Source organism: Salmo trutta, chromosome 5 (assembly GCF_901001165.1).
Source record: "Salmo trutta chromosome 5, fSalTru1.1, whole genome shotgun sequence".
In the NCBI taxonomy this organism is placed as follows: domain Eukaryota; kingdom Metazoa; phylum Chordata; class Actinopteri; order Salmoniformes; family Salmonidae; genus Salmo; species Salmo trutta.
In genome coordinates, this window is record NC_042961.1 from 48,474,262 (window position 1) to 48,535,643 (window position 61,382).

General features: G+C 42.9%; 3 protein-coding genes, 2 long non-coding RNA genes and 2 pseudogenes across 7 annotated transcripts in view; 2 read left to right on the plus strand and 5 right to left on the minus strand.

Annotated features, from left to right (window-relative positions):
* Positions 1–1,759, minus strand: part of LOC115194340 (RNA-binding protein 4B) — a 6,295-nt gene extending 4,536 nt beyond the window's left edge. The window contains exon 1 of the mRNA XM_029753968.1: positions 1,665–1,759. The gene's annotated coding sequence lies outside the window, so the exon portion shown is untranslated. The remainder of the gene's footprint in view (positions 1–1,664) is intronic.
* Positions 1,760–12,206: 10,447 nt separating this feature from the next.
* LOC115194342 (RNA-binding protein 4B) lies at positions 12,207–43,297 on the minus strand. 2 transcript variants are annotated; one of them, XR_003878342.1, is made up of 7 exons: positions 42,944–43,297; positions 41,075–41,131; positions 39,133–39,409; positions 38,726–38,912; positions 29,917–30,349; positions 29,100–29,805; positions 12,207–12,578 (listed from the first exon to the last, which is right to left on the minus strand). XR_003878342.1 is itself a non-coding variant. In XM_029753969.1 (7 exons), the coding sequence occupies exons 5-6, from the start codon at positions 30,323–30,325 to the stop codon at positions 29,165–29,167; spliced, it is 1,050 nt and encodes a 349-aa protein (XP_029609829.1). In that variant the 5' UTR covers positions 30,326–30,349; positions 38,726–38,912; positions 39,133–39,409; positions 41,075–41,131; positions 42,944–43,296; the 3' UTR covers positions 26,637–28,690; positions 29,138–29,164. The 2 variants fall into 2 exon arrangements, 1 of the variants encoding a protein (XP_029609829.1); XM_029753969.1 differs by lacking the exon at positions 12,207–12,578 and adding an exon at positions 26,637–28,690 and having other exon boundaries at positions 29,138–29,805; positions 42,944–43,296.
* On the minus strand, positions 12,651–13,697 carry LOC115194343 (RNA-binding protein 4B-like; annotated as a pseudogene).
* On the plus strand, positions 15,661–18,144 carry tifa (TRAF interacting protein with forkhead associated domain). Its single transcript, XM_029753970.1, has 2 exons — positions 15,661–16,432; positions 17,040–18,144. Exon 2 carries the CDS (start codon positions 17,105–17,107, stop codon positions 17,705–17,707), a length of 603 nt encoding a protein of 200 aa, XP_029609830.1. The 5' UTR covers positions 15,661–16,432; positions 17,040–17,104; the 3' UTR covers positions 17,708–18,144.
* LOC115194345 (uncharacterized) lies at positions 34,048–38,458 on the plus strand. 2 transcript variants are annotated; one of them, XR_003878344.1, is made up of 3 exons: positions 34,048–34,382; positions 34,731–35,002; positions 37,674–38,458. It is a non-coding gene; the product is annotated as an uncharacterized LOC115194345 (long non-coding RNA). The 2 variants fall into 2 exon arrangements; XR_003878343.1 differs by lacking the exon at positions 34,731–35,002 and having other exon boundaries at positions 34,050–34,382.
* On the minus strand, positions 41,836–47,965 carry LOC115194341 (RNA-binding protein 4B-like; annotated as a pseudogene).
* A 12,093-nt stretch (positions 47,966–60,058) lies between these two features.
* LOC115193422 (uncharacterized) lies at positions 60,059–60,742 on the minus strand. The gene is made up of 2 exons (XR_003878172.1): positions 60,590–60,742; positions 60,059–60,367 (listed from the first exon to the last, which is right to left on the minus strand). It is a non-coding gene; the product is annotated as an uncharacterized LOC115193422 (long non-coding RNA).
* Between the last annotated feature and the right edge of the window lie 640 nt (positions 60,743–61,382).

Genomic DNA, 61,382 nt, shown 5'->3' on the forward strand with positions numbered 1-61,382 from the left:
TATATAACGGCAGAATGAATCGAACAAAAAGGACCATTTGTGGTGTTTATGGGACATATTGGAGTGCCAACAGAAGAAGCTCGGCAAAGGTAAGGCATGAATTATATCTTTATTTCTGAGTTTTGTGTCGCGCCTGCTGGGTTGAATTATGATTGTCTGTGTTTGTTTGGTGGGGTGCTATCCTCAGATAATCGCATGGTTCGCTTTCGCCGTAAAGCCTTTTTGAAATCTGACACGTTGGCTGGATTAACAACAAGTGTAGCTTTAATTTGGTATATTGCATGTGTGATTTCATGAAAGTTTGATATGTTGTCATGTTAACGGGATTTGAGCCATAAGAAGTTAACAGACAGAGCGATCTATTTCCTTCAGACTCTTCGTGTCAAATAAGTAATTCCTGGATTACTCATATTAATAAAGTCTGATTTAATCAACAAATAGCATAGTTAGTTGAAAAAAGGTTAAGGGTACAAGACAGTGTACTTATGTGTCTATTGGCAAAATCATATATATATATATATATATATATATATATATATATATATATATCTTAGTTGAGCCAAGCAAGGAGAGGCTGCCCGTTGCCACAGTTCCAAGACCAGTCAGAAAAGTCCAGTCCAGCTAACCCTATGCCAATGGAGCTCAAAACGTAACTTGGATCCGCATTAAGTAGCAATGTCAATAATATCCTTCACCACTATCATCATACAACATCTCAAACCAGTCATGACTATTCAACAAAATACACAACTTTCAAGTTTCTTTCCATAGAATATCTTAGTTACGACTGTATAACTAGTAAAGCCGTTTTAAAAAGTTGAGGGTGCAATATTTATGAAGTTTGACCATGTGGACGAAAACAAGCATAGTTCAGCTAGCTTAGACTGTAAAGGGTTAAACTAGCTCGGGCCTAGTGCGCATGTGCGCCAATTCAGGCGACCCTAAATCTAGTTGTAATGCCCTGATAGGGAAAGGGGAATACCTAGTCAGTTGTCCAACAATGTATTCAACTGAAATGCGTCTTCCGCATTTAACCCTAACCCTCTGAATAAGGAACTGGCGGCAAAATAACTAATATTTCAGATGGAATACTTAAGGAGAGAAAATCGATATACAACCTCAATCAACTAACTGTTAATAGTAAAACAAAGCTTAGTTTTGAGTGGACCCGGAATATAGAAAATGTATGATGAACTCGCTTCCGGACACGGTAGACTCCTCCTCGCCACTATGTGGCTAGCTGTCTAGCATGGTAGCTAACCACTTTGTCCAGAAACCGGTCTTTTTTTCAAACATCGAAAACGCAGATAAGCCGCGTACTATTTCCTCAAAATGATAATGCCATGGCAAAACAACTTTCATGCGACCGAAATCAGACATGCCTAGAAAACGGCGGAAAATGTTGTACATCTTGTCTAGCCAGATAGCAGCTACGTAGCTTAGCAATTGCTCTAACGTTAGCTTGCAACTCAGCTCACACGTCGTCGTGTCCGTCCGAGAAGAGGGGCGCTCTAAAAACACATTTTGCTACTGCAAAACACTGAGAATATTATTTAGTACTGGTAGGCATTACATTAATATACACTTTTTATCAATTTCAAATGTTTTAGTATAGTTATTTACATTTTTTTTATCGACCAAGAAAGATTGAATGGGACTCTTACCTCAATCAGCTATCTGCCTTACAGTCACACAAGAAAAATGGCTACACAAGCATTCTAAGAAGCGGATAAAATCCCGCCTACTGAGATGCTTCGTCAAAGCTGATTGGTTAGACAAGCAGTGTTGGGCAGTAGGCATGAGTTTCGGTCGTCACTAGTTAACACAGCCACAAAGTCATATTTGTGTCTAAACACCGTACATTTCTACAATTTATGTGGGTGCATTGTAAAAATGTGTTTATATATCTGTGATAACCATAATTTACTAATACATTCTGCTACACAATAGAGGGCTACATTTGATCTACAGAGCCTGTACAAGAATTTCTGTCATGAAAAAGGCCTAGACGTGGATGTCGATTATGGCAGCCCCGCATCTCTCTGATTCAGAGGGGTTGGGTTAAATGCGGAAGACACATTTCAGTTGAATGCATTCAGTTGTACAACTGACAAGGTATCGCCCTTTCCCTTAGATGCACTGGGATATTACCAACAGGAACGTAAATTGTCTTCTCAAGTTCTCAAGCTCAACTACTTTGCCTTTGTAAAATACATTTTCCTTCAAGTTAGTGGAGTTGCGATGGCCTCCACCTTTGCCCCTAATTATTCCAAATTATGTGGGCTATTTTGAGCCAAAGTTCATCGAGGATGAGACCAGGAACCCTTCCTTTTCCAAGGTCCTCAAGTGGTTCAGGTATATTGATGATATTCTCTATGTGTGGATTGGCATTGAGCAAAAACTCCATAAATTCACTTCCTTTTTAAATATTATGAACACTGACCCGAAGTTCTTTATTGAATACGACCATATGCGTGTCCATTCTTGGGCATGTGAATGGGGAACTTATTACCACTCTGTATCAGAAAGAGACTGACAAACGCTTTTCTCCTAGCAAGTAGCACTCATCCTAGTGCCCTTAAAAAAAGCTCAGACGTGTGTCATTCGCCAGAGGACTTTATTGATAAAGCTGTCAATATGAAACAATGTTTTCTGGACAGGGGTTACTCCACCCTGTATGTGGAAGAGGCATACCAAATTGAGCTCTCTAAACCTCGCCAGGATATACAAAAAAAAAGTGTTAAAACTTCAAAAGGAGTTCTCTGTCACTTGCATTACAACATTCAGCCCAAAAGCTTTATCGCCCCTAGTGGCATCGGAGACGTGTTGATGGATGTTGAGCATCATGCGTCTTAGTGACGCATAATTAAAGTTGCCGGAAACCAGAAAAGCAGCCTCTGGGTGTAGGTTTTCTTGCTTGTTTATAGCCTTGTACAGTTCGTTAAGTGCCAGCTTGTTATTTTCTTATCCTGAGGTGGAATGTATACAACATTCACGACAACAGCTGAAATCTCCCTCGGGAGGTAGAAAGGTCTGCATTTGACCACCAAGAGGAGTGAACAGTAGGTCGACACTACATCAACTCCAACGCGGTGGAAGAGGCAAACCACTACTTTGACCCCATCTGCTCCTGCCCATACATACCAACAGCCTGGGAGGATGGGACACCACAACTCAACAAACCCTGTAACTCTTTTGAAGTCAAATCTCATATACCCAAATACTTCTCAGCAGCTGCCACCACAACATATATTTTCTGCGATTTACTTTCTAATTCTGCGGTACAGTTGATAACCATTGCTATGAGCGCTAAGAAGCCAACCTTACTGAAACATAACTCAATCGTTACCCTATCCCTCTATACCAGCACAAATCTACTACTCACTGTGATCCTCTCAGGATCCCTCACCCTTAACCCATCCTTCTCCACTTTTTTTCACTGCCCAAGACACTTTCACCAAAAATGTCACTCCTACTTGTCCAGATTATTCCTCAACACACACTCAGCTCTTCTTCCTTGCTGTCCATAACCATGTCTATCCGTTCACCACTCTATTGCCCAGCTGCATGGCTTGCAAAGCACACACTGAAGGCGTTTCTCCAAAACCCAACTTCTGTTCCTTAGCTGACTTTACAAGTCTGTCTATCTCTGACTTCACCATACAGGCGCCGTCTCTTTCCAAACCAAAGTTCCTAAGACATGCACTGTCAATTGTGGGACCTTATATAGACAGGTGTGTTTCTTTCTAAATCATGTCCAAACAATTGAATTGGCCACAAGTTTACTCCAATCAAGCTATAGAGAAGTCTCAGGGCGAATCAAAGGAAATTGGATGCACCGGAGCTCAATTTGGAGTATCATAGCAAAGGGGTGTGAATAAAACATTTTAATCCAACTGTCACATGTGCCGAATACAAGTCTAGGACCAAAAGGCTGCCTAACAGCTTCTACCCCCAAGCCATAAGACTGCTGAACAATTAATCAAATGGCCACGGACTCTTTACATTGCCCCCCCCCCCCATTTGTTTTGTACACTGCTGCTACACGCTGTTTACTTTCTATGCATAGTCACTTCACCCCTCCTACATGTACAAATTACTTCAACTAACCTGTACCCCCACACACTGACTCGGTACTGGTACCCCCTGTATATAGCCTCGTTATTGTGTTAGTTATCATGTTTTGGGAAAATATTTTAACTCTTCTTGAACGGCACTGTTGGTTAAGGGCTTGTAAGTAAGCATTTCACTGTAAGGTTTACACTTGTTGTATTTGGCGCATGTGAAAAATAAAGTTTGATTTGAATACGTATGTAAATTACTATATATTTTTGCATTTCATTTTCAATACATTTGCTAACATTTCTAAAACAACATGTTTTTGCTTTGTCATTATAGTGTGTAGATGTGTGAGAAAAAAATTCCAGGTAATCCATTTTGAATTCAGGCTGTAACACAACAAAATGTGGAATTGCCAAGGTGTGTGAATACTTCCTGAAGGCACTGTGTATAGTGTTGTATATCTGTTTTCCTTTGCTTTCTTTTTTGGGCGCTTTTCAACTGTAATGCTCCCTTTTTGAGAGTATGGGTTCCTTATACTGACATTTCATTGTTCCATCTTATATGACATCTAGTGACCCTTTGGGATACTATAGATTACCACAGGTGTTGCGGTCATTATCTCTGGCTCACTGTGTGGCCTTACAGTGGCTTCGGAAAGTATTCAGACCACTTGACCTTTTCCACATTTGTTAGGTTACAGCCTTATTCTAAAATGGATTAAATTGGGGGGTTTTCTCATCAATCTACACAACAATACCCCATAATGACAAAGAAAAAACAGTTTTGTAGAAAGTTTTGCTAATTTATTAAAAATAAAACAGAAATATCACATTTACATAAGTATTCAAAGCCTTTACTCAGTACTTTGTTGAAGCACCTCTGGCAGCAATTACAGCCTCGAGTCGTCTTTGGTATGACGCTACAAGCTTGGCACACCTGTATTTGGGGAGTTTCTCCCATTCTTCTCTGCAGATCCTCTCAAGCTCTGTAAGGTTGGATGGGGAGCGTTGCTGTACAGCTATTTTCAGGTCTCTCCAGAGATGATCGATTGGGTTCAAGTCCAGGCTCTGGCTAGGCCACTCAAGGATATTCAGAGACTTGTCCCGAAGCCACTCCTGCGTTGTCTTGGCTGTGTGCTTAGAGTCGTTGTTCTGTTGGAAGGTGAACCTTCGCCTCAGTCTGAGGTCCTGAGCGCTCTGGAGCATCACCTACAGTGAAGCATCTCGATGTTTCACTGTTAAGATGGTGGCAGGTTTCCTCCAGACGTGACGCTTGGCATTCAGGTCAAAGAGTTAACAGACCAGAGAATCTTCTTTCTCATGGTCAAGAGCCTTTAGATGCCTTTTGGCAAACTCCAAGCGGGCGGTCATGGCCTTTTACTGAGGAGTGGCTTCCGTCTGGCCACTCTACCATAACGGCCTGATTGGTGGAGTGCTGCAGAGATGGTTGCCCTTCTTGAAGGTTCTCCCATCTCCACAGATGATCCCTCCTGTCTCAGCCTCCAGTATTTATGCTGCAGTAGTTTATGTGTCGGGGGGCTAGGGTCAGTCTGTTACATCTGGAGTATCTCTCTTGTCTTATCCGGTGTCCTGTGTGAATTTAAATATGCTCTCTCTAATTCTCTCTTTCTTTCTTTCTCTCAGAGGACCTGAGCCCTAGGACCATGCCTCAGGACTACCTGGCATGATGACTCCTTGCTGTCCCCAGTCCACCTGGCCGTGCTGCTGCTCCAGTTTCAACTGTTCTGCCTGCGGCTATGGAACCCTGACCTGTTCACCGGACGTGCTTGTTGCACCCTCGACAACTACTATGATTATTATTATTTGACCATGCTGGTCATTTATGAACATTTTAACATCTTGACCATGTTCTGTTATAATATCCACCCGGCACAGCCAGAAGAGGACTGGCCACCCCTCATAGCCTGGTTCCTCTCTAGGTTTCTTCCTAGGTTCTTGGCCTTTCTAGGGAGTTTTTCCTAGGGAGTTTTTCCTAGCCACCGTGCTTCTTTCACATGCATTGCTTGCTGTTTGGGGTTTTAGGCTGGGTTTCTGTACAGCACTTTGAGATATCAGCTGATGTACGAAGGGCTATATAAATACATTTGATTTGAAGAACCCTAGAGCTCTGTCAGAGTGACCATCAGGTTCTTGGTCACATCCCTGACCAAGGCCCTTCTCCCCCGATTGCTGTTTGGCCGGACGGTCAGCTCTAGGAAGTCTTGGTGGCTCCAGACTTATTCCAATTAAGAATGATGGAGGGCCACTGTGTTCTTGGGGACCTTCAATGCTGCATACATGTTTTGGTACCCTTCCTTAGATCTGTGGGTCGACACAATCCTGTCTCGGAGCTCTACGGACAATTCCTTCGACCTCATGGCTTGGTTTTTGCTCTGACATGCACTGTCAACTGTGGGACCTTATATCGACAGTTGTTTACCATTCCAAATCATGTCCAATCAATTGAATTTACCACAAGTCGACTCCAATCAAGTTGTAGAAACATCTGAAGGATGATCAACGGAAACGGATGCACCTGAGCTCAATTTTGAGTCTCATAGCAAAGGGTCTGAATACTTGTGTAAATAAGGTATTTTTATTTGAATACATTTGAAGAAAAATCTAAAACTGTTTTCGCTTAGTCATTTGGTATTGTGTGCAGATTGCTGAGGATTTTTATTTTATTTAACCCATTTTAGAATAAGGCTGTAATGTAACAAAATGTGGAAAAAGGCAAGTGGTCTGAATACCTTATATGTCCCACTATTGTTTGTGGAGACATGCTCTGATGAAGGTCGACTGACCGAAAGCTCAGCGACAATTAAAGACATTTGCATCTGACTGGAAGTATGCTGAGACTTTTTCCCTTTGGCCTCCAGCACCTTCACTAATAGATTCTGTCTTTTATCTAATACATTCTGCTAACACTTGTAACAATATTTTTAAATACATAGATGTTTTAGATTACTTTTTATTGGGTAAGAGTGGGAGCATTGTGGTGCAAGGATATTTTGAGAAGCACATACAGCTATGTTTTGACTTCTTTGATCGGCGTGTACATCACCTATCCAGCAGAGGGCAGTAGGCTTCCATAAAGGGAACACACCACACCAAACCAAAAGGATCTTAGATGGATATATATGGGTCAATAGAAAACGATAGATTATCTGCAGGCTACCCCCCAATGGAACTTATACATGATCTGTAAACACATCTGTATTATCGTGTGGCCAGCCTTCCAACATTATGTACAGTACCCTCATTTGGAAAGGGCACTAGTAACCTTGAGTGAACAAACAAGATCATGGTTTTTAAAAAATATTTTATTAGGGGGGAGTGTACAGCTGTATAGACCAATTCAACTATTTTACAGTATAGGTTACAAAACATATGAATGCTTAATGAATTCTACTTTTCTAACTTACCAGGGGCCTAGAACTTCAAACATAGGGGTGCATTCACTAGGAACCCAACGGGCCGAAACAGAGGGGGACTCAGTAGCATTAACTTGTACAATAAGAAACAATTGTTTTCGTTGCTAAATGTTTCACTTTGGTGTACACTAATGAATACATCCCCCAAATCAATATGTACCTGCTGACTAAGACTTTGTCCATGCTTGCTTATGGATGGAATTACACTGAACAACATGTGAAGTGTTGGTCCCACGTTTCATGAGCTGAAACAAAAATACCAAGACAGTTCCCATACACACACAAAAAAAAGGCTTATTTCTTAAAGTTTGGGCACAAATTTGATTACATCCCTGTTAGTGATAATTTCTCCTTTGCCAATATAATCCATGCACCTGACAGGTGTGGCATATCAAGGAGCTGATTAAACAGCATGATCATTACACAGGTACACCTTGTGCTGGGGAAAATAAAAGACCACTCTTAAAATGTGCAGATTTGTTACACAACACAATGCCACAGACGTCTCAAGTTGAGGGAGTGCGCAACTGGCATGCTGACTGCAGAAACGTCAACTAGAACTGTGGCCAGAGAACTCAATTTGAATTTCTCTACAATAAGCCGCCTCCAACATCGTTTAGAGAATTTGGCAGTATATCCAACCGGCCTCACAACCGCAGACCTTGTGTATGGCATCTTGTGGGCGAGCTGTTTGCTGATGTCAACGTTGTGAACAGTGTGCCCCATGGTTGCGGTGGGGTTATGGTATGGGCAGGCATAAGTCAGGGACAACGAACACAACTGCCTTTTATCTATGGCAATTTGAATGCAGAGAGAAACCGTGCCGAGCCCCTGAAGCCCATTGTCGTGCCATTCATCCAGTCATCACCTCATGTTTCAGCATGATAATTCACGGCTCCATGTCGCAAAGATCTGTACACAATTCCTGGATGCTGAAAATTTCCCAGTTCTTTTATGGCCTACATACTCAGACATGTCAACAATTGAGCATGTTTGGGATGCTCTGAAATCACGTGTACGACAGCGTGTTCCAGTTCCCGCCAATATCCAGCAACTTCGCACAGCCATTAAAGAGGAGTGGGACAACATTTCACAGGCCACTGCATGAGGCAAATGGTGGTCACACCAGATACAGACTGGTTTTCTGATCCACACCCCTACCTTTTTTTTAAGGTATCAGTAAACAACAGATGCATATCTGTTATTCCCAGTTATGTTAAATTCATAGATTAGGGCGTAATTAACTTAATTTGAGTGATTCCCTTATATGAACTGTTAAAAACTCAGTCAAATTGACAAAATTGTAGCATGTTACTTTATATTTTTGTTCAGTATATATTTAAAACAAATCTGAATCCTTCACAATGACGTAAAACATTTCCACAACCAAAATCATGTTTACAGAGCATTCGGAAAGAGTTCAGACCCCTTGACTTTTTCCACATTTTGTTACATTACAGCCTTATTCTAAAATTGATGAAGTTTTCCCCCCTCAATCTACACACAAAACCCCATAACGACAAAGCAAATACAGGTTTAGACATTTTTGCAAATGTATTACAAATAAAAAACAGAAATATCACATTAACACAAGTATTTGCTCAGTACTTTGTTGATGCACCTTTGGAAGCGATTACAGCCTCGAGTCTTCTTGGGTATGACGCAACGAACTTGGCACCCCTGTATTTGGGGAGTTTCTCCCATTCTTGTCTGCAGATCCTCTCAAGCTCTGTAAGGTTGGATGGGGAGTGTCGCTGCACAGCTATTTTTAGGTCTCTCCAGAGATGTTCGATCGGGTTAAAATACATTCAGAGACTTGTCCCAAAGCCACTCCTGCGTTGTCTTGGCTGTGCGCTTAGGGTTGTTGTCCTGTTGGAATGTGAACCTTCACCCCAGTCTAAGGTCCTGAGCACGTTTTCATCAAGGATCTCTGTACTTTGCTTTGTTTGTTTTTCCTTCGATCCTGACTAGTCTCCCAGTCCTTGCCGCTGAAAAACATCCCCAAAGCATGATGCTGCACAACCTTGCTTCACTGTAGGGATGGTGCCAAGTTTCCTTCAAATGTGACGCTTGGCATTCAGGCTAAAGAATTCATTCTTGGTTTCATCAGACCAGAGAATCTTGTTCCTCATGGTCAGAGTCCTTTAGGTGCCTTTTGGCAAACACCAAGCGGGCTGTTAGGTGCCTTTTACTGAAGAGTGGCTTCCGTCTGGCCACTCTACCACAAAGGCTGCAGAGATGGGAGAACCTTCCAGAAGGACAACCATCTCCACAGAGGAACTCTGGAGCTCTGTCAGAGTGCCCATCGGGTTCTTGGTCTCCTCCCTGACCAAGGCCTTCTCCTCTGATTGCTCAGTTTGGCCGGGCAGCCAGCTCTAGGAAGTATTGGTGGTTCCAAACTTCTTCCATTTAAGAATGGAGGCCACTGTGTTCTTGGAGACCTTCAATGTCGCAGAAATTGTTTGGTACTTTTCCCCAGATCGGCGCCTCGACACAATCCTTTCTCGGAGCTCTACGGACAATTCCTTCAACCTCATGGCTTGGTTTTTGCTCTGACATGCACTCTCAAATGTGGGACCTTATAGACAGGTGTGTGCCTTTCCAAATCCTGTCCAATCAATTTAATTGACCACAGGTAGACTAATATCAAGTTGTAGAAACATCACGGATGATAAATGGAAACAGGATGCACCTGATCTCAATGGCGAATCTCATAGCAAAGGGTCTGAATACTTATGTAAATAAGGTATTCCTCTTTTTTATACATTTGCAAAACATTCCAAAAACCTGTTTTCGCTTGGTCATTATGGGGTATTGTGTGTAGATTGATAGAAAAATATATATTTTATCCATTTTAGAATACGGCTACAACATAACAAAATGTGAAAAAAAGTCAAGGGGTCAGAATACTTTCCGAATGCACTGTATGTTTAAAGTGCAATCTGGGATAAAAAAATATATATTTTTAACTCCCCCCCAGCTGTTAACCAAACAAGTGGTGATGAGGCTTGAGAAATGTAGGCTAACCACTCAAATTCATAGACGGAGCGATTGATACAAGGACCGACCATCTAGGAGCTAAAAATTGCAGTTTTGAAGCTGCAGTTTGTTTACAAAGAATTTAGTAAAACAAGCTTATATTTGAGGCTCTGATGAACATATTTCTGGGTAGGGCAGTTGAAAGGTCATGAGGCATTTAAGTTGTATTCTTCAAGAATCAATGGCTAGGCCTATACATCATTAACTTAAGTCCCAAAATGTTGATGAATCCCAGATTGCCCCTTTAGATGTTTGGTTGACAATGCACGCAGCCCTTATCTGATATTCTTTTCACTAAATTGGTCTTTTGACCAATCAGCTCAGCTCTGAAAATGATCTGATGTGAAAGTAACTGATGTGATTGGTCACAATTCGAATTAGTGGGGAAAATATATAACATTTGGGATGCCCGTCTAAACGCAGCCATATTGCTTTTTAGTTTTGGAAAGGAAGAACAAAAAAAACTAAAACCCTTACCTGTTCATGCCCGGCCTAAATCAAGCAAACAGAGGTAATTTGCCATTCTCCTGTACTAAATTGGAAAAGACCTTGACTCACGTGTACCTAAATTCATCACGTTTAACTCTTAGTTTCATACAACCCACAACTGATCTTGATTCACATCTTACCTGGTTAAGTTACTGCAGGCTGTGCCAAGAACATCTCTCCAGAGATGCTCCAAGAGCAAGGGTGCTCAGAACACCATCATTCCAAGTGTAATATGTTGAGAACTGGGGACATGACAATGACAATCCAACCCATGACAACTAAATAAATTGATGGGAAGTGAAGGGGTTGATTTAGATAGTTCAATTGTGATTGAGCGCTTGAAGTTGAGGGGAGACATAAGTGATAACGTTATTTCACATTGGTAGAGGAAGATTCTTAATTTATCATCATCAGGCACATAACCCCTTTCACATGATCACGATTCAATGATTAAAATGTAATGAGAAGCAACTGATCATCTGCCATCAAACCACTGATTGTGATAAGAATCTGCGCTAAGATGTTAAGAGATCAAAAAAGTAAAAAATGATTATACAATTCAGTTTGTCCTTTGATGACAAAAAAAAAAAGAACGTTATCCACTTGGGATAACTAGCTACCATAAGCAAATATTTTATCATTTACAAATTAACCAACTACTCAATTGTAGTGGTTTTATTATGCTGTTGTACATTGGTCGCATAACTTCAGATTGAACAAGGAAACACAAGATGGTTCGTATTTAAGTCGATATACAGTCACGATTATTTGCTAATAGTAACATCCTAACGTGTTGATGCTTCCATTCATCAATTTAAGAAATGTGACTTATCAGCGAAAGTTTGTATCATGACACATTACAGTATATCAAGACTAAATATTGGAACGTATAATAAATACGCACGGCTCAAAGGCTTCTGGGAGCCAGAGATTAAAAAGGTAGCTAAAGCACAATACTAAAATAATACCAACCAAAAAAGGCCAAAATAATACAAGTGTAATAAAAGTGTTTTCGATGACGAGAAGTCATGCATTACAATTTCTCCTGAGAATGAAATGCGCTCAGCCGCAGATGAACGCTGTGCGCATCAGGCTACTGTGACGAGGACGCAAATCTTGTTGAAATAAATAAACCTGGAAAGAGGGCTACCCACACACAAGTCAACCGGCCATTACACCCACAGCGAACACGTGTTTCATTTATAAACAATCTACATTCATCGTTCTATTCTCATCATCAGCAAATTGTGAGACACTTCAATCTAAATGGTCAAATTATTACTCTACATCAGTTCCTTACTTTTGCTAATACATGATTTATCTCAATCATTGCCTACACACCAGCAGTGCCAACGAGAGGATTAAGAATTACAATTTGTCGCAGAGCTCTCTTACACATGCTTTTTCTCCCAGTTCAAATATTTCACAGTTAATATGGAGGTTGAGCGAAGAGCGACTGTCAGACCATTCCTCTCAGAACTGAGGCATGAAGCTCGTCTAAAGAGCGCATCAAGTGACCTTGGACCCTCCATATAGAGGACAGGTACTACTTCACCTCCAATTTCCCAATTGAATGTTTGTAGCGCAGGCCTACTCTCACCTTGAGTCAAACGCCGGTGTACACTGCTTAGTAATAGCGGGCCAATGGCAACCTGTCGGCGTAGGGGTCTCTGGTACGGGGCAAGTTGTACATCTGGGGCCGAGAGACGGGTGAGAGTCAGGAACGCTCATAGGAGTAACCGTTACAGGCGGGGGGCATGGGGGGAGGAGGGGCCCTCCGAATGGACTGCGGTCCCTGGCGTAGTATGCAGACGGGGGAGGAGGGAGGCGGAGAAGCTCATATGGATCGAGGCCAGAGGTCATGAAACGCTCCCTGACCATGGAAGAGGGGGGCAGGGGTAAGGAGCCTACACGCCTCTCATCATAGGACATTATGCCACAAGGGGCAGGGCGAGCCCTGTATTTCTCATAGTAATCCACCACGGCATAGCTCTCCCTCTCGCGCTCATAAGCACGCTCTGGGAAAGGGGATCGTCTAAGGGGAGGGGGTGGTGGAGGGGGGGCAGGGTACCCGTGATGAGGGGGTGGGTGACGACCTCTTAGATAGCTAGGGGGTGGAGGATCATGCCTCTCCCTTGGCCAGTATCCCCCCCTTTGAGGTGGGGGGTAGTCTTCTTCCTCCTCGTACCTAAAAAATAATAAAAAATCTTACCCTGGAATTCACCGTTGTCTAATCCCTTGATGGCATCCATAGCCTCGTCGGAGTTGTCCATGTGCACAAACGCAAAGTTTTTAATGATAGCACATTCAGAGACTGTGCCATACTCCTCGAACAATGTGCGGAGTTCATCGCTGTTGCCTTTCTCCACGTTTGTTACGTGGAGTTTGATGGATCCCTGGTTCTTCCCGCGACTAGCCTCGACATTTATCGCCGTGCCATGCATCTTGTAGAGGTGCAGGCTGCTGATGGCTTTGGTGGCAGACTTACGGTCATCCATGTGGACGAAAGCAAAAATCTTGACGATAGCGCATTCTGTGACGGCACCGTACTGGGAGAACAACGCCTGAATTTCATCCTTGTCTGCCTCCCGAGGGAGGTTCCCAATGAAGATCTTGACCATCCTTGAAGCAGTGTTGTAGAAAGCCTGAGGTGAGAGGGGGAAAAGATCAATGATGAGACTGAGGCACAACCCCCCTCCCCAGGGCCACTTAACCAGACAATGTTGTTGGCCCATTTACTCAAAACCTCTAAAATTACTTCATGACTGACTGGATATGCATGTCAAACTTGACTAGATAGCTAGCTAATAATATTATGAAATAGCTAGCATGTACAAGTAGCAAAACTATCTGACTAGCTAGCGAACTAGTTTACATGACAAAGTGCAGTGCACTTATGTCAGGCATCAAGTCGGCTAGCCATCTAGGATGCTAGCTAACCACTTTTGCCAGAAACCAGTTGTTTTCAAACTTCGAAAACACAGATGAGGTTATTTCAGCAACATGACAATGCCAAGGCAAACCAACTTTCATGCAACCAAAAACAAACATTCATAGAAATACAATATTCTAGGTGTTATCTTGTCTAGCTACATGCCTAACAGGCTGACTACACCGCTCGCGTCGTGTGCGCAAGCATTGCAAAATAAATTTTGAAATCTATATTATTCAATTAAGGCACCCACACCGCTCACTCGCACAAGCATCTGTGTTGCCAAGGGCTAAAATATAAGTCAGTTCTATTTGTGAAGCAGATCGAGCTGCAAGTCCTACCTCTCCCATCTCCTCATTGGTTTATAGAAGCAGGTACCCACATGCCATCTCCTCATTGGTTATACCCACGTGGGTGACTGAAAGACGAACTGTGTTGTTGGTTGGTCTTCGTGGTAATACTGTAACGACCCTGGGTTTATACGCGCGGAAATCGACTCTGCCGCTCGAGCATGCTTTTGCGGCACAGTCGATAGCGCGCCGGACTTCGGGCTTGAAGTTTGAGGGTTCGAGACCTGCTCCATGCCGTTTCATTACATTGGTGTCGGAAGTGATCGGACCTTGCATCCACGACAGTGCGTGTGCTTGGCCGGTGAGCGCGTTCCTGTAAGACGTTGAGTCGCAAGCTAGCGCGAGGACGCGCTCTTTGAAAGGAGGGAGTAGTGTAACGACCCTGGGTTTATAAGCGCGGAAATCGACTCTGCCGTTCGAGCATGCTTTTGCGGCACAGTCGACTTCGGGCTTGAAGGTTGAGGGTTCGAGACCTGCTCCATGCTGTTTCATTACAATACTATTAAAGTTTAGATGCCAATCGCCACATAGTCCAAAGAATAAAAAGCCTGGGAGGAGAGATGACTAGAAACGATTCGGTTGACCGGATTGTGTGTGGATTAATTGTCTGAGTAGAGGACCTTGTGCATTTCAGGAAAAATAACAACTCAATGTTTATATCCCAGGACAAATTAGCTAGCAACAGCAAGCTAGCTAAATAGGACAAATTAGCTAGCAAGTGCAAGCTAGCTAAATTGACATAAATGTTTAATGATTTTCGACCTGTCCCCAAATTAATGTAATTGGTTCAGAGTTTGTTTTGATATTTTAACCTGCGTGTCGTGATCGCGTTTGGTGTGGGGGGACAAAATAAATGTATTCACGATGGCGCACGCGCGCAGCCGGTTTGGGTTCCGTGTAAAGTAGCTAGCCAGTTATTCGCCACCTCAACAACACGCGTGTATACGTCCGAAAAGAGGCACTCCAAAAGCTTGTTACTGCAAAAACACTGAGAATATTCTTCAGTACGGGTAGAAAATCCATAAGGATAAACCTCGCGTCAATTTCAAATGTTTTAGTACAGCAGTTATTTAAAGATGTTATCGACCAGAAATATTGAATAGAACACTTAGCTCAATCAGTTAAAGTTAGCTACTTCACTTTCGTATAAAAAATGTCTACACCGTGTTCTAAAAAACGAAAAAAACCCGCCTGCTGAGTTGCGTTATGCTAGCTGATTGGTTAGACAACCATTGTTCTTTGATTAGCCTGTGAATTGACCAATGACATTTTAAGTTGTTACAGCGTTACTAACACCAAGAGTAGGCACGTAATACGGGCCATCAGTCACATGAACAAACAGTGAATAGCTTGAAACTGCCTAGGCAAGTTGAGGTTATTTATTAGCCTAGCTAGGTACATAATAGTATGATTATGCTACTATTCGTACCAACTACTTCGAATGGTATGATTTATGATATTAGCTTGCCTGGTATACGTATTTTATTTTACACATATAGACACATTTTTCTTCACTTTATTATCACCATGATCTGTACAGCTATGTGTCGCAGGCAACCAAGATTCGTTTTACTGCTTCAGGGTTTTGGCATGCTGATTACAGATGGCAATCGATGATTGACAATAGCTCCCCTTTCCCAGAACAGTTAATTTGGCATGCAATTTCATCACAGATAAGAAGCCAGTTGGTTTAATTGATACTGCTCCTTTGTCGACTGTACTCACACGGTCATAAAATAACCCTATGAGCCAGCCTGTTACTGAAAGTCGTAAGGAAGTTGTATAGAGCCTGCCAAGGTGAAAGCATAATCAGACGTTCCTTAAACATCGAACTATAACCGGATCATAACTAGCAGCAGTTCACTGCCACTGGTGGTGCTAATGTATGGTGCGGCTGGTTCTGTCTGACGTAATGATCACCCCCTTCCTGATTGTTTTGTTCCGGCAGTATCCTCCGATACCCGTTATAGTTGACACAACACTTGGTGCGCCAATAGACAACAGTTGTACCGGTTCTAGTAAACAAAGCAAGTCAACCGTCGGAGACAGCCTACTGTATAATGTAGCCTGATCTTTCGAGACGCTACGAGCAAAATAAATAATCCTACAGTTTACCCAACTTTACAGGTAAGATATAGCACGTTTGGAAGTGAACATTCAGAATAGTTTTGTTTGAACGAATGTCATGATATGTGATTCTCATTAAAATGTTAGACAAGCCTAGTATTGTTATTAGTGCTTAAGAAAAACATAAGCGTGGAAGATATTTGCAGATTAAATATCTAGCATGTTCTTCACCTCTCTCTGATGACAATATAGACTTTGACTTTTGTGAAAAAGCAGTCTATCCAAAGCTGTTTCCCTGTCTATACTTGAAAAAGGCTACATTCATATCACAGTGGAATAACTTTAAACCAGTGAACGTTTTAGAGGAAATGCTGACAGGCTGAGGGTGTGGAATGATGCAATTCTGACACAATTCTAAGAACTAAAAATGTTAGAACAAATATCGAAACCACTTGAGATTTTGTACTGCTTTATGGAAACACATTCTGAACATTCTTCCTATGAACATTCTTCCTATGGATTAGAGCAATAGAATTAAGTGTTTTTCATTCCATCACCCTCTGACATCCTCTATCTGAGCTGTTATTCTCTGTCTAGTAATGAGACTTATTTAGTGCCAGAATAACAAAAAGTAATCAATTTGAATATTCTTCTGTTTTTCTCTTAGACCAAGTGAACCTGAAAGTGAAAGACAACATCCCTTCAATTGCATCAGCCATCATTAGACCCATCATGGAAGTGTCTCACACGGTGGAAACAGAGGAGCTGATGACATGCCTCCAGATCCAGCTCTACCACCCCCAGCAGGCTTCCAGGGCTCTGTACCGCATGTTGCCTCTGGACACCAGACACAAGCTCCAGGCCGAGGACCCAGTAAGGCTGGGCCGGGATGCCCAAGCATGCACCTTCGTGCTGGCCGACCCCCGTGTCTCCCGCAAGCAGCTGTCTTTGCAGGCCTACCGCACCTCCAACAGCTCGGACATGCTATTTTCTGTGCAGAACCTGAGCCAGAAGGGACGTGTGACTGTCAATGGGTTTGAGCTGGGGTTCCTGGAGAGGGCAGAGTTGCCGGGTAAGGCCCTGATCCGGTTCGGGGAATATGAGATGCTGATACGCCGTGAGAATGGAGAGGCGAAGGGGAGCTTTGAGGTGGAGTTTGGGGTGCTGGCAGTACCCCCTTCCAGAGAGATGGGCATGGTCGTGCCAAATATGGTGCCCGTCTTGGACACGGGCTCAGACCTTTCAACCAATGGCATCCCACCACTCATGAGCCAAGGGCCAATGGAGATGGATGAGACAATCATGTACCAATCAGGCAGTGCACTTCTTTCATAAAATAGTTTTACTGCAATGACAGCCATATTGTTTTGATTATATTGTATTATTTTCTCTTTAACTAGAAGCAGTTTTCTTGAAAAATGCTGATGTTAAACATTCTGAAATCTTAAATCAAAATGTTGACTCTATATGGCGCCAAGATATCAGTACCTCAAATGTTTTAATATTATACCTTACAACCCACTCCTCAAGTATTATTCAGACTGTTACGTTATTTTATAAAATGTGAAACTAAAGCTTGTGAATATTACCCTTTTCCATGATACCCAAATAAGAGCAAGTATCAGAATTCAATGAAGGATGGGGTTAGGGTGAGGAAGGATACTGTTTTGTAAATGTTGATAATAGTAAAACTGTTTTATTTGATTATCGTGTTACACATTGTATTAAAGGCTTTGGCAAGTACAAGTAATTAAAATTTTACCTGCGAGGAACCAAGGCGAGGAACCATGTTTTAGTCTATCTGCATGTGAGATGACCCCAATTTGCTCACATTGACCCCATCTGCCTCACTATTCTCACCTGTGACGCCTCAGATGGAGCACTAGGAGCTGTCCTCTCACAGCTGCAGAGTGGCATTGAGAGGCCCGTCGCCTTCGCCTCAAGAGCCCTGAGCCCCACTAAACAGTACTCTGTGGGTGAACGAGAAGCACTGGCCTGTGTCTGGGCGTGCGAAATGTGGCACCTCTACTTATATGGCCGGCTGTTCACGTTTCGAACCAACCACCAGTCCCTCACTACGCTACTGTCGGCATTTGGAACTGGCCACAAGCCACTTCAGGTTCAACAGATGGGCCGACTGCCTCAGACAGTATGACTATCAGCTGAAGTTCACTCCGGGGAGGGATAACGTGGTGGCAGACCTCCTCTCACGCTCCTCTGATCGTCTTGCCAGACGACAACGAAACAGAGCTCGTACAAATACTCTACGCTCCCCTTCAGTCAGCCGTCTCACTGGAGGAGCTGAAGCAAGCATCGTAACAGGATCCCACACTTTAACCGGATCAACCTGTAAGACAGCATGTTTCACTTATCGCCAGTATCCAAAAACTTTGCACAGCCATTGAAGAGGAGTGGGACAACATTCCACAGGCCACAATCAACAGCCTGATCAACTATATCCGAATGAAATGTGTAGAGCAAATGATGGTCAAACCAGATACTGACTGGTTTTCTGATTCATGTCCCTACTTTTTTTTTTATAGGTACAGTATCTTTGACCAACAGATGCATAACTGTATTCCCAGTCATGTGAAATCCATAGATTATGGCTTAATTAATTTATTTCAATTGACTCTTTTCCTTATATGAACTGTAACTCATTAAAATCTTTGAAATTGTTGCATGTTTTTGTTCTCTGTGATTTCACTTCACAGAGACAATGAGTTCTTCAAGTTTAGCACTATATCCACACATATTTGAAGTATCTGAATGATGATGAGTATGATGATGGTGAAGGGGGTGATTGAATTTACAATATACAACTGGGGTTGGCAACTAGGTTTGGATGCCATGAAAAACAAATATGAAATATAGGCCTTCAGGCTAGCCTACTCCAGTGACATGAAATAGGGTATATACTTTATTTTTTATACAAACCTTAACTCGTGGTTCTCAGTCAAGCGAAATGATACAATGGAAAATGCATCACTTGTGCACCATTGCGCTCTGAAGAGTAAACAAGGATACAACCAGTGGCGACCTGTCATTCAGGTATGAGCCCAACCTGTTTAGCCCCCCCAAAACATATATATTTTTTTTGTGTGCCTGTTTTGCATGTTATTTTGGCATTAATACGTGTCACATATCAGTTTGCAAACAATGTAAAACATATAATAAGTTAACAAAGCTGCATACAAACATGGTCTCTTTTTTGCTTTCTTGAGTAAGGCATTTTCAAAATGCAGGTATTTCAACCTAGCTCAGTGCTTTCTTTAGTGGTGGGGAAGCCAGCGAAAAATACGGAGCATAGGATTTGGAAATGTTTTCTAGTTGTGCTGTGATTTGCTCAGTGTTCTGTCACTCATGGGGACAGTATGTCACTGAAAAATCTACGGGGAAAGCTAAAAAATGTAAGCCCCTTGGGTGCTGCCATAGATTTACATTAGAAGTGCCCATTCAAGAAGGCTCAAGGTCATTGGCCACAGATAAAATGACATCAAATCATGTTATAGCTACCGTAGCTTTGATTGGACTGATCATGTCAACATCATACTTTCAAAATCTTAGCTAGCAAGCCAGACAAGCAGTCATCATCATGAACCAAGTTGACAATCTACTGGTAAATCCTTTTCAATCCTTGTCATATGAAGACAAATTATAGATAAAACGTATCAGTGCTCATCGGCCATTGGACATATACATTACACAACAAGTTGGAAATTGCAAATTTAACGAGTGGTTTGGATGGAATTAGTGGCTAACTGCAAGTGTTGCAAAGCAATCACTAGCCTACTATTAAGTGGAGTGGGTGTGCGGTCTAAGGATCTCTGTGCAAGCTTAAAATGATAAACATTCAACACCATGGGCCAGAAAAGGTTGAATACATTGGCCATGCTGTCAATCCAGCATGACTTCTACTGCGTTCAAAACAACTGGAAACTCAGAACTGGGAAATCGCAGACTTCAGTAAGATCAAGACAACTGGGAACTTGGAAAAAAACAAGATCCGACTGGGAAAATACGTTTTGAACGGTCATCCAACTCAGAATTCCAAATCAGGAACTCTGGCCTCTTACTAGAGCTCCGACCTGAAGATCACTGACGCCATGATTCAACCTTTTTTCTGAGTTCCCAGTTATCCCGAAAGCACCATATATCCAGAGAATGCCAGACTTTGATGACAAAGTTTGATGACAAAAATTTGCCCACAAGAAGGACCGCCACACCACGTTCCTGTTCAGGTTAACACACCACAAAAAGGTGAGTACAAAAATGTATTGTATGCTGCTGCATAAATTATGTAATATTCCAGGGAGATATGTATACTGTAGCTAAAAAAGTAATACTAAGTGTATGTTGTGCAGTAAGCTGTTAGTAGCCCATGTACATCACCCTAATAATTTGGTCCCCTTTTCCCCTCATAATTTAACCCACTGTTCTGACTTGCTGGTGCACATGTAGCCTATAGCCTGTTTTAGAGCTTTCATTGTCTGCTTATATGCCCCCTTTATTTATCCTACAGTTCTGACTTGGTGTACAGGGAGAATACTGTAAGAACAGCCCATGTTCTGAATTATGTTGCTGTACATTTCAAAAGTGCTGAACAAATAGTTATATTGACTACGTCCATCCTAGCTCGCTCATTAATGTATTCATCGAAATTACGGATTTCCTCTTATCCGTTCATCGTCCCCTTATGGCATACTTTGTACATCCCAATTGTCAGTAGAAACCACATTTGTTTAAGCAAGTCAGCAATATTAGCTATGTTTATTTAAAAGGCAGTAAATGAGACTGAATTAACTGTTTTTCTGCCAGACAAGGTTCCGCTGATAGCCAGATATAGCAGTGGTAAGGTGTCGGGACTGCTGTTGAGCCATAACAGTTTGTTGGCAACATTTGTCCATTATAGTGCAATTAATGTATTGTTTAGTGTTGTGTTGTGTCGTGGCTTTGCTGGCATGCATCTAAAAAAAAAAAGGGGAGGTTGCTCCACCAAGATATACATGCTAAAATCACCACTGGAGGCGGTGAACAGCAATCTTCAAGTCTTTCCACAGATTTTCAATGGGTTTCAAGTGTGGGCTTTGGCTGGGCCACTCAAGGACTTTCACCTTCTTATTCTGAAGCCATTTCAGCGTTGCTTTGATTGTATGCTTGGGGTCTGTTGGAACATAAATCTTCGTCCCTAGTCTATGGTCGTTGGCACTCTGAAGCAGGTTCTCTTGTATTTGGCTCCATTCATTGTTCATGCTTCACAGTAGGGATGGTGTTAGACAGGTGAGGAGCTGTGCCTGGTTTTCTCCAGACATAGCGCTTTACATTCAGGCCACAGAGTTCAATTTTAGTCAATCAGACCATTATCTGTTGTCTTATGCGCTGTCTTTCATATGCCTTTTTGCAAACTCCAGGCATGCTGTCATGTGCCTTTTTCTCAAGAGTGGCTTCTGTCTGGCCACTCTCCCATAAAGCCCAGATTGGTTTAGTGCTGTAGAAACTTGTCCTTCTGGCAGGTTCTCCTATCTCAGCCAAGAAACTCAGTAATTTTTTCTGTCAGAGTGGTCATTGGGTTCTTGGTCACCTCCCTAACCATGGTCCTTCTTGCCCGGTTGCTCAGTTTGGTCGGACGGCCAGCTCTAGGCAGAGTCTGGTAGGTTCCATATTTTTTCAATTTCCCAATAATGTCTCGTATGACCGAAAATAACTTCTGGACATCAGGACTGTAACTACTCACTACGGACTGGCAGAATTCTTTTTTTCTTTAAAACGAGTCTGACGAGGCCGATGCAAACGATATACTGCATTCTCGGGAACAAGCCCAGATCCCTGTGAAGACGCGGAGAAAAAGGGGCCGAGGGGCGGGCTGCCTTCTGAGAATTCATAGGCGATCAAATAAACCCCCACTTCCTTCCCTTCTGCTAGCAAACGTGAAATCTTTGGACAATAAAATAGATGACCTACGCAGAAGATTAAACTACCAACAGGACATTCAAAACTGTAATATCTTATGCTTCACGGAGACGTTGCTGAACGACGACACTATCAACATACAGCTGGCTGGTTATACGCTGCACCGGCAGGATAGAACAGTTGCGTCTGGTAAGACAAGGGGCGGCGGACTATGCATTTTTGTAAATAACAGCTGGTGCACGATATCTAAGGAAGTCTCGAGCTATTGCTCGCCTGAGGTAGAGTATCTCATGATAAACTGTAGACCACACTACTTACATAGAGTTTTCCTCTGTATTTTTCGTAGCTGTACATACCACCACAGTCAGAGGCTGGCACTAAGACAGCATTCAATGAGCTGTATTCTGCCATAAGCAAACAAGAAAAAGCTCACCCAGAGGCGGTGCTCCTAGTAGCCAGGGACTTTAATGCAGGGAAACTTAAATCCGTTTTACCAAATTTCTATCAGCATGTTAAATGTGCAACCAGAGGAGAAAAAAAAACTGGACCACCTTTACTCCACACACAGAAACGCATACAAAGCTCGCCCACCATTTGGCAAATCTGACCATAATTCTATCCTCCTGATTCCTGCATATAAGCAAAAATTAAAGCAGTGACTAGATCAATAAAAAAGTGGTCAGATGAAGCAGATGCTAAGCTACAGGACTGTTTTGCTAGCACAGACTGGAATATGTTCCGGGATTCCGCTGATGGCATTGAGGAGTACACCACATCAGTCATTGGCTTCATCAATAAGTGCATCGATGACATCATCCCCACAGTGACCATGCGTACATACCCCAACCAGAAGCCATGGATTACAGGCAACCTCCGCACTGAGCTAAAGGCTAGAGCTGCCGCTTTCAAGGAACGGGACTCTAAGCCAGAAGCTTAAAAGAAATCCCGCTATGCCCTCCGACCAACCATCAAACAGGCAAAGCGTCAATACAAGACTAAGATGAATCGTACAACACCAGCTCTGACGCTCGTTGGATGTGGCAGGGCTTGCAAACCATTACAGACAACAAAGGGAAGCACAGCCGAGAGCTGCCCAGTGACAGAAGCCTACCAGACGAGCTAAACTACTTCTATGCTCGCTTCGAGGCAAATAACACTGAAACATGCATGAGAGCACCAGTTGTTCTGGAAGATTGTGTGATCACTCTCTCCGCAGACGATTTGAGTAAGACCTTTTAACAGGTCAACATTCACAAGGCTGTAGGGCCAGACAGATTACCAGGACGTGTACTGCAAGCATGCGCTGACCAACTGGCAAGTGTCTTCACTGACATTTTCAACCTCTCCCTGTCCAAGTATGTAATACCAACTTGTTTTAAGCAGACCACCATTGTCCCTGTGTCCAAGAACACTAAGGCTACCTGCCTGAATGACTACCGACCTGTAGCACTCATGTCTTTAGCCATGAAGTGCATTGAAAGGCTGGTCATGGCTCACATCAACACCATTATCCCAGAAACCCTAGATCTACTCCAATTTGCATACTGCCCCAACAGATCCACACATAATGCAATCTCTATTTCACTCCACACTGCCCTTTCCCACTAGGACAAAAGGAACACCTATGTGAGAACTGGATCCTGGACTTCCAGATGGGCCGCCCCCAGGTGGTAAGGGTAGGTAACAACACATCCGCCATGCTGATCCTCAACACAGGCGCCCCTCAGGGGTGCGTGCTCAGTCCCCTCCAGTACTCCCTGCTCATTCATGACTGCACGGCCAGGCACGACTCCAACACCATCATTAAGTTTTCTGATGACACAACAGTGGTAGGCCTGATCACCGAACAATGACGAGACAGCCTATAGGGAGGTCAGAGACCTGGCCATGTGGTGCCAGGACAACAACCTCTCCCTCAATGTGATCAAGACAAAGGAGATGATTGTGGAATACAGGAAAAAGAGGGCTGAGCACTCCCCCATTCTCATCGACGGGGTTGCAGTGGAGTAAGTTGAGAGCTTCCTTGGTGGCCCCCACATTGATTCTGTACCGCTACCCCCGTATATAGTCTCGCTATTGTTATTTTACTGCTGCTCTTAATTACTTTTTATTTTCTATCTGTATTTTTTTAAACTGCATTGTTAGTTAGGGGCTCGTAAGTAAGCATTTCACTGTAAGGTCTACACCTGTTGTATTTGTTGCATGTGACTAATTTGATTTGATTTAGTGGAGACCACTGTGCTCTTGGAAACTTTCAACACTAGAAATTGTTTTATACCCTTCCCCAGAAATATCTTGTAGATCTACGGACAATTCCTTGGACACCTTGGTACATTTTTTTAAATGTTTACAAATTCATTAAAAATGAAAAGCTGAAATATCTTGAGTCAATAAGTATTTAACCCCATTGTTATCGCAAACAAATAAGTTCAGGAGTATAAAATGTGATTAACAAGTCACAATAAGTTGTATGGACTCGCACAATAATAGTGTTTAACATGAATTTTGAATGACTACCTCATCTCTGTACCGGACACATAACATTATCTGTAAGGTCCCTGAGTCGAGCAGTGAATTTCAAACACAGATTAAACCACAAAGACCAGAGAGGTTTTCAAATGTCTCGATAAGGGCACCCATTGGTAGATGGGTAAAAAAAAAAACAGCAGATAATGAATGTCCCTTTGAGCATGGTGAAGTTATTAATTACATTTTGGATGGTGTATCAATACACCCAGTCACTACAAAGATACAGGCATCCTTCCTAACTCAGTTGCCAGAAAGGAAGGAAACCTATCAGGGATTTCCCCATGAGGCCAATGGTGACTTTAAAACAGTTGATGGATCAACATTGTAGTTACTCCATAATAATAACCTAACTGACAGAGTGAAAAGGAAGCCTGTACAAAATAAAAAAATATTCCAAAACGTGCATTAGTGAAGTAATACAACAAAAAAATTAGCAAATCAATTAACTTTTTATCCTAAATAGTCGTGTTTGGGGCAAATCCAATACAACACATTACTGAGAACCACTCTCCATATTTGAGCATAGTGGTGGCTGCATCATGTTATGGGTATGCTTGTAATTGTTAAGGACTGGGGAGTTTTTCAGGATAAAAAGTAACAGAAGCTAAGCACAGGCAAAATCCTAGAAGAAAACCTGGTTCAGTCTGTTTTCAACCAGACACTGGGAGATTAATTAACCTTTCAGCAGGACAGTAACCTAAAACAAGGCCAAATTTACACTGGGGTGGCTGAGTTACAATTGTGACCTAAATCCGCTTGAAAATCTATGGAAATACCTGAAAATGGTTGTCTAGCAATGATCAACATCCAAATTAACAGAGCTTGGATAATTTTGAAAAGAATAATGGGTAAATGTTGCAAAATCCAGATGTGGAAAGTTCTTAGACTTGCCCAGAAAGAGTCACAGCAGTTATCACTGCCATGTGATTTTAACATGTATAGATAAGTATTCTACCCTGTGAGACTAATCATGGTATTAGGGGTTTCTTTTTCAAATGTTACAATTTTCTTCCACTTGGACAGAATATTTTAAGTAAATTGATGAAAAAGTAATTCATTTCAATCCCAATTTGTAACATCAAAAAGAAAAAGGGGTGTGAATACTTGCTGAAGGCACCGTATGCCTAGACTTCTTTGATCTGTATGTACACCAACTACCCAGCATAAGGCAGTAGGCTTCCACAAAAGGAACAGCCACACTGAAATGACCTCATCACCAGTCATATGATGGCTATATGTGGGTTTATAGAGTTAATCTACCCAATAGAATTTATATGTGATCTGTAGTCTCACGTGCACGGTCAGCTACAGGCATAGTCAGTTACTTAAGGGCCCCAGCAGCTAGGAACGGTCAGAGTCTCAATTTACTGATGAGCGTTAAGAATACACAAGATGTATATTCAAACATTTTTGTGGATCAGTCACTCAATTAGCCATGTCTGCTAACAATTAGTCTAGCTAGTGATCTAAACTTGTAATCATGGCCAAAATACTGATCGGGCACATGCCCAGGGGCCCTGACCTCCAGGGGGCCCCTCATTGATTTTATTAGTTGCTCTTACTCAGATAACATGGCAAAATGTGTAGAACTGCAGAAAACTCTTTAAAACTAACATTTTCTCTAAGCCCATGCCAAAATGTGTAATTTAGCAGGAAATTAACATTGTATGTTTTTAATCTCCACCCCAAAGAAAGATGGCCACTAGGTGCCCCCCCCAACCAAATCTGTTACAACACCCAAAAGGCTAGAGCCAGCCTTCCAACATTACATGTCCTTCCCAAACAAGGTTTTTGTACACTATCAACCAAGAGAGAACAAACAAGATCAGTTTGAAATATTTTATTAGGAAATGACACAGTAAGACATTCAGGGGACTCTTAAAACCAAGTATTTCAATAGTACAGCTATACAAACCAATACATCCATTTACAGTATAGGTTACAATACATATGAAAGCTTAATGAATTCTACTTTTCTAACTTACCAGGGGACTAGAACTTCAGACATAGGGGTGCATTCACCAGGAACCAAACGGGCCGAAACAGAGGACTCAGTGGCATTAACTTGTCCATTAAGAAATGCTTGTTTTCACAGCAAAATGTACCTGCTGACCCTAAGACTGCGTCCCTACTTGCTTATGGACGGAATTATCTATAAAATAAATCTGCACCTGACAATATTTCCACAACCAAGATCATGTTTATATTTAAAAGGGCAATCTGGCATTCAAACAAAGACCCAGCCACTTGTTTGGTTAAGAGCTGAGGCTGGAGAACTGTAGATGACTAACCACTCTGAAATTCATAGACTGAGCTTTTGATACATGGACTGACCATCTATGAGCTCAAAATGATAGTTTTGACCATGTTTTAAAGCTAGAGTTTGTTTACAATTAGATTACTTAAACAATGGAGTAGCAGGTTTATATTTGGAGCTCTGATGAACTTGTGTTTTTAGGTGGGACAGTTAAATGTCATCAGGCATTTAAGTTATATTCTTCAAGATTTAATGGTTAAGCCTATATCTAAATAAAAATCCCCAAATGTTGCAGAATCCGAGACTGCCCCTTTAAAAAGACATTAGGCTGCATTTATACAGGCCGCACAATCGGGTTTTTTTTACACTATCATTCAGCTTTGAATTTTTATTTTTTTTTAAATAAAAATTGTCAAATTACCAATTAGTGAAAAAAATATAAGAATTGGGCTGCCTGTCTAAACACAGCCATATAGATTTTTAGTATGGAAAGGATTAGCATTTATATTACCTGTCCGTGCCAAGCAGAGACGTCGTGTCATTTTCCTGACTCCTGTGTACCTAAATTAATCACATCTTTAACCCCAAGTTTCATACAACTGATCCCAACTCCCATCTTACCTGGTTAGGTTCCTGCAGGCAGTGCCAAGAACATCTCTCCAGAGATGCGTCCAGAGTGAGTGTATTATGGTGAGAACTGGGGATATGGCAATAAAGCCCTATCAATCAAACCCATGACACTGAAATAAATTGATGGGCCAGTGAGGGGGCAGATCGGTATAGTTCAATTGTGATTGAGAGCTTGAAGTCGAGGGGACAGAGATAACGTTATGACATTATCATTATCAAGCATTTATCCCCCTTCAAAATGATTAAAGTATATTGAGAAGCAACTGATCATCCGCCATTGAATCATAAGATAAAGAATCTGCGATATGATTTAACAAGAGAACAAAAAAAAATATATCAAAATGCCTATACAATTCAGTTTTATTAAAATCAAGTCCTGATTACAAATAAGAACGTTATCCTCCTTAGTGTAACTCGCTACATTCAGCAAATATTTGTCCAACTAACAAATTAACCAACTAGTCCATCGTAGTGGTTTATTATGCTGTTGTACATTGTCGCAGAGCGCTACCTTTTCATAATCCATAACTTGGCATAATTTCAGACGATAAATTTAAACCAGCATGGTTGTTCAATCTAAAAGGAAACACGTTTTCATATTCAATCACGATTATTAACATCCTTTTCGTAATAACGTGTTGCAGCTTTCAATCATTAAATTTCAGAAATTAGAGTTTAGAGCAAAAAGTTTGTATCATGACACGTTACAGTATATCAAGAGGACAAAATAATGTTAACGTAAAATAAAAACGCACAACTAAATGGCTTCTGGGAGCCTGAGACTAAAAACCTAGCTAAAGCACAATACTAAAACAATGCCAAAAAAAAGAGGAAACAATACAAGTGTAATAAAAGGGTTTTAAATGACGAGAGGTCATGCATTACAATTCCTCCTGAGAACGAAACGCGCTCAGCCACAGACGAGGGGGGTAAATTGCTGTGTGCATCAGGAGACGACGACGAGGACGCAGATCTTGTTGAAATATTTAAACCTGGAAAGAGAGCAAACCACACACACACACGTCAACCGCCTATTACACCCGCAGCGAACACGTTTCATTTATAAACAATCTACATTCATCGTTCCATTCTCATCAGCAACTTCAATCTACACGTCAATCTAATTGGTCAAATGAATACTCTACATCAGTTCCTCCACTTTTATCAATACATGATTTATATCTAGCTCAATCATTGCTTATATACCAACGAGAAGAATTACGATTTTTCGCAGAGCTCTTACACATGCTTTTTCTCTCAGTTCAAGCATTTCAGTTAATATGGAGGTTTAGCGAAGAGCGACTGTCAGACCATTCCTCTCAGAACTGAGGCATGAAGCCCGTCTAAAGAGCGCATCAAGTGACCTTGGACCCTCCATATAGAGGACAGGTACTACTTCACCTCCCATTAGAATGTTTGTAGCGCAGGCCTATTCTCACCTTGAGTCAAACGCCGGTGTACGCTGCTTAGTAATAGCGAGCCGCTGGCGGCGGAGGCAACCTGTCGGCGTAGGGGTCCCTGGTACGGGGTAGGTTGTACATCGCGGGCCGAGAGATGGGGGAGAGTCGGGAACGCTCATAGGAGTAACCGTTACCGGCAGGGGGCATGGGGGGAGGAGGGGCCCTCCGAATGGGACTGCGGTCCCTGGCGTAGTACGCAGAGGGGGGAGGAGGGAGGGGGCGACGCTCATATGGATCGAGGCCGGAGGTCATGAAACGCTCCCTGACCATGGAAGAGGGGGGCGGGGGAGGAGGTGGTAAGGAGCCTACACGCCTCTCATCATATGACATTATGCCATAAGGGGCAGGACGAGCCCTGTATTTCTCATAGTAATCCACCACGGCATAGCTCTGCCTCTCGCGCTCATAAGCACGCTCTGGGTATGGGGCCCGTCTAGGGGGAGGGGGAGGTGGAGGGGGGACAGGGTACCCGTGATGAGGGGGTGGGTGACGACCTCTTAAATAGCTAGGGGGTGGAGGATCATGCCTCTCCCCGGGGTAGCCACGGGGGGGCCAGTATCCCCCCCTCTCAGGTGGGGGTGGGGGGTAGTCCTCTTCCTCCTCGTACCTGGGACGGCTCTTGGATATCTGAACATGGATACGTTTCCCTATTAGGGAAAGAAATGTCAAAGAACATGATTAGGTGGAAGACCAGTAGTAACCACATTTCTAAATGTGTAACCTTCTCAAAGAGCATAACCCTTTAAAAAAAATCTTACCCTGGAATTCGATGTTGTCTAATCCCTTGATGGCATCCATAGCCTCATCAGAGTTGTCCATGTGTACAAACGCAAAGTTTTTGACAATAGCACATTCAGAAACTGTGCCATACTCTTCGAACAGAGTGCGGAGCTCATCATCGTTGCCTTTCTCCACGTTTGTCACGTGAAGTTTGACTGATCCCTGGTTCTTCCCGCGACTAGCCTCGACATTTATCGCCGTGCCATGCAGCTTGTAGAGGTGCAGGCTGCGGATGGCTTTGGTGGCAGACTTACGGTCATCCATGTGGACAAAAGCAAAATTCTTGACGATGGCGCATTCTGTGACGGCACCGTACTGGGAGAACAACGCCTGAATTTCATCCTTGTCTGCCTCCCGAGGGAGGTTCCCAATGAAGATCTTGACCATCCTTGAAGCAGTGTTGTAGAAAGCCTGATGTGAGGGGGGAAAGCTCAATGAGACTATGCGAACCAGCGAGATTATCATGTAAACCAAGTACAGTGGTGCACTTGTTATCGGCATCAAGCATGGGGGCTAGTAATCGAGTAGAATGTTAGCTAAACACTTTCGACAGAAACCGGTTGTTTTAAAACTTCGATACGTTTATTTCAGCAACACGATCATGTCCAAATTTTATAGAATCAAAAATGAAAATTCATAGAAAACGGCGTCGAATATTGTAAATCCCGTTGTCTAGCTACGTTACCTAGCTAAAGTAGCTAATTTAGCTAGCTTGCCACCCCAACACGCGCGTACCCGTTGGAGAAACGGTACTCAAAATATTTTATTGCAAAAACAGACTATTCCTCAATATGGGTAGACAGAGGTCATACCTCGCGTCAATTTCAAATGTTTTAGCAGTAGCTATTTATGTTCTATTGACCAAGAAAGATTGAATGGAACGCTTACCTCGTTAGCTGCTTCACGGTCGTGAAAAAAATGGCTACACCGGTGTGCTAAAGAAGCGCGCCTACGGAGACGCGTTAACACAGCTGATTGGTTAGACAACCGTTGTTCATTGATTAGCCTGGGAATGGACCAATGGAACAACTTCTACGTTTATTCGAGTAATTCAGACCACCAATAACACTTCAAGTTGTTACAGTGTAACCAACACACCATGAGTAGGCAAGCGATACCGACCACCTGTCTAACGTGAATTAGTTAGCTACAATGTAACAAACTAAATAGCTTGTAGGGTCGTTTATTATCCTAGCTAGGTACATATGATTATACTACTATTCGAACCAACTAATTCAAAATGTATGACTTATATTAACTTGCCTGTTATCCGCATTCTATTTAACAAATACGTTTTTTTTTTTTTTTTTTAACTTTATCAACATTATTTGTCGGGCTGTGTGTTGCATGCAAACGACAGTTTCACTGCCTCGGATTTTTTTGGCATGCTGATTAGATAGCAGTCGATTGAAGTAAACTCTCCTTTCCAAAACATAATTTGGCACGCAGTTTAATCAGAATTATTTGGTTTAATTGATACTGCGTCTTTAAAGACTGTATTCACACGGTCATAAAATAGATATATGGTCCCGCCTGTTACTGAAAAGCGAAAGGAAGTTGCATGGAGCCTTCGAAGGTGAAAGCATAAAACAGACGTCCCCTAAGCATCTAATGCTATTGGGAAATTACGTAATTTCCCCATCACAGGATCAAGGCAAGTAGCAGTCACTGCATGTTGCCCAGTTTTATCAGAAACTGTATACATCAGCCCTGCCAACTTCCAATATCGATCTTTTCTTAGGCAATGTAGCAAACATTGCTAAGCTAGATAATGATTTCATGGATTTTTGTGATGAGTTATCTGAAATTGAGATAAGACTATTAAAAGCCTTAAGGACAATAGGTCCCGTGGAAATGGTTTAATAAGCAACGTTTATAAAGCATTCAATGATAAATTGATTCCTTTCATTCTTGCTATGTTTCAAGAATCAATAGAAAAAGGGGTTACCGGCTTCCTTAAAGCAAGGTGTAATTACTTTGATTCCCAAACCTAATAAGGATACTCTTTATATAGACAACTGGAGACCCATTAGCCTGTTGAATAATGATGGGAAATGATTTGCCCTTGTATTTGCTAAGAGGTTGAAACAAGGCTTGCATCGTATAATTGATGAAGAACAATCTGGTTTTATGCATGGTCGACACATAAGTAATAACATCAGGTTGATCTTAGATATGATTGACTAATGACCTCATCCTTGATGATAGTTATCTTTTGTTTGTTGATTTTTATAAAGCTTTTGACACTGTAGATCATGAGTTTATGTTCAAAGCAATACGTTTTTTGGGGTTTGGTGAATTTCTTTTGAAGGCAGTCCAGACTTTATATAGTGTTCGTACTAGCTCTAAAATTAGCTCACGGGACATCCCAAAGATTTGATATTGGCCGTGGCATTAGGCAGGGCTGCCCAATTAGTCAATTTTTATTGGTTACTCAAATTATGGCTCTTCATATCAAGAAAGGGAATTTAAGGTGTTTCAGCACTTGGCAAGGAATTTAAACTATGTCAACTGGCTGATGACACCACCATTTTTTAAGACACAGGAATGAGGTTTCTAAAGCAGTTTCCTGTATTGAAGACTTTTCCTTCGGGTTTGAATATTAATATCAATTAGTCAGTCTTATTTGCACTCAAGGATTGTGTTTTACAGGAAGTATATGGTATCCAAATGAAAGATAAGGTTACTTATTTTGGAATTGTTATATGCAAGGACGATAAACAAAGGAGTGAATTTAACTTTAACCCCATTATTGAGAAAACAAAGAAGAAATTGAACCTCTTTGATGAGAGATATTCCGTTATACGATCGGGGGTTTTATTATCCAAAGCTGAAGGGTTACCCAGATCAGTTTGTGTCTCGTTATCACTTGACTTACCCTAAAATTGTAAAGGACTTAGATAAGATTCTTCATAATTTTATTTGGAGGAACAAGCCTCACTATCTACGAAAAGATATTCTCACTAATACCCAAGAACAAGGAGGTCACAGATTATAATACTCTAAATAATATTTTGAAAATAAATTTGATTCTGAAGTATGTTAAGAATAGAACAGTATTTGGAATGTCTTCCCTAAGTATTTGACTGTTGGTGGTTTAGAATTTTTGCTTCGATGTCATTTTGATATTGATAAAATCCCAGTAAAGTTGGCCATTTTCCCCCTCAAGAACAACAAAACATACGATTTAAAAAGTCATTTTTTTCATAACTGGTTTGAGAATAAAATTACTTTGGTTGGTCAGTTACTGAATAAGGATGGATATCTACTCTGATATGGGGAATTTCTTGATAAGTTTAAAATTCCAATAACCCCGAAAGAATATGCAATTGTTTTTGATGTGATTCCAAGGTGTGTGTGTGTGTGTGTGTGTGGGGGGGGGGTTACTTTTATATTCCTCTGTGGTTGATGTAAGTAACAGATTTAAAAGAAAATATATTCATTGGAAATATTAACATCAAAGATAAATGTAGTAATAAACAGATTAGGAATATTGTTTGTGATACTACAATTCCCTCAGCAAGATTATTTTGGTCAAATATCTATGGTGATATAGAATGGGGGAAAGCATGGAAATTAGCTAACAAATATTGTATCAGTAACAAAGTAAAGGAAGTTTCATTTAAAATGTTACAATTTATCCTGTGAAACATGTTTTGGAAAGATTCAAGCTGAATATAACTGATTTCTGTGGAATGGAGAAGGAGATCATTTTGCATTTGTTTTTTGCCTGTATTTATAGTAATGTTTTGGATTGACATACAGAATTTTGTTACAAAAAAAAAATAGGACTGGTTGTACTATAATGGTTTTGATATGATTTATTTCAGAAATTCTGACAGATAAAGATGTAGTATATTTAATTCAACTGCTAATAATACTAGGTCAATTTCATATTCTCAAATGCAAATGGTCTAATTCAAAACCTAACCTTTTTCACTTTATAAATGAGTTTAAACAATGACAACACTAACTAAAATGAAAAACAAAAAGGCAATTAAAACTTGTAGTATTATTAATGAATCTGATTTGTTTGTTTAGGATTCCTGGCAATGTAAATAGTTTGTTTGTATGCATGTGACTATTCCTCTTTTGTTTGTTAAAAAAATAAAACATTTAAATAAAAAAAACAGCAGTCACTACCACTGGGGGTGCTATTTCGGGTGCTGCTGGCTGACGTAACGATCGTCCTTTCACCGTTTTTTTGCTGTCCAGTTTCCTCCAACACTCGTTATAGTTGGCACACAACTTGGTGTGTCAGTAGACAATTCGTTGTACCCATTCAAGTAGACAAAGCAAGTCAATCGTCGGACACAGTTTTACTGGAGCCTGACTTTTTGAGACGCTGCGGGCAAAACAATTATTCTTACCACCGAGATAAAGACCATTTCAAGTTGGATATTCACGCTTTAAAACCTCAATCCACTTGAGCCACAGACACCAAGTAAGTGTCATGATGTTGGAAATATTGCGCACAACATTGCACAGGTCTTATTTTCACAATTTGGACATTAATTTGCTTTCCAAAGCTAATAAACGTGGAAATGTGAGCAGCATTTTGTATTCCTAGTTGAATTAGTTAGGGAGCGTAAACAAAAGGGCACTTTTTACATTCAAATTTCAATTGCTCGGTCATGTGACCTGACTTTAAAGAAGGTTCAGAATGTCCACTGACTTCCTTCATATTGCACACCCTTTAGTTTTTCCATTTTTATCTCACATGATTTTACTAACTTTTAACATTTCAATAGCTCCTTGGTCATGTGACCTACTGACCTCAAACTACTTTCAGAATGTCCATGGACTGGCGGAGATCAGCGCCGCGAGGCATCCAGTACGGTAACGCGAACGATCCCGGAGAAGCTGGTGGGAGCCCCGGGGAGTTTTCTATTTTCTTTGTGAAGGGCAGGGCACCCTGGAATGGGTTCGCCCCGAGAGAGGGGCCTTGGAAATCATTGTGGTTTCGGCGTCGTCCGGTGAGCTCTCCCTGGCCCTTGAAAATCCGGAGGAGAGGGTGTAAATCTCATGCCGGGCCGTACCCATATCCGCAGCAGGTCTCTCAAGGTGAACAGCCTCTGGCACGTTATAACAATGTAGGTAAGGGAAGTTGGCAAAAAAGATCTGGGATAAGGATTGGCTCTAATGGCAGGGTCGGTCAGGCCGGGGAATTTGTCTGGGGAGGGAGGCCTACATCTGATGTGGGTAGTACCATCCACGCCCATTGATTTGCTGCGGAACCATAAAACAGACAGAAGAAGCCTAGGTTCCCACTGGGCACGGATCACTGAATGTCAGCTTGATGAAATTCAAAAAGGAGCGTACCCACCTGTCACGGTCACACTCAAATCACCCGTGGGGTGAATGACCCCCTCATGTCAAAGTGAGGAATATCAATGAAGCGCTGGTAAAGGTGGTTCCTATGGCTCTGTCCCGGAGGGCTGACTGGGAAAGCAAACGATTGAAAGGGGATGATTATTTTCTGTTGCTTCTTCCGACACCCGGTCAATGGTGCCAATAGATACTGCGAGGGGTATTTGGTTCTCAAGCCTATAAGCATTGCACTGGCTCTTGATGTCGATTGGGTGTAAAAACCCAGTTAAAGTCTGCTGAAGGTTAGTAGCGGCGACTGATGTGCAGTTTGTAAGACAAAAGCCTCTGATGATACCAACGGGCGTGACTCGAATGGATGTCAATTTGATGATATGACTGTAGCATGCTACCCTCCACGGTCGCACTCAAACCACCACCGGGGTGGTTTGTGAGAAAATTCGATGAAGCGGGGGTAAACTGCAGGACATAATTAAGAGTCAAGGTAGCCAAATGCCTCGTCATCTAATTAGTGACGTGCATGAATGGATGAATGAGATTCCCACAGTCCCTACCTACTGTCTAGCGAAACCACAGCCAAGGGAACGGGCTTGACGGAATCAGCGGGGAAAGACCCTGTTGAGCTTGACTCTAGTCTGGCACTGTGAAGAGACATGAGGTGTAGAATAAGTAGGAGGCCTCGGCCACCAGGATAGCCTCTTCTGGCAGGTGAGTGCCTCCCAAGGCCGGGGGCACTCAGACTCCGAGCAGGGGCTGGGGGCACTCAGACTCCGAGCAGGGGCTGGGGGCAGCACTCAGGCTGGAGGTTGGGTTGGATACTTACTCTCTGAGCAGATAAAAGCGGGCGGGTCACCAGGTGCACAGAGCTTGTTTCAGGTAATCAGGTGCACAAGGAGGCCTCCAAGGCGGGGGGCACTCCGAGTCCAAGCAGGGGCGGCCGGACTCGGGGGCAGCACTCAGGCCGGAGGTTGGAGTGGGGACTTAGTCTGTGAGCAGAAAAAAAGCGGGCGGGTTACCAAGTGCACAGAGCCTGTTTAGAATTAGACGTCTACAGTCCCGCTGTCAGGAACCACATGCAACTGGTAACCCGTTACAGGCTCTGTGCACGTGGTTCCTGACAGCGGGACTGTCGACATCTTAGTAATTCCAGGGAGTAAGCTACACTCTAAGGCCAAGTGAGAGGGGTGTTGACCGGGGAGGGAAAGTAGGTGTGGAGGCCTGGAGGTCTGTAGTTCCAGGGAGTAAGCTATATACTCTCAGGCCCAGGGAGAGGGCAGGCAGGCGGGCAGGGAGTGTAGGCCTAGAGGCCAGGAGTCAGAGTGCCTGCCTGGAGGTCAGGAAGGCCCCAGGGAGAAGGCCCAAGTGAACGTGTGTGTGTGTGTGTGAGTGACCAAAGAGCTATTGAAATTATAATGTTTACAAAATTCATGTATAATCGTGTGAGATGAAAATGGACAAACTAAAGGGTGTGCAATATATATGGGTAGTCAGTGGACATTCTGAACCTTGTTTGAGGTCAGTAGGTCACATTACCAAGGAGAAATTGAAATGAGAAACATTGAAAAAAATGTAATTCATGTAAAAACGTGTGAGAAAAAAATGGACTAACTAAAGGATGTGCAATGTGTAGGGCCAGAGTATACATTCTGAACCCTGTTTGAAGTCAGTAGGTCACATGACCAAGGAGCTATTGAAATTCTATTTCTATAATTTAAAATAGTGCGAGATGTAAATCGACAAAACAATAGTGTGTACAATGCGTCTCTGCCATCGGGTTAGCTAGAACCAGGTTTGAAAGTTTTAGGAGTAATGGTTAAAGAGCTATTGAAATGAGAAGAATTAGATTTGTCACTATGTTGACGGTCCCTCACTGCTGTTGGTAGACGTAAGGAAAACTACAGGTGAATATCCGTCAAATATCCAACCTTAATCTGTCTTTACCTCGGTCAGCTTACCCAACTTTACAGGTAAAATAGATATAAAACTTTAGAAGTGAACATTCAGAATGGTTTAGTAAAATCTTAAGCTAAGCTAGTCTTGTTAGTGCTTACAACATTTGCAGATTATGATATGTAACATGAACACCTCTATGAAAAAGGCTACATTCAAAGCACAGTGGAATGACTTTCAACCAGTGAACGTTTGAGGAAATGCTGACTGAGCCTGAGTGTGTGGAATGATGCAATTCTGACATGTCTCATAACTAAAAATGTTAAAGCAAATATCAAAAGCACCTTAATTTTGTACTGCTTTAAGGAAATACCCTGAACATTGTCCCTATGAAGAAATTGTTTTTCATTGCATCACTGACATCCTATCTGCGCTGTTATTCTGTCCAGTATTAATTTATTTAGTGCCAGAATAACAAAAAGTAATCAATTGAATATTCCTCTCTGTTTTCTCTTAGACCAAGTGAACCTGAAAGTGAAAGACAACATCCCTTCAATTGCATCAGCCATCATTAGACCCATCATGGTGTCTCACACCGTGGAAACCAAGGAGCTGATGACCTTCCTCCAGATCCAGCTCTACCACCCCCTGCAGGCCTCTATATATACACACACCGCATATTGCCTCTGGACACAAGCACCAGGCTGAGGACCCAGTTAGGCAATCGTGCATTGAGTTTTTCATAGATTAGTTTTACTACAATAACAGCCATATTATTTTGATTATATTGTATTATTTTCTCTTTAACTAGAAGCAGTTAAACATTCTGAAAGCTTAAATCATAATGTTGACTGTATGTGGCACCAAGCTATCAGTACCTCAAATGTTTTAATATTCTACCTTATAACCCTCTCCTCAAGTATTATTCAGACTGTTACGTTATTTTATAAAATGTGAAACTAAAGCTTGTGAATATTACCCTTTTCCATGATACCCAAATAAGAGCAAGTATCAGAATTCAATGAAGGACAAGGTTAGGGAAGGATATTGTTTTGTCACCGTTTTGTAAATGTTGATTATAATAATTAAACTGTTTTATTTGATTATCGTGTTAAAGGCTTTGGCAAGTACAAGCAACACATTTTACCTGTGAGGAACAAAGGCACATTCTGAAAAACTGGCTATACCTGTATATGTTTTAGTCTACCTGCATGTGAGATATGACCCCTATTTTCTCTATCTTGGAGCTGAAGTTAGTGAACCAGTCAAACAATGTAAAATTAAATTGTTCATATCTTCTCACACTCATATTTATTCATTGTGTGCCTAGCTGAATCACAATAGGCCATAGTAACTTCAAATGAGAGGACTTGTAGTCGGTGAAGACATATTGGCGAGGTCCCCTATCCCTAGGTGACTTTCAACCCCCCCCTCCCACTGTCTTGCCTGGCAAATTTAACCAGAAATAGAACTATGAAGGCAGAGAAGGAGAAGAGAGACAGGGCAACTAGCTCTGAAGCCAGTATGGCCCAGCGCGACTTGGGCCTGAATGCGTTCGTGCTCATCTACCTGCAGGAGGTAACCCCCTCTCAGCCGCCCCTCCTGGAAACAGCGGTAGACTCCAGAGTCGGACAGAGAGGCCTGGTGGATGAGGTAGCCGTTTCTCCTATGTGAGAGATCCAGAGAGTGGGAGCTGTTCTTCTGGAGAAGGTCCAGCTGGGTTAGAGGCAGTGCATCTCATTTCCAGTATACAGGGCTGTGGGATCATTAGAAAGAATATAAAAGATATTAAAACCAGTACTGCAACATAGTAACATTGTCAGACTGGTAGTTGGATCTGAAATATCCAGTTATACTTTAATAACATACATGAATCATCCATTATAAAGGCATAAATGTGTCGACCGATTGGTATGTAGTAGGTCGCTTATTGTGAGCTTAAAGAGAACCTGAAGTGGAAACGGGCATCATCTCACCTGTACACAGAGACACAGCAGCACAGTATCCAAGGAGGCTGTGATGTCAGACTTCAGGAGTGACAGATGGAGGATCCGCGGAGTGGGAATGTCATCGTAGTCATGCAGACGAGAGGTCGGACAGTCCTGGCGAAATGTTGCTATGATGACCTCTTGGCCCAGGACAATGGAGAAACCTTGTAATTTCTCTAGACGTCTCTGAACCACCCCAGACCAAAGGGCCGCACCCGGGATCCCCTCTCATGTGCTCACATCGAGGACGTGTGCATAGCACAACCTAAGTAGAATAAAGGAAGTTAGGAAACAGCACTTCTAGTGGCTGTAATGACAGCACACCTCTCACTGTTACAGATAGAGAAATGTAAGGAAACTTAAACCTGTAGTAGTCTGCTGCTCTTGCCTCTGAGGCAAACCTCTACTCCCACAGGTCCAACTTCCACTTTGTCCACATGCATTGATGGCAAAGGGACACAGTGTGATAATGTTGCTTAAATAGAAGTAAGGATTTGTCTCCAATGTAACTACACTCACCCAATCCTCTCTCCAAGTTCCCCACAGCAATTTCAACCTAGCCACGCACCCCATACCGTGAACACCTCCCCTAGCCTCACTTAAGTTCTCCCTGGGCAATTGCCCGTGGTGGGATGTGTGGGATATCTGCACTTCACTAAACATCCTGCACCTCAAACTGAGCCAGGGTCACATCCCCCACCTGGCAGGTATAGAGTCCAGAACCCAGGTGTCAGTGAAGACAAGGTTATGCTCTCCACCTCGGAGGCGTGACTGTAGGTCATTACCGGTCGAAATCTGTGCCAGAGTGTCGCTGGCCTGATGTGGTCAGGGGTTAAGGGTTGCGCATGGGCAGAAAGAGAGGCAGGAGGTTCCCTGGGGAGCATGCTGAGTTTAGATGCGAGGTAAGTCCAGTGTCTCAAAGGTGGAGGCAGGAGCCTGAGGGTGAGTCTGGCTGGCCACCATAAGGAATGATTGAAAAACCTGTACACCACCCCATCTCCTGACCAGAGCTCCGTATTGGATATTGGAGTATAGTCGCAGAGCCCTCCATAGATTAATGTTACTTCTTTGCCTGCTTGGAGCTCTCTGCAGACCCAAGCCAAACCTTTGCCTGTTGGTTTCGGAGTGCTCCAAGTCCACAGCAGGTAACACTAGGGGAGATTCACTCTTTCACAGTTGGTGGTGTCAGCCTTCAGCAGACTGGTGGGGGCTCTACTGGTCTGGATCACTATTGGAGATGAGCTGTAGCCTGTGTCCGAGATTCCCTGGAAGGTCCACTTGATCAAAGGGTGTAGGGAGGAACCAGGGCAGACCAGAGTGGCAGGGCCACAGTACAAGTCTTCCCAGTGCCACACTCAACCAATGTGGCTTCAGAAGGAGAAACACTATGCCACACCCCAGACAGGAGCATGACCAATAAGCTCACAACAGCACAATCCATGGTCCCGTAGGGCTAGCTTCAAGTATTTCCATGTCTGATATGTACAGTTGAAGTCGGAAGTTTACATACACCTTAGCCAAATACATTTAAACTAATTTTCACAATTCCTGACATTTAATCCTAGTAGAAATTCCCTGTTTTAGGTCAGTTAGGATCACCATTTTATTTTAAGAATGTGAAATGTCAGAATAATAGTTGAGAGAATTATATATTTCAGCTTTTATGTCTTTCATCACATTCCCAGTGGGCCAGAAGTTTACATACACTCAATTACTATTTGGTAGCATTGCCTTTAAAAATTGGCCTAGAGGCAAAGAAATAGGATGGAGACAAGTTTAATTATAAAGGGTCTACTAAGCAGGGGAAAATGTGTCCATATAATTTATTTTTAATTGTACATTTAGTATAAACGATAAGACACTTAATCTAATATTTCATTATCGACAGCTACATAATTTGACAATTTCGCTTAAAATAATTTCACAATACCTTTGAGCAGAATTCCACTTCCGTACCAACCTCTTATGCAAGGAACGAACACGAGGCCTAGAGGACGGGAGAAACAAGACGGGGATCAGTTGGATTGAAAAGGATACAAAAAAAAGATACTAAGCATGGGCAAAGTATGTCAAATGGGATTTAAAGTAGGGGAGGGGGATTGGCAGAATGTTCATAAAACATGTAATCTACTGTTTCATTTGATAAATTATACTTCTGTTTAAATGATCAATTAATGTAACATTACCTCCACATATACTCATTGGACAGCATAAGACACCCAGGCTTACTTACCTCAGAACAGCAGTCTCCTACATTACACTGTGTCCACAACACCTATCCACAGATCATGGTTCTAACAACCTACAAAAAGCAGGTGCTTAGAACACCAGGGCTAATATTGTCATATAAATGCGAGAGCAAAAGCCAAAACATTAAATATATTTAAGAGAGTGACGGTGAAGATCATGGTAGGGTATCTAGTGGTTGAGAGATGGGAAGCGCCATTGAACAATTAAGGGCTTTCAGAGATCACAAGAGACTACATTTTGAACTTTGCGATGGCAAATGTATAAAGTGGGTAATTTCCCCCACCACTTTGAAAATAACTAAACACTAAAACAAATTTTCAGTAGAATGGACTGAAATAGCATAGATTAAGTTAGTGCTGATGCATATTGGCTTCCTCTGACTACCAAGAGTATTGTCATGAAGGGTCTACAATAACGAGGAAAGATGGGGAAAGTTCAAAGTGACGATATAGTTCAAATCAGTTTATTAAAACGCTCTGAAATCAAAATGTCATTTGTAAAGAAAAGAAAATCATACATAAACGCAGCTTTGGGGTATCTTGGTATAAAAATCAGCATATCATTTAACAAATTTTTTTTCTAACAAATCAAGTTTACATTGGTAGTTAAGTTAAATCACTATGCCGACAGTTGCGTCGCAAAACGTCAAGAATACCGGTAACTACCACCCACAGCTAAGACCAAACCAATTAAAGCGAAGTTACACTTAACACGTTATTGTGTGGTTTATTTCTCAAACTGTAGCTAGATACAGCTCTAAGTATCTGAAAGACATCTCCACAATCGTCGCAACATTCAGGTTTACCAAAATAACATCAATTGCTCTTTAACTATTATTCCATTCATAAATGTCACAATTTAGGTTTTCATCCATTAACATTAGACTATGAAGGAAAGAATTAGGCCTACACAGAGCCCTTAGCTGTAGGGCATCAAATCAAATAGTACCAGGTGGGAGGGGGTGACACCTAAGAAATCAAAAAAAATATAATAAATAACTGCCTTCCTCCTATGCCCCAAACTGTTAATGAATCTCAAACAAAATCAAGCAAAATAAATAAATAAATTAAAAAAGTTGAACAATTCAAGCAAGAGGACGAAACCGAAGACATAAAAGCGTATTTTTTTTTAAAGTATGGAGTGACCGCAAGCAATAGTGTCTTCCAGTAAGTCGCAGGTGAACGCAACGCAATCCGCCACAGGCATAGGGGGGTATAGCGCCACGTGCATCAGGAGACAACGACGATCTTGGTGGATAATTTAAACCTGGAAAGAGAGCACACCACACAAGTCTAAACGCATTGTACTCAAGGACGAACTCGCTCAGGTTCAGAAAAATGCCCTGCATTCTTTAAAGGCATATTACAATTTGACATTGTTCAGTTGAAGCAGATTTGGAGAGTTTATAAAGGTTAAGGAGATGGAGAAACAATGTCTTTGGACATTAAGCGTCAACGTGAGGATTATCCCCAATTCAATATATTTTTTTAAAGTGAGCTAGATATGGAGTGGACTTGCATAGTATAATACCCTGTCTCTGATATCTCACCTTGAGTCAAACACCAGTGAGCGTTCAGTAAGAGTAGCGTGCAGGAGGCAGTGGAGGGACCCTGTCAGCGTAGGGGTACGTGGTAGGTTGTACATTGCAGGCCTGGACAGAGGAGAGAGCCGGAAGCGTTCATAGGAGTAGCCGTTACCCATGCGGGGCATGGAGGGAGGAGAGGGTCTCCTGATGGGACTGCGGTCACGGGCGTAGTAGGAGGACAGAGGTGGGAGGGGGTGACGCTCATACGGGTCGAGAGAGGAGGCCGCAAGGCGCGCCCTAACCATGACAGAAGGGGGTGGTGGTATGGAGCCAACGCGCCTCTCATCTCCATAGCCTGAGAAGCCACCGTAAGGGGCAGGGCGAGCTCTGTACTTCTCATAGTAATCCACCACCACGTAGCTTTCCCTCTCGCGCTCATAGGCACACTCGGGTGGGTATGGGGCTCATCTAGGGGGAGGTGATGAAGGGAGGCCAGGGTACCCCCCTGACATGCGACCTCTGTAATGAGGGGGTTCAGGCTGCCCCCTGTCCACAGGGTAGCCATGAGGTGCTGGCCAGTTTGCACCACTATTTGGTGGGGGGCCGTAAATCCTCTTCCTCCCGTCTGGGACGTCTTTTTGATATCTGAACGTGAAGATGTCTGCCTAAAGAGGAAAACCATGATTACCAGTCAGACAGTGACACACAAAACTAAAGTCCATATTTAACATTGGGACTTCCCAACAGTTTAATAGTGAATATTAAATGAGGGTCTTTGTTTCTTACCTTGGTAGTCAGAGTTGTCTAATCCCTGTATGGCATCCTTGGCCTCATCGGAGTTGGACATGTGGACAAAAGTAACGTTTTTGACAACAGCACATTCTGTGACTGTGCCATACTCCTCAAACAAGGTGCGGAGCGCATCTTCATCGCCTTTCTCCACGTGAAGTTTCACCGGACCCTGGTTCTTTCGCCTGCTTGGCTCCACATTGATTGGCCTGCCATGAAGCTTTGAGAGGTGCAGGCTGCGGATGGCTTTGGTGGCAGACTTACGGTAATCCATGTGGACGAAGGCATAGTTTTTGAACTTTGCACATTCTGTCACTGTGCCATGTTGAGTAAACAGAGCCTCGATCTCATCCTTCTCGACCTCGTCAGGGAGGTTTCCAATAAAGATCTTCACCATATTTGTGTCAACGCAGAGCCATGTCAATATACCAGTTAGCTGCAAATTAAGTCGTAATGGTGAGAGTGGGCAGAAGTGAAAGGAAATGATTAACGTTAGACGTTACCTAAAGTTAGCAAGTTGCGGTCGTCTAACTGGCCCAACCGTTACCGAATGCTACCTAGCCAACAAACCTTGTTCAATGTCCAAGTTCAACACATTTCTAAATCCGGGTAAGCTGTTGCCTATCAAGCAAAGTAGTAAAGCCGGACGAAAATGGAGCGGTTAGCTAGTTAACGTTAGCTGGCTAGTTATGGAATATCGAAAGAAGTCAAGACTTCCCTCCATGACAGCATCCACAGCACTGGCGCTATGCGGCTAAGCTAGCTAACATTAGCTAGCCACGAGATAACTCAATAACGACAAAAATACGAATGTCAAATTCATGTAAAGCAAATTCAACTAGTTATTTTTGCATAAAACACTTCGAAATAACGAATACATTACCTTGGCAACATTCATAACAAACTCACCTTACTACTAAGATGACAACGAAACAAGATATCACCTCACGTGAGTTTTCTGACCGAATGCGACATGGCCCGCCCACTAACATGTTTGGTTGGTGAATGGCCTTGTCTGTATTCACTTGTAAACAAGTAGTTTGATTAGAGCAGTGCTTCTCAATTATTTTCTGTTACGCCCCCCCTAGGAAGAAGTAAACATTTCGCGCCCCCCCAACTCTCCGCCGCGACTGTAAATTGTATCATTTGTCTATAAAATTGTTATAAGTACACCTCTGCATAACATTGTATGCTTATTAACATTAAATAAAAATAAAAAAGAAAGAAATATAGATCAACTTACAACAAAGAATAACTTTATTAACATTGTTTTTTTTAGTTTGTAACAGAAAAGACTTCAAGTGCATCAATTTGCCTGAAATTTAAAACAAAATTAAACCCTTATTTAAACTGTAAACATTTTTTGACCATTTGATACTGAAAAATAAAATTAAATATAATCAATAAATAATAATAAATTCAAATTGATCAGCAACATTAACTCAGGAGCACAATATATGAAACATTTTGACCTATAAAACAAAAATGAATAAAACAATTTGTGCTGATTTTTTTTTTATCAAAATGAGGAAGTCAGGATTAATGGCTACAATGAGCACGTTTTGCAGAGCACAGCTTTTCCAAGCGGGGTTTGAAGCATCATACTGCAACTCTCAGCTCCTGCTCAATGTTTAGCTGGGACCTGTACTTGGTCTTCAGTGCAGCAACAGCAGAGAAGCCAGTCTCACAAAGATAAGATGTTGCAAAAGGAAGAAGAATGCCCATGGCCCTCTGCCCTAAGAGTGGATACTGCCTCTCTACACTCAGAATTCAGAATTCACTCAGTGTCTGTGATGTGAACCTCAGTCTCAATGTGGAGTCAGACGTCATATCAATGAACTGGTCCTCCTCTGCAGAGCTGAAACCAGTTGGAGCTGGTGCATTGAAAGGATCTCTCACCCAGTCATATTGGGAACTGTTTTCAGGGAAGTACTTTTTAAAGAATCCCATCAGTGATGAAATATGCTCCTTAATATATGGAATCACTGAGGTGGCATCATAGTCAGTAGTGTCAACAAATTCATGCAGGTTCTGGAATGAATCAGTATTTCCTTCATCAAGTCGCCTGCCCCACATTGCAAGCTTTCGAGTGAAAGAGCTGATCTTGTCTGTGACCTGAGGGAGGTGTTTATCTTTCCCTTGAAGCTGTAGATTTAGTTAATTTAGCTTTCCAAATATGTCACTCAGGTAGGCCAGTTTTGCCAGGAAGTTCTCATCACTAAATTTTTCTGTGATGTCATACTTGTGCTCCTGCTCCAATAACATTCTTATCTGCTCTCTGAGCTCAAAAACTCGGGACAAGACTTTTCCTCGTGACAGCCACCTTGCTTCACTGTGAAACAGCACAGCTTGATGTTCAGCTCCCATCTCCTCACAAATAGCAGAGAAGACTCTTGTTTTTAGTGGTCTGGTCTTTATAAAATTGACTACACCTACAATGTCAGTCATAACCTCACTTAATTCAGACAGTACTTCTGTGTATAACACAGTGTGTCCACTCAGCATTAGGTGAGGCCTTCTTGATGAGTGCCCAAAGTCCTTTTCTCATCCCTGCCATGGTCTGTGCACCATCACTGCAAACACCAATGCAGTTCTCCCACTTTAGCCAATTCTCAGTCAGGAAGCAGTCATGTCAAAACGTACATAAGCGATAAACAAACAGTCTTTGTTGCTGTCAGTTGCTTCATCGAACTGTAAGGCAAAACGTTTGTCTTTGAGTTTATCTACCAGCTGTTCTTTAATATCGTTAGCAATGTCATTTATACGTCTGGCGACAGTGTCATTGGACAGAGGGATAGTTTTTATTTTTGCAGCACTTGCGTCATCCAGCATGACAGAGACCATGTCTAATGCTGCAGGCAGTATCAGCTCCTCTGCTATGGAGTGGGGTTTTTTGCACTGAGCAATTTGGTACGCCACCTTATATGATGCTAACAGTGCTCGCTGGTTTACTGAAGTAGCATTTACAAAGCGGGACGATTGTTGACAATATTCGGCACGTTTTCGCTGAAAAAACTCAAGCGGCTTATCAGCGTGATTGGGGTGTAATGTCTTTAAGTGACGCCTTAATTTATTTGGCTTCACGCTGTCTGCTGCCAACATTTTTAGACACAGTAAACATACCGGTCTTTCCTCGTCTCCCACCGTAGTCACAGTGAAGCCAAGCGCTACATACGCTACGTCATATATCCTCGTCTTAGCTTTCGGGAGACTTACGTTTGTCTCATTATCGCCGTCTCTCTCCGCCTTTCTTTTCATCCCTGTTAAATATTTTTCCATGGTGTCTCTTAAGGGTTTGTTATCTGCACTTCATATCTCCTGCTCTGTGCTGTGTGCTCTTGTTCGGTTAAAAAAAAAACTACTACGCGGCAAAAAAAAGCGTGTTCCCCGGGGTCACGCGCCCCCCCTGGCATCGCTCCGAGCCCCCCCAGGGGGGCGCGCCCCACTATTTGAGAAGGACTGGATTAGAGAAACTGGTAAAACGAATTTAATTGAACAAAATCACAACAAACTGGTTTTCAAATAAATCTTCAGGAAGCCAGGACTGTGTAAACACAGACAGACCAATTCTGGTCTTTTTTACACTAATTGGTCTTTTGACCAGTCACATCAGATATTTTCACATCAGCTCTTTTTCTCAGAGCTGATCTGATTGGTCAACAGACCTATTAGCGAAAAAAATATCAGAATTGGGCCACCAGTGTTAACCTAAATCACTGAATTGTGCTCTTCTTTTTTAACTCATTTTTCTGCTCAGTGCTAACCAATGTAAGTGCTCACACATCTCGGTATACGTACACACAAATAATTAATTTTCAGACAATTGAAGTTAAAAGATTGTATTATTTACACTCATATTATTTAAAGCATAGGCAATCAAAAGCGATGGCAAATTGTGTAGAATTGCAGGAAATTAGCTTTAATGGTAAACTTTAGGCACGAAAAACAGTCCAACTCCTCTTTCAAACATTTCAGGCAGAAATGGGGTTTACCTTTTTGCAGCTAGTCAGTAACTTCTCCAGTATGTGTTGACATAATTTCATAGGATTTGTTTTTGGACGGAAGCTGTAGAGATCAGTAAGAAATATCTTATTCATCCCCAAAAATGTTAAGCATTAAATGACCTGGGCCCAGTTTCCCAAAAGCACCTTAAGGCTTAGTTCATAGAGACTTGGAGCCTTCGTATGAGCATCATTAAATCTCTGAGCCGTTTCCCAAAATCATCATTATTAATGTTGCACTTGAAAACGCTCGTAATCTAACGCCTGCCTCAGACCACTTATAGAACATCTAAGTGCATCGTTGTGTTTTTTGCCCTCCTGTGTCACTTTAAACACAGAAGATCTCCGCTAAACATAGAATCACATGATTTATCCATCTCTCTGACCACAGATAACTTCAGAACAAAGGTTACTACAACAAATACAGTTGCCAATGTATTTGCAATTAATACAAACAAGCTAGGTATAAAAAGATGCTTCAAATGAAGAGCGAGATAACAGCATGAAAATATAAATACAGTAGGCTATAGGCCTATTTCAATATTGAAATAAATGTCATGTTCAATCAATTTAGTTATTTAGTTTGTTGTAGGCTACTGTCTGTAATTTGTCTCAATATAGTTAATAAATGTTTAGCCTTACGTACGCAACGATGTGCCAAATCCATGATTTTGTGCATTTTTATTGGGTAAGTGTTAAAATACGCCACCTCAATATTTGTAGCCGTCGGTGGTAATATCGCTCAAGGAGCTGATCCGTCGTCAGTATTGTGAAATTATTATGCTAAATTTAAGATTTGAATTGAGAAAGCTCATCCGAGAGCAGCACTGCCTTTTTTTCAATCCAATCAGTACTACTGACACATGCTTCAAATCAAATCAATGCAAATAGTCTGGGTAGCCATTTGATTAGCTGTTTAGCAGTCTTATGGCTTTGGGGTAGAAGCTGTTAAGAAGCCTTTTGTCCCTAGACTTGGCGCTCCAGTACTTCTTGCTGTGCGGTAGCAGAAAGAACAGTCTATGACTAGGGTGGGTGGAGTCTTTGGCAATTTTTAGGGACTTCCTCTGACACCGCCTGGTATAGAGGTCCTGGATGGCCCAAATCTTGGCCCCCTCTGCGGTTGGAGGCTGAGCAGTTGTCATACCAGGCGATGATGCAACCAGTCAGGATGCTCTCGATGGTGCAGCTGTATAGCTTTTTGAGGATCTGAGGACCCATGCCAAATCTTTTCAGTCTACTGAGGGAGAACAGGCATTGTCTTGCCCTCTTCACAACTGTGTTGGTGTGTTTGGACCATAATAGTTTGTTGGTGATGTGGACATCAAGGAACTTGAAGCTTTCAACCTGCTCCACTACAGCCCCGTTGATGAGAATGAGGGAATGTTCGGCCCTCCTTTTCCTGTAGTCCACGATCATCTCCATTGTCTTGATCACGTTGAGGGAGAGTTTGTTGTTCTGGCACCACACTGCCAGGTCTCTGACCTCCTTATAGGTTGTCTCATCATTGTCGGTGATCCGGCTTACCACCGTTGTGTCTTTGGCAAACTTAATGATAGTGTTGGAGTCGTGCTTGGCCATGCAGTCATGGGTGAATAGGGAGTTCAGGAGGGGATTAAACACGCACCTGTGCTGAGGATCAGCGTGGCAGATGTGTTGTTGCCTATCCTTGCCACCTGGGGGCGGCCAGTCAGGAAGTACAAGATCCAGTTACAGAGGGAGGTGGTTAGTCCCAGGGTCCTAACTTAGTAATGAGCTTTGAGGGCACTATGGAGTTGAACACTGAGCTGCATTCTCACATAGGTGTTATTTTTGTCCAAGTGGAAAGGGCAGTGTGGAGTGCAATAGAGATTGTGTCATCTGTGGATCTGTTGGGGTGGTATGTGAATTGGAGTGGGTCTAGGGTTTCTGGGATGATGGTGTGGATGTGAGCCATGACCAGCCTTTCAAAGCATTTCATGGCTACAGACGTGAGTGCTACGGATCGGTAGTCATTTAGTCAGGTTACCTTGGTGTTCTTGGGCACAGGGACTATGCTGTCCTACCAAGAAAAAAGGCAGTAACTGCTCATAGCGTGGAACTGAGAAAAAATGCTTTTATTTACCTTGGTTTCACAGTAACTTTATGCAGTTACTGCTAACATGACCCCCATTTTCTCCAAAACACAAAACAATAGAGGCAGGATCCTTGTCCACATGATTAAGCATGTATTTAATGTAGCAAAAATGACATTAACTCATTTTCGACCAAATGAGCAGTTACTGCCTTTTTGCTTGGTAGGGAAGTATGGTGGTCTGCTTGAAACATGTAGGTATTACAGACTCGGTCAGTGACAGGTTAAAAATGTCAGTGAAGGCCTCCCGATTGGTTCAGCAGTCACTGAACCAATTGGTTCAGTGTCACTACAGACCCGGGTTCGATCTCAGGCTGTGTCACAACCGGCCGTGACCGGGAGTCCCATAAGGCGGCGCAAGCTGACTGCGGTCGTCAGTTGAACGGTGTTTCCTCCAACACATTGGTGCAGCTAGCTTCCGGGTTAAGTGGGCGGTTGTTAAGGAGCGTGGTTTGGCGGGTCATGTTTCAGAGGACGTAGGACTCGACCTTCGCCTCTCCTGAGCCTGTTGGGAAGTTGTAGTGATGAGACAAGATCGTAGTTGGTTCGCTATTGGATATCACGAAATTGGGGAGAAAAGGTGGTAAAACACTATCAAAAAATGTACATTTTTTAGAGCATCTTGCATCACCGCTTGGTACAGTAACTGCACCGCCCGCAACCGCTGGGCTCTCCAGAGGATGGTGAGGTCTGCCCAACGCATCACCGGGGGCACACTGCCTGTCCTCCGGGACACCTACAGCACCAGATGTCACAGGAAGGCCAAAAAGATCATCAAGGACATCAACCACCCAATCCACGGCCTGTACACCCAGCTACCATCCAGTGGGCGTGGTCAGTACAGGTGCATCAAAGCTGGGACCGAGAGACTGAAAAACAGCTTGTCTCAAGGCCATCAGACTGTTAAATAGCCATCACTAGCTGGCTACCACCACCTTAGAGGCTGCTGCCCTATATATATATATATATAGACATGGAATCACTGGTCACTTTAATAATGTTTACATACTGTTTTACTCCTTTCATATGTATATACTGTGGCAGACGGCAGGGAGAGGTGAGGGGAGTGGTGATTGAAGGAAGATATCTTGCAGCCCGCTGGCTCCACCCCTGAGCCTTATATGGATCGATAAGCCATTGAGTGCTTGGGGATAAAAGAGGAAGCGGGCTACACAAAGAGGGAAACGCGTGTTATGGAGAGTGTGAGAAGCAGGAAAATTATCTGTATGATTACTCATTGTGAACTGGTTGCTGGATTCCCCGTTTTCCCACCGTATGCAAATATTCCTAATAAATTCCCCGTTTGCATTCTCGTTGTGCTCCTTCTGCGTGTTTTGTTATTGAACTTGGTGACGTGGAAACCCCACACCCTTGAGCCTGCTACAATACTGTATTCTATTCTACTGTATTTTAGTCAATGGCACTGTGACATTGCTCATCCTAATATTTATATATTTCTTAATTCCATTCTTTTACTTTTAAATGTGTGTATTGTTTTGAATTGTTAGATACTACTGCACTGTTGGAGCTAGGACCACAAGCATTTCGTTACACCAGCAATAACATCTGCTAAATATGTGTATGTGACCAATACATTTTTATTTGATTAGCTAGCTAATAAGCCTGAACTAGGAAGCTAACAAGCTTGTGTGTGCAAAGCGGCAATATAATTAAAAACACGTCTTACCTTTTTGTAGTTAATAAATTCAACGTAATAACTAGGTCTATAGTATCCTTAACTATCATTGAAAAGGTTAATCCATTCTTCTCTAGCTAATTAAAAATCTTTCTCCCCATCTTCTCACGCTTTGGGCTCCTGAGTGGCGCAGTGGTCTAAGGCACCACATCGCAGTGCTGGAGACGTCATTACAGACCCTGGTTCGATACCGGGCTGTGTCACAACCGGCCGTGATCGGGAGTCACATAGCGCAGTGCACAATTGGTCCAACGTCGTCCGGGTAGGACGTCATTGTAAATAAGAACAAATTCTTAACTGACTTGCCTAGTTAAATAAAGGTGAAACGTAGAAAGAATTCTAACGGCAGCACAGTAGCCTATCTTCCGGAAGGGGGAGGGGCAGGTAGCCTAAACATGTACACACACAATGGTAAAGATTTTCAGCTTGCAGGCAGACTCTAGTTAACATTAAAGGAACGCAGACCATGGGGGATAGAAAGACGCCGGATTGGCGCACATTCAAGAAATCTGATTTAACAAAGTGGATATTTGTCAAATCCATCGTATGTGATGAATTGTAACAGGCCCACAACGTGGTTACTAAAATCAGATTAAAATATCTTTGGCTGTTTTCGCTGCATAACATTCACAAGTAGTCCCTTTTTTAGGTTTAGAAGAAGTGACTGCTTGTTCCTATAAGCTGGTAGCATAGCTAGCATAGAGAAATTGGTGGTGATAGTCGTTTTTTAACTCTGATGCAGTTGATTGGTGATGACATGAACATGTATTGGAGCTGAAATCCATACAAGCATTAAACTCAGTTTTTCACAATTCCTGACATTTAATCCTAGTAACAATTCCGTGTTTTAGGTCAGTTAGGATCACCACTTTATTTTAAGAATGTGAAATGTTAGAATAATAGTAGAGAGAATTATTTCTTTCATCACATTCCCAGTGGGTCAGAAGTTTACATACACTCAATTAGTATTTGGTAGCATTGCCTTTAAATTGTTTAACTTGGGTCAAACGTTTCGGGTAGGCTTTCACAAGCTTCGCACAATAAGTTGGGTGAATTTTGGCCCATTAATCCTGACAGAGCTGATGTAACTGAGTCAGGTTTGTAGGCCTCCTTGCTCACACACACTTTTTCAGTTCTGCCCACATATTTTCAATAGGATTGAGGTCAGGGCTTTGTGATGGCCACTCCAATACCTTGACTTTGTTGTCCTTAAGCCATTTTGCCACAACTTTGGAAGTATGCTTGGGGTCAGTTACCATTTGGAAGACCCATTTGCGACCAAGCTTTAACTTCCTGACTGATGTCTTGAGATGTTGCTTCAATATATCCACATAATTCTCCTCCCTCATGATGCCATCTATTTTGTGAAGTGCACAAGTCCCTCCTGCAGCAAAGCACCCCCACAACACGATGCTGCCACCCCTGTGCTTCACGGTTGGGATGGTGTTCTTCGGCTTGCAAGCCTCCCCGTTTTTCCTCCAAACATAATGATGGACATTATGGCCAAACAGTTCTATTTTTGTTTCATCAGACCAGAGGACATTTCTCCAAAAAGTACGATCTTTGTCCCCATGTGCAGTTGCAAACCGTAGTCTGTTTTTTATATGGCGGTTTTGGAGCAGTGGCGTCTTCCTTGCTGAGCAGCCTTTCAGGTTATGTCGATATAGGACTCGTTTTACTGTGGATATAGATACTTTTGTACCGGTTTCCTCCAGCATCTTCACAAGGTCTTTTGCTGTTGTTCTGGGATTGATTTGCAGTTTTTGCACCAAAGTATGTTCATATCTAGGAGACAGAATGCGTCTCCTTCCAGAGTGGTATGACGGCTGCGTGGTCTCATGGTGTTTATACTTGCGTACTATTGTTTGTACAGATGAACGTGGTACCTTAAGGCATTTGGAAATTGCTCCCAAGGATGAACCAGACTTGTGGAGGTCTACAATTTTTTTTCTGAGGTCTTGGCTGATTTCTTTTGATTTTCCCATTATGTCAAACAGGCACTGAGTTTGAAGGTAGGCCTTGAAATACATCCACAAGTACACCTCCAATTGACTCAAATGCTGTCAATTAGCCTATCAGAAGCTTCTAAAGCCAAGACATCATTTTCTGGAATTTTCCAAGCTGTTTAAAGGCACAGTCTTCTTAATGCATGTAAACTTCTGACCCATTGAAATTGTGATACAGTGATTTATAAGTGAAATAATCTGTCTGTAAACAATTGTTGGAAAAATTACTTGTGTCATGCACAAAGTAGATGTCCTAACCGACCAAAACTATAGTTTGTTAACAAGAAATTTGTGGAGGGGTTGAAAAACGAGTTTTAATGACTCCCCATTTTGCTGGGGGGCAAGCGGCATCTTTACCCCACATGATTCCATGGCATGTCCATTCTTTGGGTCGAGTTCCATTGACCTCTTTACTACATCTATGGCACGGGTGTACCCCAACAGAATGGTGTGGACGTATTCACCTTATTAACTCAGAAACAAAACAGTGTCCGAATATTCTGCTTTGTGCAGGACTTCTATTGTGGCGTTCTTGCCATTTTGCGAACATTAGCTAGCTAGCTCAAAACGTTGTGGGATCATACGTGTAGCGAAGACACTGAGTTGAGAAGCAGGTGCAGGGGAAATGTTTAATAAAACAACAAACATGGACCGAGACAACATAACAGTAGCATCTTTGCATTAACACAGGATCAATACTGACTGGGGAAGGAACCTAAGAGAGTGGCAGATATAGGAGAGGTAATAAGTGAGGTAATGGAGAAGAGGTGTGCCTCATGATGACGTGCAGGTGTGCGTAATGATTGATGCCAGGTGTGCGTAATGATGGATCCCAGGACCGGTGGTTCATATAATGGTGACGTCGAACGCCTGAGGGGAGGAGCGGGAGTAGACGTGACAGTACCCCCCCCCCCCCCCCCTCTGACACACGGCTCCAGCCGCAGGACGGCGCTGATGACCCAGAGGACAAGGAGTAGGCCGGTCGGTGAGGTGGAAATCACGTATGATGTTGGGATCCAGAATGTCCTCCACTGGAACCCAACACCACTCCTCTGGGCCATACCCCTCCCAGTCCACCAGGTACTGGAGCCGGGAGTCCAGTAGGGATCTGACGGCATAGGCCGGACTCCCCTTGATGTCTAGGGGAGGTGGAGCGGTGTCGTGGGGGACAGTATCAGCTAGGGGACCAGGAACCACTGGCCTAAGAAGGGAGACATGAAAAGATGAGATACGGTAGTCACTGGAAAGCTGACGAGGCCTTCTGTAACCTGTAACGTCACCTCATTGACCCTCCGGAGAACCTTGAATGGCCCCACAAACCGGGGGCTGAGTTTCTTGCAGGGCAAGCGGAGTAGGAGGTTTCTGGTAGAAAACCAGACACGATCCCCAGGCTGGAACACAAGGGTCACACTGCGGTGGCGGTGTGCCTGCTCCTCTTGACGATGGACGGCACGCTGCAGTCTTATGTGAGGCCGGTACCCAGAGGTGAGGCTGACCGTGACCCCGAGCTGCTCCATAAAGTCTCTCCATACCTGTGATGTGAATTGTGGGCCAATGTCCTCCATAATGCCAGAAGACCTGCTGGAATAGTGCCTCAGCGACCTGGAGAGCAGTAGGGAGAACAGAAAGATGGATTACACAACAGGATTTTGAAAATCTATCCACAACCACCAAAATGGTGGTAAAACCGTCAGAGGAGGGGAGATCAGTAACAAAGTCAATGGATGGATAGATGGGATCTGGGACACTGAGGCACAGGAAGGGGAAGGAGTTTCCTGCTGGAACATTCCGGGGGGGAGGGGGGGGTGGTTGGTTTGGGCACGTACGGAACAGGAGTTGATGTAGCGAGTGACATCCTGTGCCAAGGTGGGCCACCAGTATTTCTCAGAGATGGATTGGGAAGTGCAACAAATACCTGGATGTCCAGCGATGACAGATGTGTGTGCCCAGGTCAGTAGCCGGTTCCTTATCCCCATAGGAATGTAGATGCGCTCAGGAGGACAGTTAGTGGGTGTGGGCTCCCTCTCCAGAGCCTGGCGGATGTCCACATCTAAGTCTCAGACCACAGGGGCTAGAACTCGGGAGGAAGGGATTATAGGTGCATTCTGGACAGGACCCTCTCCCGAATCAGAAATGGGACAGGGTATCGGCCTTGGTGTTCTTTTAACCTGGGCAATAGGTCAGCGTGAAGTCAAACCTTGTGCAGAAAAGGGCCCAACTTGCTTGGTGTGGATTCAGCCTCCTCGCTGTCTGTATGTACTCTAGGTTCTGATGGTCGGTGAGGATGAATAATGGTTCCTTGGCGCCCTCCAGCCAGTGTCTCCATTCCTCTAATGCCAACTTCACCACCAGGAGCTCACGATCACCGACGCCGTAATTCCTCTCTGCAGGGGACAGTTCCTTAGAGTAATATGCACAAGGGTACAATTTCTGTGGATTACCATGTCGTTGAGACAGAATTGCCCCCATGCCCACCTCTGAAGCGTCCACCTCCACCACAAAGGATATCATGGGATCTGGGTGTTTGAGCAAAGGGGCAGGGGTGAAACATCCCTTCAGTAGACAGAAGGCCTCGTCGGCTGCTGGGCTCCACACCACCCTTAAGGAGAGAGGTGAGAATAGCGGCGACGGAGCTGAAGTTCCTGGTGAAACGGCGGTAGAAGTTGGAAAACCACAAAAACCGTTGTAACCCCTTTATGGTGGTTGGGACTGGCCATGACCTGACCGCATCTACCTTCTTGTCGTTATTCCTCACTCCCTGCGGGCTGATTTGTTAGCCTAAGAAGGAGACAGCCCTCTGATGAAATTGGCACTTCTCAGCCTTGAAGAACAGGTGGTGAGCCAGGAGGCGTTCCAGGACTGCCCGAACGTGAGTGATGTGATCCTCCAGGGTAGCTGAGTAGACCAGGATGTCATCGATATACACAACCACCTTGCGTCCGAGCATGTCCCTGAACACCTCGCTAACAAATGCTTGGAACACTGAAGGAGCATTGGCTAAGCCAAATGGCATCACCGGGTACTCGTAGTGACCAGACATTGTGCTAAACGCAGTCTTCCACTCATCCCCCTTCTGGATGCAGATCAGACTGTAAGCACTCCGCAGGTCCAGTTTGGTAAAGAACCGGGCCCCACGGAGCTGTTCGTTGGCTGCCGGCACCAACAGGAGAGGGTACCGATACTTCGTGGTGATTTCATTGAGTCCTCTATAATCAATGCATGGACTTAACCCGTCATCCTTCTTGGCCACGAAGAACGTAGGAGATGTGGACGTGCAGATGAAACCCTGTTGGAGCGCCTCTTGGATGTAATCCTCCATGGCCTGGGTCTCAGCCACAGACAGAGGGTAGATACGTCTGGGTGGAGGCGCTGAACCTGCAAGCAGGTCGATGGCACAGTCCCAGAGGCGATGAGGAGGAAGACAGGTGGCACGGGTCTTGGAGAATACCTCCCGAATGTTGGGCTGAAGGGAAACCACAGGACTCTCAACCGACGTGGAACCACAGGGGATGGGGAGGCAGGTCCTCCGATATTCGGGTGACCAGTCTGATTCTCATCCTTGACCATGAGATGGTGGGGTTATGGCGTTGAAGCCAAGGGAGGCCGAGGATGATCTTGTGAACTAGTAATGAAGAAGGGGATGTTATCCTGATGAATGGACTCCACGGTGAGGGTGAGTTGTTGGGTGTGTAATGGTAATGGTTCCGGATACTAGTGGCCAACTATCGAGAGCTTGAACCGGGAAAGGAGAGGAGAGCAGGTATGTGATGATGTTAAGAGAGGAGGCAAGGGTCTGGTCAATAAAGTTCCCGCGGCACCGGAATCCACTGTAGACACAGTACACTGTAGACACAGTACATGAGGGACAGTCAACTAGTGTGATGGACACCAAAAAGAGTTTAGCATAGAGTGATAAAGATGGAATACTCACTCCTGTCTCAGGAGGTGGAAGATCACATGACCATCCCTCTGCTCTTTTGGATCCCGGATTAGGAAGTGCCGGACACCGCTGGAGCCCTCCTTGACCACAATACAGACAGAGCCCCAGCTGTCTCCGTCTGCGTCGCTCTGTCGCGGGGAGGCATGTGACCCCTACCTCCATGGGTTCAGGCTTTGATACAGAGTGGTCACCGAGGAAGGGAGATACATTTCTCAGCAGAGAAATAACCGTGGCAACCTTGGACCTCTTGGTGGTGGGAGCTCTCCTCTGGCGTGTAAAGTAGAGGGAGCACTGAAGTTGGAAGCCACGTCATTTAGATGGGGTGCTGTCATATTTATCTGGGAGGGACAAACGGGCACCGCTGACCTGAGCGGGTTGCTGAATGGGCTGTTGTGCTGGGTCGACTGTTTGTAGAGTATCCACTGCTAGTTGAGGATAATCATGGCATGGGGTAGACATTGTCAGACAGAAGTTGTTGGATAACTAACAATGTAAGGTCTAACTAGCTAGGCTAGTTAGCTAGCAACAATGTATCCGATAGGCTGCCTTCAAGCTAGCTAGCTAAGTGAATAAGCTAGGAAACAGTTAGCTAGCTACAGTATGTTAGGACTTAGGAGTGGCTACCAACTAGTAACATAGTTAGCTAAGCTAGCTAACTTCTGCCTGATTCAGGACACCCATCTGTGTCGATAGCTAGGGAGTAGGAGTTAGCTAACAGCTACCTGTATGTATTGATGTCCTGATGAGATATCACTTTCTGGTCGGTACTGGAGCAGCCATTTCTCAGGGAAAGGATGTTCTTCAGTCGGCCTCTTGTCTACAAAATGATAGGAACACACATAGGGTCGGTTAAGTGGTTTCTTCAAGTTCAATGCTTTGAGCCAAAGCGACTCCTCGTCCTTAGGTGGGTGCAAATCAAAAGGCGCCTCACAACTGCACTCGCTCCTCAAAAAAGTTTGGTGGTAAAAACACTCCTGCTCCATGAACAGCTTCTGTTTCTGCAAGTTATTGTGGCATCCCCTTACCGAACATAAAATGCCTGTTTTGCATAAATCCACGTTTGGAAAGTTGTGAAAAGCGATACCGAGTTAGTTAGCTAGCTAGCTAACTACCTGCGAACTATTGGCTGGAAGTGCTTAACCGGGAGTCCCCCACAAAAAAAAACTAAACAGACTCTGTCCATATTTCCGTTGAAAATGAGGTGAATAGCGGTCATTCAAAATATTAATGCAAGTAGACCGCTGATTGGCCACCTCATCATCCTCTATGAGGAAATAGCAAGCATTGAAATGTTCTCGTCGGGTGGGTTGCACCAACATTGATGAACTCAAACTGGGTTAAATCAATGTTTATCTATTAATCTTGTTGCACCCAACTTTAAAACTAGTTCTAAATTAGTCCTAGTTAAATTAAATCCTTCCTCTAATATAAGTTTAGTTTTCACTTTAAACCTAGATTAATTTTAAGCCTGTTGCTGAATAAAAAAAAGAATATACATTTAGATTGAAGATTCATTCTAAACTGCCACTTGGGTTGGTTTACCTGATAAAATGGCAGCATATATACTGTGGAAAGACCAAAACAACACAGAGTTCATCACAGAATAATTAGAGCCAGGTTAAATCCTGTTGAATTTTATGATAATGATGAGGCCCTACGTTTCTACGCAACTGGATGTTTCCTGATGGTGGATGGGGACCTTTTTGGACTCTACAAGTCAACCGTCTGCAGGATTGTAGTCAGTGTCCAGTGCTATTGCCAGTCTGAAAAATCAGTACCTAAGGTTTAATCCTACAGAGGAAACAGCAGCTGGATTGTACAGAAGCGCTAAATTCCCAGGTGTACTAGGGGCAATACTGTACACACATTCCTATTCCCAACCCTGGTGGTGAGAATGGAGAACTATTCCGTAATCGGAAAGGTTACTGCTCCATCAACTTGCAGGCTGTCTGTGATGACAAAGGTCAGCTCACCAGCATCGTAGCTAGATGGCCAGGATCCACCAATGACAGCAGAATCTTTGACAATAGTCATCTGTGTGCAATGCTGGAAAGGGGGGCATATGAAGGCCACCTACTAGGTGACAATGGATATGCCTGTCTTGGGTACCTTAGCACTCCCCTTTTAAACCCACAGACACCTGAAGAAAGAGAATACAACACCTCTCATATCCTGGCAAGATGTATAATAGAGAGTTATGAGTGTGGGAAAAAAAGATTACTGTGCCTACAGGAGTGGCTCCATACGAAGATGGACACTACACTGACAATCATTATTGCAGTGGCAGTTCTGTATAAAACTTTGGCAGGAGACTGAGGAGGACCTACCTGAGAATGAAGATGGCCAGGTGCAACATGCTGCCAATGTAAATGGGAATGCTGTGAGGTGAACCTTGATTGAGAACCATTTTGCAGCATAAGGTGTGTATTGGTAACATGTAAAAAGCAATATTATATTTTGATAGACATGTACAATTCCTAATTAGGCTATCTGTATTAAAATGTATTATTAAGACTTATTCTCAATACCATACAGGGTGGACATGGAAGCTCTAGAACACAAGAGTGGGGACAAGACTGGAGGCCACCAAATTGCTTGGGAAATTATTGTTTTAATACATATTTGTCTTAATAAATAATTTTTTTAATAAATAAAAAGATCAGCATTTTTTTACACAGTGGGCATCTGTTTCCCTGAAGGAGTTTGTTTCTGAATTCTCAGTAGCTCTTTTTGTAAATTCAGGACCTCAATCTCCAGTATATTTCTCACTCTCTCCAGCTCCAAAACATCAAAATTAGCTTGGTTCATGTGTGTTCTGGGGCGTTTGCTTGGCATGTCTGGTGTTTTTGCTCCTGGTGCAAGATCCAGGCACTGCTGTTTCACCATGGCACAGGCTGTCAGCTCAACTAAAGGAAAGGAAATGAACAAATTATTAGTAAACTTTTTACGTGCCCATTTTGTACAACAATTGAATTGGGGCGTATGATATGCCCAGCCTTGGTACGAATGATGATGTTATGCAACATGCTGTAACGCGACTGACAATGGTAACATTGTAGTGAAGTAGTGTTAACGTTAGTTTTAATGTGCATTATAGTCATTGATATTTACTAGTTATTTATGCTTACTAAATATTGGTTGGTCGAGTTGTTCGTCGTCATCGTAGGGGTTAAGGAGAGGGGCAAACTGCTGGGGAATCATCTCGCATATCTTCTCGGAGGATCAATTCCCTTGGACGGAGGCCCCCCTCCGGACTGAAATAGCCCCCGCCTCTCCTCTGCCGTCTTTTACGTTGAAGTTTTTCCAGTACGCCTTCATCCGATTGGGTCCCTCTTCATTTTAATCCGTGTCGAAACATTAAATCGGTCACAAAAAAATGGCTAAGGTGTCTTCTTTGACAGTCGTGTTGTCTGTCTTTTTATCCTCCACTCCAGTACGTTACTAAATTCCTCCATCAGCTCCGACAATATATTTTTTTCAGAAGAGGAGAAATGTGAACTTCTTTGATGTGCCATGATCAGGTGGCTAGCGGACAAATAATAAATGCCTAAATAACGTTAAGTAATGACAGTAATAAGTTATATTTTATGCTAGCTAGCTTGGCTTATAAACTAGATAGCTACAGTAGCTAATGAATGAGTTGTCTAGTACTGAATAAGGGATTTTATTTCAAATCAGCCAACCATGACAACCTTTCACGAAGGAGTTGCAGTAGTTCTACATATTTATTATTTTATCAAGGAACAGCAACTTTGTGGCCTCATTTGTCAAGTATGCTAGCTACTTCGTTTAAACTCACGAAATACCTCATATATTGGTGTAACATGTCACTAATCATAGTTTAAATCAAAATTAAACTTTATTTGTCATATGCGCCGAATACAACAGGTTACACTTTACCGTGAAACGCTTACTTAAAAG

Excerpts from the sequence above, each read along its gene's own strand:
- tifa (XM_029753970.1), top strand. The coding sequence starts at position 17,105 with ATGGAAGTGTCTCACACGGTGGAAACAGAGGAGCTGATGACATGCCTC.
- LOC115194342 (XM_029753969.1), bottom strand. The coding sequence starts at position 30,325 with ATGGTCAAGATCTTCATTGGGAACCTCCCTCGGGAGGCAGACAAGGAT. Across the intron at positions 29,806-29,916 it reads AGACAACATCGAATTCCAGG|GGAAACGTATCCATGTTCAG; the intron begins GTAAGATTTTTT and ends TTTCCCTAATAG.